Raw genomic sequence first — 72,089 nt, 5'->3', positions numbered from 1 at the left:
TAGTGAGAACCTGGAAAGCCCAGTCCTGTCCAGCAGTAAAGAAGAGCTCCTTCACTGGGTATCACTGGGGACCAAGTGGGGAACCAGGATGTCTGCACCTACCTGGCTGTAATAAGGCATAACTACTCCTTTTCATTTCATGGTAATGTCAGAAGAAGCCAGCTAAAGAAATATTTAATTAAGATCCACAGCTTTATAACATAACACCCACAATTTCCAGGTTTCAATTAAAAAAATCACTTGTATGACCAATAACCAGAAAGATCCCAAACTGAATGAAAAGAGGCAATCAATAGATACCAATGCTGAGATGACAGAATGTTAAAATTATCTGACAAATAATTTAAAACTGTCAATAATAAGAATGCTTCAATGAGTAGTAATGAACACACTTGAAACAAATTAAAAGATAGAGCAAGAGCTAGACATTCTCAGCAAAGGAACAGAACATATAAAGAAGAACCACATGAAGTTTTATAATGGAAATAAAATACTCAATGAATCAATTTAACAGCCAAATGGAAACCAAAGAAAGAATTAGTAAACTTGACAATAGAACAGAAGAAATTATACAATCTGAACAGCAGAAAGAAACAACACTAAAAAATAAAAATAAGAAGAGCCTCAGTGTATTCCCTGTGAGAATATAACAAAAGATCTCATATCCATGGCATTGAGTCCTAGCAAAAGAAGAGAGATGAGGCTGAAAAAGTACTTGAAAAAATAATGGCAGAAAAAATCTCCAAACAAATTTGTAGATTCAAGAATCTCAGAGAAATCCAAAAAGGATAATTCCATAGGAACCTATCCAAAGACACATTATGAAAAATAGACACTCCTGAAAAATAAAGACAAACAAGCAAATCATGAAAACAGACAGAAAAAACACCTTGTCTATGGGGAGAAATAATTCAAATTACAGTGATTTTCTCATGAAAGACTAAAAACATTGTGTCATTTGCCAAAAGGAAGTGACACATTTTTCAAGTACTGTAAGAATTATCAACCTAGAATCCTATTATCAGGCAATATATCCTTCAGAAATGAAAGAGAAATAAAGGCATTCTCAGATGAAGGAAAACTGAGAGAATCTGTCACCAGTAGGTTTACTAAAACAATGGCTAAAGAATTTCTGTAAATGGGAAAAGAAGGAGTCTTGGAACATCAGAAAGGAAGAGACAACAATGGAAAGATTAAAAAAAAATCAATAAATATAATGCATTTTCCTTCTGCACTTGAGTTTCCTATACTATGTTTGTCATTTGGAGTAAAAATTTAAAGCGAACTGTCTGATGTGTTTCTAATGTATATAGAGAAAGAATTTTAAACAATTATTGTCACCAGAGGGGAATGGTAATGGGATGAAAACAGTGCTGTGAGGCATATTATATAGTATTTGATACATGCATAATAAAAGAGAAAATTATTAAATGAATCATTTAAGTTCCCACCTCAAGAACTTAGAAAATAAAGAACAAAATAACACCAATTCTACACAATGTCATATTGAAAATAAGAAAGAAGGAAACACTTTCTAACTTATTTTATAAAGTTAGTATTACATGGATACAAAAACCAATGAAGTATGGTACAAAAAGAAAAATGAGTGTCCCTCATGAATGCAGGTACAAAAATCTTTTTTAAAATATTAGCAAATAAAATTTAACAATATAAAAAAACTATGCACCATTGTCAGTGATAAAAGACTGGTTTGATATTTGAAAAATCACATGATGTAATCCACCATATTACAGGCTAAAGAAGAAACCTTGCCTGCTGAAATCAATTAATGTAGGAAAAATATTTTTAAAAACTCAACTAATATCCATTAATGATATGAACTATTAAAAATAGGACTAGATGATATCATCTTCATATTGATGAAAAGCATCCACAAAATCCTACTGCTAACAATACACTTAAAGGTGAAGACTTGTTTCTGAGTAGGTCTTTCTATCTAAGAGCAGAAACAGTTAAGACAAAGTCAGTTAAGTAAATCTTTCTCTCTAAGTTAAAAATAAGTGCTCTCTCATCACTTATGTTCAACATAGTGCTGGAAGTTCTAGCCAATGCAATAAGGCAAGAACAAGAAAAAGTTTTTGTCAGAAAGAAAAATGTAAAACTAGTTTTTATTTGTAGATGACACTCTTGAGTACAAACAAAATCTCAAGGAGTCTGCTAAAATCCTCCTAAAACTGCTAAATGAGTTCATCAAGTTCACAGAATAGAAGATAAAAATATAAAACGCAATTGTATGTCCACATGCAAACCATGAAACAGAAATATCAAAACTGAAAATACAGTGTAATTTACAATTGCTCAAAGAAAATGAAATCAGTAGCTTTAAATCTAACATAACATGTAATGAATTTGTATGCTGAAAATTAAAAACAAATACTGATGAAAGAAGATAAAGAAGATCAAAATAAATAATATACTCATGGATTGAAAGACTCAACAGAATAAAGACGTTAATTCTCTCCAAACTGATTTACTTGTTCAAAGCAATTATTATCAAAATCTCTGGAAGATTATTTTTGCAGATATAAGCAAGTTTATTCTAAAATTTTGAATGAAAAGGCAAAGGGCATATAGCAGTTAATACAATTTTATAAAAGAAGAATAAAGTGGGAAGGATCAGTTCACTCAATTTTATGACTTATTACAGTTACATTAATCAAGACTGTGTGGCGTTGTAGAGGGATAGACAGATCTAGAAAACAAAATCAAAAACTCAAGAATAGATTTACACGTATATGCTCAACTCAATTTTTACAATGTAAAAATGATAAAACTTTAAAAAAGAGAGAAAACCTTTGGGATATTGAATGAGGCAAAGAGTTCTTAGACTAGACCCCAAAAGCACAATCCATAAAAGGAAAAAGTGATGAATGGTCTTCATAAAACTTTTGCTCTTCAGAAGAACCTTTCAAATAGATGAAAAGAGAAGCACAAGATATGAAAAAATAAAATCATTTGCAAACCACATCTCCAACAAAAGACTGGATTCTAGAAAATACAAAGAACTCTCAAAACTCAGTATGAAGACAAACAATCCAATTAGAAAACGGGCAGAAGTTGAGATGAGACCTTTCACTAAAGAGGATATATGAATCAGTGTCAAATAAGCACATGGAAAATGTTCAAATTAATTAGCCATTATGGAAATGAATGTTAACACTGCAATGTGCTATCTCCACACACCTATCAAAATGCCTGAGAGAGAAAATACTGTTAACAAATGCTGGTAAGGCTGCAGAGAAGCTGGATCGTTATACACTGCTGGTGAGAATGCAAAATGTTATATCTATTCTGGAAAACAGTTTTATATTTTCTTAGAAAACCAAGCATACAACCCACTGATTGTGTTCTTGGACATTCATCCCAGAGTGATGAGAAGTTATGTTCACAGGAAACTAGTACACAGATGTATAGTAGCTTTATTCATAATACTCCCAAACTGGCAACAATCTGGATATTCTTTAATGAATGAATAAACTGTGGTGCATTCCTGCCATGAAATACTACTCAGCAGTAAAATGGAATAAGCTAGTGATACATGCATTAATCTAGAGGAATCTCCAGAGAATTATTCTGACTTTAAAAAAAAAAAAAGCCAATCCCATAGGTTATGTACTGTATGATTTGGTTTATATTACATTCTTGACATGACAAAATTATAGAAATGGAGAACAAATTTTGGTTGCCAGTGATAAGGAAGGGATGGGATGGGTGTGGGAGGAACGTGTTTGTGTCTATAAAAGAACAACACAAGGGGTCCTTGTGATGGAAATGTTCTGTATCTTGAATATAAATGTCAATATCCTGGTTGTGATATTATTCTACAGGTTTGCAAGATATAGGTAAACCTTATTATTTTTGTTGTTGTTTTTGCTTTATTGTGCTTCACAGACATGGCATTTATTACAAATTGGATGTTGTGGCAACCCTGCATCATCAAGTCTATGTGTGCCATTTTTTTTTTTCGACAGCATTTGCTCACTTTGTGTTTCTGTGTCCCATTTTGGTAATTCTCCCAATATTTCAAACTTTTTCATTGTATATTACATTTGTTACGGTGCTTGCTCTGTGATTAGTGATCATTGATGTTACTCTTGTAATTGTTTTGGCATTTTTTTATCAATAAAATATTTTTTTAAATTAAGGTTTGTACATTATTTCTTTAGACATAATGCGATTGCATACTTTCCAGACTACAGTGTAGTTTAAACAGAATTTTTAAATGCACTGGGAAGGTAAAAAATCCATGTGACTCACTTTATTGCAATATTTTCTTTTTGCAGTGGTCTGGAACTTAACCTACAGTATCTCCAAGATATGCTTGTGTGAACTGCATAAATGATACTCAGTGGTATTATTTTGTAGAACTATATGCGAAGCTACAGGTATCTCAAAATAGGATTAAAAACTAACAAAAACATGAGGAACCTTGAAGAGAATGTGACTTTAGTGAATCATTACTCATCAATATTGGTTTGTTAGTTGTGATATGGGCACAATAATATGAGATGGTAACAGTCGGGGAGACTATGTGTCAGGTGGGTGGGACCCCACTCTAATGTTCTGACAACTTTTCTAAAACTCTTTTAATGTAAAAACTTTATTAACTGCTGACATAAGCGGAGAAACTATTCAAATATACACATTTATTTGTGCCACTTTAAAGACTGTTCTTTAGAGAATGTTATTTCCATCAGTTTATTCTAGTAAAATTTTTAAAAATCTGAAATAGATCATTTTTGTCTGTACATTAGAAATTATATATGAGTATTACACATATGGATAGAGGAATGAGATACATCTTTATTACTGAAACTTTTTAAAGTCTATGGTTTTGGTAATGAAAAACTCACTTGTGTGTCATCTGATATTTTCATTTTACAAGGAAATATATATGAACATATATGTACATATGGCTATGCTTTTAAAAGATTGCATGCAGGGTTCATGATAAGGCCCCTTGGACCTTCCAAAACTGAGCTATAATTATGAAACTTTATTTTCAGATTACTAAATCTGAACTCTTCGTTTTCCCCATCATCTTTAGCACATGTCTTCTAAATTGTAGGAGCTTATGTGAGTTAAAGAGAATGAGATCATTTTGTTTCCACAGAGTACCTCTCTTCCTCCCATGGTCTCACCACCTCATAGTTGAGACTGTAAAACTTGGCAATTTTAACTCACAGCTTTGAATGATTTAGAATTCTGTTTTGCGTTTCAGTTTTGTCTGAACCCATATGGCAAAGTCAAAACTCCAAACAAATCTGATAAATTCCATCTTGTGCTAGCCAGTCCCTGTGGCTTGGTAAAGCACTGCAAGCTTCTCACTACTTAATTCTTTCTTATTCCATGACCATCTGTATCTCCATCTTCAGACTTGGACGGGTCTCACAATTGTCTCTGAAACACAGTATAAAAGAGCTCCAGAATGTTCATTTGTTACAAACGAGTCTCTTAGACACCAAGACAGTAAATAAACCAACCTGAAAACACAGTGTGTAGTACTGGAGTAACATAGGACCTCAACGCAGGTATGCTCACCTGTACAAGGTCACTCTCGAAGCCAGAGAGCCCACATTTAGAATTCATACATGGTCACTTATGAGCTAGCAAAAATATTTACCAAGTAATTAATATTTATGTAATACTAAGGACTTAACATACATTATCATACTTAATTCCCCAAACAGTCCTTTCAGCTGAACACTAACCCCATTTTATCTTTCAGCTTAGTTTCTTCATCTATGGAAGTGCCGGCCAGCCAAGGCCTAGTTGTTACTTTCTGTAACATAACATAACTTGCATGTATAGAGATACTGACTGAAATACATAGATAGGCTTCAAAGAAGATTTTCCATCTGAGCTGTGTCTTAAAGAATGAGTGGGATTTGAACATTGGCAGACCATGATTAGAAGGCTATTTTGGGATAAAGACCAATCTGTACCAAAAAATCCAGAGGAATTTGTAACTGAATCATTTATTCAGACAGCAGCACGGCAAAATGTATGACCGTAGCGCGATGTAAGAGGGTGTCTGATGACTAGCAAAGTTGCCTTGGCGTATTATGGGTGGCCTTAAATGACAGACAAAACTGTCTGGACTTAATTCTCTAGGTGATGAGGAACTGGAGTGGGGAATGCTGTGACCCTCAGGCAGCAGCGTGAGTGATTCACTGAAGAAGAGCCAGAGACGGACATGAGGTAGAGGTAGGTCTTCTCAGACTAATTGGTTGAGGGTGAACACGAGCCTTGAGCTCATTAATATATTTTGCTCTCTATTAGACTTTATGTCCTGTGGCTCATTAATTCCCTGTTGATCTAGCCTCAGGCTGTGTTTCCTTCTCGCTGAGTTCATGGGGTGAAGCTTTTCCTCTCTCTCTTAAAACTGTATCAACATGCAGCCTCGCTGGGCCGTGACGTATTTGCCGATTCCTTTGTGAGCACCTCTGACCCATAAGTGAGTTCAGTTTCAAACTTTAAGAGCTGGGGGAGAAAAATAATTAAATGTGATCAGATGTGGCTGAGATACTCACAACATCCATTTCTGAGACTTTCCATGACCGAGACCCAGTTTCTTTGTTATGTCGTTCGTATTATTTCTCCAAAGGGTGATTTAGAGGCTAATGATACAAAGCAAAGGACTTGCTCTCTGAAGTTCATAGAAGCCAGTACTTTGGCACTAGCTTTTGAGAAAAGAAAGAGCTTTATTTTGAAGAGACCGGAGGCAGGGCTCAAATATTCTTCTGCATCTGAGGTTCAGTCAGAGTTTTATGAGCTAGGGGAGGACAGGTGCTGGCAGGGCAGGTTTGGACTGGAGGGCTTTGGAACTTGGTCATAATGGTAAACCCCCATTATGGCAAAAGGGCCTTCAGCACCAGAGCTTCCTGGACAGCAGGCCATTTTCTTCTGGCTTCCGAAAGGGTTCCCACCTTTAGGCTCCAGTCATGTCCCAGTTCTTTGGTTCCATGGTGGGAAGAAACTTTGGTTCTGGATGTCATGGGAGGCCTGTTTTTCTCCTCTGCACATGCTTCAGCTGCACGACTTGTGGTTTTATTCCATTCTCACTGAGAAACAACTTGTGTCTTGTTAGAAACAGGATAGGGCCAGTTTGGGCTGGTTCTACAGTTGCGGTGACTTCTATCATTCAGCATGTTTGTGGGGTGGGATGAGATGGGAGAGGGCAAAGCAAAGGCTTAGGTAATTGTTTAATAAGTTGGAAATATATAATGTTTATGCCTCATGCTATACATAAACACATAAAACAAAAATAAAATCTAAAAATAGTGGATGAAGAAATTAGAACAAATGGAAAATGAGACTTAAAATGAGATGGTAAAAATGAGAGTTACACTCATACCCACAATGGTTGTCTTAAAAACCTACACATTTGGAAGCAGTGGGCCATATACTGTGGTCCAACCCTTTAACCAACCCAGGGGTCGTGAACCTTTTTAGTCCCATTGAGGGAAGAATGGGGAAAACAAGAACAAAAGCATGTATTCGGAAGCACACTATATGTGTTCCAATTTCTCCAATATCCCATACCCAGGGAATATTATGAATTGTAATAAAAACAATCCTTCAAAATATTTTTGTAACACAGCTACCACTTCAGAGAATCTGTCAATTTTATCCATTAGTGCAAGATCAAAACATTTCAATAACATAAATGCTATGACGTTGGGTGGCAGAAGCCAAAAATATGATACAGCTGTTCAAATGCATAGTTTTCTAATCATCTTACATAAGAACAGGTTGTAAAGCAGGTACTCTTCAACTCAGCTGATGGTCTCTAGAGATTCTTTCCAAGTGTATGATTGGGGCCAATCCCACATCTGTTAATCTTGGACCAAGTTTCTTTCTGGGATACCACTAAGGTGAACTGGATACAAAACATACAGCTAAGGAAGCAAATGAACAAATTTGTGATATGATAATAATAAATACAGTCATCCTCTGGTATCTGCTGGAGATTTGTTCCAGGATCCCCCAAAGATACCAAAATCCCCAGATGCTCAAGTCCCTTATATAAAATGGCATAATATAGCGGGTATTCCTGTATCCATGTATTCTGCATCAGTTAGATTTGATGTTGGTTGAAACCTTAGACGCAGAACCTCTGGATGTGGAGGGCAGATTATATGTCAGTTTAATACTGAGAGACTTTGCCAAAATTATTGACTTAAATATTAGAATAATTGTGGTTTTTTACTCGTTAATTATGGGGTTTTGACTTGTCAAGGAAATACTTAATTGATTTGGTTTTGGAAACAAAACTTAAGCATGGGGGTATTTGTTGGAATAAAAGACAAGGTGAAAGAAACTATGGTCCCTGAGGATGCTGAGTGCCTAATGTTGGGCGCTGGGGAGTTGGCTGGAGAGAAATAGAACATATTAGAGAAAACTTCTGCTTCACAGTCTTGTAAGTGACTGTTCCAACCAGTGAAGCATGTAAATTGGATCCCATCCAATGGTAGGTTAAGGAACAAGAGAGAGAGAGGGGGAGAGAAGTATTATTTCTTGCTTTCTCTATTAAGCATTTTCAGCATCTTTGCTGCACAACCTCCCAAAGTTATTTACCACAGGTGTGCTGGTAATTATGATATATTATAAACATTTACATTGTATAATGTTCTTCAGTGTCTTCCACCTGTGACCTGGTACCTGAATACCAAGCAGTCATGCAAAGCAGAGAGAAATATAGGCTGCCAACTGAAGATTTTTTTTAAATCTCTTTTCAGATATGCCATTCTCTTAGAGCAAGGATGCTTATCCATGGATTTTTTTCCTTAGTTTTCTAAATTATACTTTATTGCATTTAAAAAATTTTTAATATCATCAATTTTAAACGGAAACCTTTCCAGATGGCATGCATACTTCATTGTCTTCTAAAACCAAGTAAAAGTAAATTTACATTTATTTTCTAAATGACCCAGATCTTAATTCATCAATAATTAGACCATGATGAAATGAATCCTAATCGGAGATATTAATAATGCAGAAGTAGGTTTTGCTTGTGTTAAATGGTAGCATATGTCTACGTCTTATGAACTCTTGGCTTTGTTTAATGACAATAATAATAGTAGTAGTAGTAGTAATAACAATAAGAAAATATTCTACTGCATTATAGGTTGAACTGCTTTTCACTGGTTTTGCTTGTTGACATCAATGTTTCTGCATCTAGTATCATTCCCACAGTCCATCACCCTTATAATTAGCATTTCTTTTTTCTTAAGCCTACTTGCTATAATAGCAACAGCAGTGGTGACAATCGGCACCTACAGAAATTATCCAGAGCCTAATGTATCCCAGGATCTCCATTAGAAATTCTACATCTGGTGTTTTATTTTCCTTTGCAATTGCTTATGAGGTAGCTATTATTAACTCAGGTGAGGAATTATTTAAGATCAAAGAGCTGAGACAAAGGGAATGTCTGATTTGTTTGTGATTACTTGGAATGGAAATTTTTAGTAAACACAAGCTCATATTTGATTAATTTCAGAGGAGCAGGTCCTGAGGATCAACACTTTGGGGCAAAGTAGACAAGAGATTTTTTACCTCATGGCTCTCATAGTGAGTGTGGGATTGATGACACTGGAGATCTGACTTCCAGAGAAACAGGATTAAATGTGCTAAAATCCTGTGAATAAAAGGTGTTAGATTTTTGGTTTCTTCTTAAGAGATCATTAAGTCACCAGAAAATTTGGAAAGAACACAGGTTCACTCAGCTCTGGAATCCAAACATTTCAAGGAAGATAATAATGTGGTATTTACACAGAAAAATAATAGTGAAAACACACACAAGAAAGTATTGTTTGGAAGGAAATTCATGACAGAAGCTATCAGACAATTAAATAAACCAAATATTTCTAAACAAAGAAACTCAAATCCCACAGTCACAGGAAATTCTGCAGACATATGAAATTTACATCTAAGACAACGTAAACCATTGTAAATTCTGGATTTGGGGGTGCATAATCCTTGTCTTTAGCTCAAATCTGTTTATGCTGACCGCTGCTGACATTCACCCTAATGGGTGGAAGAGGGCAAGGATGTGATGTGCTAGAAAGGCGAAGGGGCCAAAGCATCGTGACAACAATATTGTCCTAAGTGCTGAAGATGCTATTAAAAATCTTCAAGGATCAAGAAAGGTAGTTGGTTTGGGGACAAAGGAATTCATTATTGGCAGGTTAATTTTGAAATGCCAGCAGTGCATCGGGAAGGCAGTGTTCAATAGATGGTGATTCTGTTCTCAAGATCCAAGGGAAAAGTACACCTGGACCTGGTCACTCAGGAGGTGCTTTCATGTGAGAGGTCTGAGGAGGAGATTGGCCGGTAGGAGGGAGAAGACAACCCAGGCTAAGGCGGTATCACAGAAACCCAGGAGGAGAGGGTTGCAAAAAGCATGGGAGCTCAGGACTGCCCAATTATTCCTTGGAAAAAAATAACGTAGTATCTGTACTCTTAAGTGGAAATGTGGGTTTAGCCCCATTGTCCTCGGTCTTCAAGTTTGTGGGAAATTCTGGGCTCCCTTTCCAGTCTTATTGACCTCTCCTGGAGAATGGTGCATTGACCCCCAGCCTTGCTCAACTAAACTCTCTGGTTTCTAACCTGGGTGTTTTATCTTTTACACCTTTTACCTTTTTTTCGGTCTTTGTAATTACTACTAGTGGCCTCTGTCTCAATTGCCACTTTAACTTTTCTCTCATAGTTCTTCTGGTTAGTTCTGACCTTGACCAGTCTGTTTCACCAGCTTCGTATATGGATTTCTCACAGTTAAAAATGTCCCCTTCACCTGCCTGTCCTGTGCCGTCCTCATGGGCAAGTTTCCAGAAGGCACAGATGTAGACTGGACACCAAAGAGGCCATATTAAAAGTACATCTAAGCAACTGAAAAATTCCAAATAATTATTTTATGCGTTTATATGTAAATTAAGCTATTCTTTCCTTTTATAGTTGGCAAGATTTAGAAAACCTGTTGTCACTGAACAGCACATCCTTACGTTGTTCTGTAAATAAAAACCAAAATGCTTAGGGGAAAGAGGGCAAAGTTAGCTGCTGGAAAGGGAAGTGTGTGTTAACGAAATATATACTACACTCACTGTCTTTGTCTGCTGAGGTGGTTCTAACAAAATACCACACACTGGGTGGCTTAAGCAACAGAAATTTAATCCTCACAGTTCTGGAGGCTGGAAAGTCCAAGATCAAAGTGCCAGCAAATTTGATATCTGGGGAGGGCCCCCCTTCTGGCTTGCAGATGACTGCCTTCTTGTTATGGCCTCACATGGCCTTTCCTCAGGGCTTGCCCTCGGAGGAGATTCTCTCTCTCCCCCTCTCTCTCCTGTCTCCCTCTCTCTCTGTTTCTCTTCTTATGCAGACCCTTATCCCATCTTGTGAACACCACCCTCATGACTTCATCTAAACCTAATTATCTCCCAAAGGTTTCACCTCCAAGTACCATCACGTTGAGAGTTAGGACTTCAACATATGAATGTGAGGGAAACATATTTACTCAGTGAAATTCAGTGAGGTGGAAATCTCCACCTTCTCATTTTTCTTCTTGTCTCCTCCTCCCTAGCTCACTTTGGTTTGGTTTTGTTTTGTTGTTTTATAAGCTGTCACAGCACTCAATGCAGATTGAAGCTCCAGGCAATTGCAATTAAATCAGGAGAATGATGTGCATTCACCAAGGTTAACACAAGCTGCAGCTTAATCAGGATGAAACAAACAGATAAACACATCCAGGGCCTCAAAATAAATACAGCCATTTCAATCACATTTGCCTTAGTCCCCTCCCCCTTAGCAATAAAACTGGAAAACATGCACAGTCAAAAAAGCTAAAGAAAGAAATTCTCAAATCAATATATATGTCACTAAAATTTTCAAGCTACAAATGTAACATGTCATTTCAGTTTATGGACTATTGTTCTCAAAACAAGTTAAGATAGTATTAAAGGCAAATTTTGATACGATAGAACTTCCTATATGTGAATTGCAGGTGCATGTATAAACTGAATATTGATCTAATTAACAGATAAATACGTCAGTAGCTCAGTAGCCTCAATCTGTTTGAATATATGTCTCATTTCAGGTTTGATTTTCAGATATAAATTTTAGGAAATTCCCTTTGGTGCTTCCTCTATAGGCTGATCAATCTTACATTTAAGTAGATGCGCCTATTACAAATACACTGAGGGTGGTCATTCAAGAATTATGGGACAAATAAACTTTACACTAATAGATTCTTTTGACATTACGTTTATTGTCATCCCTTGCCGTTGTTCTTTGAATAGACTTATAATTCACTTGGATGCTTTCAGTCTCTACAGGAGCTGTCCATATGACTTCCAGCTATTGTCCTTAAAAAAAGAAAACTGATGATGAACGTTCCCAAAAATGTTTTAGGGGGTCCCAATTTCCTACGGACTAAATTTTAAACTCTTCAGCCTAGTTGGCAGAATCATCTGTGTTCTGTCCCATGCCCGTGTTTTTCCTGGTGAAATAATTTTATAGGAATCTGCCTCATCAAAGCCTGGACTACGAGACCTGATGATATCATCTTTGGCTAAGCCTCTAACGCTCGGGAACAGCATTTTCTCCGCCTCCATCTCTATCAGTTTTCTACTCTTTCTGCATGACTGAAGTCAGACCCATCCCCTTTGTGATGCCTTGCCTCATGCTCCCCGTTAGGCTCACCCCTTCCTTTATATCCCCCAGCAGCACTTCGCTCATACTTTTTGAAACAGCATGTGTTTTATCCACCTGCCTTAGTTTTAGTCATTTACATGTGTATCTCTTGATCTAAATTTTTAGCATTTTTAAGATAAGAGGCCATATGCCATTATGTCTATATTCTACCTCCATGTAATGTAGAATAATACTGGTACCTGGTACATTTACATTTATTAAAGTCACCTTTTTATCTACCTGTCTATCCATCCATTTATCCAATCATTTATTCATCTCCCAGATAAACACTAGGCTGTTGTACGTGATGTCCAGTGGTAACGAGGACACAGAGGATGAACACAACTAAGGTGGTATTACCTGCCTTGATTCCATCGACGTCTTAGTGCAGAAGACAAACCTTAATGAAGTCGTTGCAGTGACATGTGCAGTGAATGTTAGGCATGGTTGGAACATTTTATGACCATAGCCTAGAGGTCATAGAAGTCGTCCCGGAAAAACTGATCTGTAATCTGAAGTTTGAATGATTAGATAATATTCGTCAGTCTGAGAAGTGACAGGAGGCAGAACAGGGGTGTTGAAGTAAGCTATTCATTCTGAAGAACAAAGAGAGTGTGAAAATCTGAGAAGGTGAAAAGTTGTTTATGGTTATTTTCTGAAAGAGTAAGTGGGAGAAAAATGAAAGAGAAAGACAGAAAGAGACTGGAATGGAAGTTTTATGGAATAATGCCTCTTAAGGAGGTAGAAAAGCTATTTAAATTTGAGAGTCCCAAGAAACATGGAAATAAATAGTGGGTTTTTAAAAATAGTTTATTGTATTCAGACTACTCCACAAAAGGATTTAAAAAGGACGCTAAACAAAAGTCAAGTTGTGAGAAAATGGAGAAGGTAGGGAGTGTTTCTAAAACGACTATGGTAAAAAGCCAAACGTGTTTGTTATTACCAAACAGCAGTGGGACTGTGTGCTTAATTGGTTATCTTCAATAAACTCTGAAAATCTATCCACATTTAATTCTCCGTTTCAAAGACAAAACCCCCAACTTAGCTGGTGTCCAACAAATAATGGTTGAGTAATAGCGTGTAAAAGTTTGCATGTCTCCCGAGAGATGTTGAAACGGTCACAGTGCCCACGTGTTACAGAGCCAGCCGCGAGGCAAGCCCCACTTTAACATTTCACATCTTTCGGTTGTACATTTCTGTTTTATTGGCTTCGAGCCTCATATTCATACCAGAAAATCAGCCCTAAGAGCATCGTTTGGCTACAAGCAACTTTCTGCTTCAAATGTTATATATCCCACAACCACACCATTACTTCCGGGCATCTATTATTTTCTGAATTTTCTGAAATTAGGATTCTTGACTCCCTCCCGTGTCACTTAGATTTATTCTCTTAAAAATTACATTCAAGTCAAAACCGGTTATTATTAAATGTTATGGTCCCCCCCTCCACCTTTTCTAATGTTTTCTCCTTTGTGTTGTTCTCTTTTCTAAGTTTTTATTTTTAGAAAGAGCCCCAAATATCAGCTACTTCATCCTCCTCTTTCAGGCTGAAATCCCCTCGGTAGTAATGCCAGCTAGTGGTCATTTTGTTCTGTTTAAATGCATTATGGGACAGATGGTTTCCAATCTCCCAATAATTTTGTACAGAATTAATTGTCAAAATAGCCTTCATTTTAATGAACTGAAAGAAGTTGGCCACCTTGTAACCTTTGTAAATATTGTTCTCCATTATGCTCTCTGGAGACATGAAGGTAAAAAATTAAATAAAATGAGTCTCTTCATTATTGAATTCCAGTATTTCAAGGAAATCCTTATAGCATCCTGTCTACATCAGCCACCAATATTTCTGGGATTTCATGGGTTATCAGCATTCTCAGGGGATACATATGCCTTTGGGCTTATGTTTTATACAGTCATTCTTCAATTCAAGAAGAGGATATTAAATACTTCCCTTAATTCCTGGATTCCGTTTAACCCAAATGATTTGCTGAATCTTACATACTGCTATATAAGAGAGGTGCACGTCCCCAAAATGCGTCTATTTCAAACTGAGCACTTCACTTTCCTGTTCTCGTATTGTCTTTTTACTAGCCCGAGGTATTTTTCACTAACTTTGTTCCATGTCTTCTCAGCCTCTGTGTCTTCTCAATGGCTCATCTTCCCAGTCTTCTACGTTCTGTCTTTTCCTTCCTCACTGAAGCTGTAGGCAGATTTTGTTTCTGCCCTCCTCCTTTTTCTGTCCTCCCTATCATTCCTCTCTTTTCTCACTCTTAGTTCGAGTTTACAAAGTAGATATGAGACTCTGAGAAGTTAAGAGATTCTCACGAGAACACCTGGCTAGCAATTAGTAGAAGCAAGATGCCTATTCTGGTCTGTTGTTTAGAAGAAGCTGAGTTTAGAAGAAGCATTACACTATTTTCAGCAGTTCCTCATATGGCATTGCTCAAGATAACCAGGCCCTTCTCTGCAGAAAGCTTACATACCATCCGTTTTCACTGATGCATGGTATAGTAATAAAAAACACTTATGAAGTACTTATATGCCAGGCATTTTTCTAAACTCTCCGTATCTGCGAGTATATTTAATTCTCATATACCTCTAAGAATAACATATTTTTCTTTATTCCAAATTTATTAATGAGGAAACAGAACCACATAAAGATTAGATTGCTAGCACTAGGTCCTCTGGCTAGTAGGCAGTAAAGCTAGAACTCAATTTCAGGTACTTTTTGCCAACCCCATGCTCTTAACCACTATGCTGGGCTACCAGAGTGAGCCACACATTTCTGGTGTCTTTGGGCTAATTCATTCATGACAGGGCTGCTAGCATACAGACATTGTGCTAAGATGCTTATAGACACTATGCGTCAGGTAACGTTAGCTTATCTGGTGTGGATGACAAAGACCATGATAGACAAAAAAAAAAAAAAAAAAAAATCTTTTCTCTGTTCTTAGGTTTACAGTCCAGTAAAGGCATTATACACAAATACATTCACAGAAGTTTGACATGTAGATTTCTCATTACGTACGATGGGGGTCATGTATATGAGGATGTTGTGAGTACTCAGGGATGAGAATGATTAATGCTAACTTGTAGAATCTAATGAGACAGCTTTGAGAAAAGGAAAGTTTGAGTCCAACCTTGAAAAGCAGTGTGTGCTGTCAAGAAAACCAGAAGGGGAAGCTTGATGTGTGTGATGTCCAGGATATTTTATAAACCTAAATTGCATGATCTAAGGCCTGGAGGAATGAATTCAAACAGAGGGCAACTCTTCAAGCCCCTTCGAACAAAATTCAATCAAAATTCCCATGATATGTTTATATAAGTAACAGTAATTTTTAACCTTGTATGTGTACATCTATTTTTGTTAAACTTGACCCTCTTAAAGTTAATTTGGTTAAATCTGACCCATGGTGTCTGCCAGTTAAATAGTCAAAGATTAGTGGATTAAATGTTTTTATGCAATTTGCAAATGCAATCAACGTGCCATGGATGCCCTTACAAATGAATTGAATAAAAGTCCTTTGGGACTGAAGTAAACAAGGATAAACTGAAAGCCATGTGCTATGTCACTGTAGTCAGTCTTGTTGAATGAAAGCTTTACTAATACAGATTTACATGTGAATTGCCAGTAGAACATATTTTTAAATTAATTACGTATTGAACTTTTGAATAACACAACATGGAAATAAAATATCATACCCAGAATTGTCCCATTGTCTTTCATTTTGAAGCAGATGTATTAATGTATTTAATCTAGAGATAAAATCCGGTTAATTCATATATGCTTACACACATCATAGAACTGTGGTCAAACATTATGGAATATATAGTAATGTGTAGGGTTTTTGTTTTTTTTTTTTTTACATGTGGTGAAATGTTCTGTTTGTAATTTTAAATATTTGATATAACTTCAAGCCTACAGGGAATTTGTAAGCCCTGTGCCCAGATTCACCAATTGCTCATTTTTCTCTCTGTATGTGAGTATACATGTAAACTGTTTGTTACACACATAACACTAAGCTGCATGATCTGGTTTTACACAGCCAACACACACGATTTAAAAAAAAATTCAAAAGGAAGTTGTAGGTATCATGCTCCTTTTCCTCTAAATACTTCAGTGTGTAATTTCCTAAGAACAAAGACATTGTCTTATAAATGTATAGTTCAGTGGTCAAAATTTGGAATATGTGCATTGACACACTACCGTTACATAGTCCACAGTCCATACTTATATTTTCTGAATTTTCGTGGTGATGGTTTGTAGAGATACTTCATTCCTAGTCCAGGGTCCAGTCTTGAGTTTACATCATACTCAGTTGTCACACACCTTTAGTCTCTTTAATCTGGAAAACCTTTTCAGCTCTTCTTTTCATTTGTGGACCTTGAGAATTTTCAAGAGATGTGGATAATTATTTTAAACTATGTCCTAAATCTAGATTTGTCTGATTTCTCTTAATTATTAGGTTCATACATTTGCATTATTTGACAGAATACCACAGAAATATTGCTGTATCCTTCTCAGCGTATCACAGGATAAAGCATACGATGTCAATCAGTCACAATGTTGGTGATGTTAACTTTGATTAGAGTGTCAGTGAGTTTTCTCTACTATAAAGTTACTGCTCTCCCCTTGTAATTAATAAGTCATTTGTGAGGAAGTATTTTTAAACTATTCCTTTTCTTATCAAACTCTCACTCGGTAGTTTTAGCATCCATTGATGATTTTCCACATACACCATTCCCTCTGTATTTATTACCTGGCATTCATCTGTTAGAAAAAGTGTTCTTCTCTCCCTCATCTGTTTATTTATTCATTTATTTATCTGTATTATTGTATATTCATGGATTCTTTTATTACTCAATGAGTAATAATTCCTTACTCTTATTTTTTATTTTGACGCATAAATTGTCTCAGTTTTGGTGGTTGGAGGTCTCTTTGGCTAGCAACTGTGTCATTTGAACAGGTGCTTATCTTTCTTTTTATAATTCCTCATTTTATTGCACATCAAGAATACCAAGTTTATTGTTAACTTTCCCTGACACAACTCCAAATTAAACCTGCTTTCTGATTCATTTGAGAAAAGAGCTGCATTTTAAAAACAGGATCTGAATGCTATGTGTGCTCATTGCTAAGGAGATGTCATTACTTTTGATCCCTTTCAGTGGGGAAAAAAAGGGGAAATGTGTTTGTGCGTGGAGTGTGTGTGTGTGTGTGTGTTTGGATATTTCTGTATCTGTGAATTTCCCACTGTTTGTTCATCTATTTTTCTGTCCTGTTCTCCTGATCCTCTCTCTTTTCTTTCTCTGGCTCCTTTTATCTCTCTTTTCCAGCTGGATGGTTTGATATTCTCCCACAGATCACTGAGGAATTGTTCATTTTTCTTTATTTTTTCTCTTTATGAAATTGATAAATATCTCTTAATTTCTCCCTAAATGTAATGACCTTTTCCTCTACTGCCTCTACTTTACTATTAAGCTATGCAAATGAACTATTCATTTTAAATATTGCACTTTTCAGTTTTGTTATCTTTTTTATTGTTTCTATTTCGCTGCTAAGATTCTTCATGTGATCATTTACCATGACCATGTTTGCTAAAAGTCTGCTAAGATATTTATAATAGCTGCTTTAAAGTCCTTGTGGGCAATTTTCAATGCCTTTGCCATTTGGGTCAGATTCTACTTACTGTTTTCTCTCTTGATTCTAAGCCACATAATTCTTACTCTCTGTATGTCTAAAAAGTTTTACTGCATAGTGAAAATTGTGAATAATACATTTTAGAGGCTCTGGATTCTGTTATCTTCCTCTGAAAAGTATTTAATTGGTTAAATAACAAGTTAAACTGGCTGGAATCAAACCCCAAATTGTGCGGTGGAAATAGCTAAAGCTGTTAAGTTCTTTTTTCAGCTTTTTAACTTATTCTTTTGCTTGAAATCTTGCCCATGGTGTGCATGGTTGAAAAATTAGTCAATAATTCTGATGCAATTTATTTTCATATATTTGTGACTCCTCCCTCTTGTGGCTTCCTCATTTCCAGGATTGTGATAACATAACATACCTCAATTTCAAGAGGAACCTCGAATAAGTTCTATCATTTTTTCAGCTCAAGTCAGGATTCTTCCACACAGGAAAATCCCCTTGGATGATCTTTTAAAAACAAGATGCAAGGGCATGTGATTTAGGCAAAAAAAAAAAAAAAAAAAAAAAAAAGGCACAAAAGAAATCGAAAGAGAAATAAAACATTTCACAGATTCCTCTGGTAAAATGCCAGAGCCACAGACATGTATGTCTTCAAGAAAAACAAAATTCAAGAATTATAATTGGTGTTTAAACATATAATGTGATAATCAGTCCCTAAAACATCTTTTGATTGACAGTAAAAACTGTTGTTGAGACTCAATCTAGTAACAGTAGGGGCTGCTTCATCTTTCTGTAGATTTGGCCAGACCTGGTAGAGACAAAAACCAAAATTATAACAGAAGATGAGGTTTTTTGGGAGATAATATTAAGGGAAAAAAGGATAAGTTTAAGAATATTGGAATATTTGGTCTTTGGTTTGAAATTGTGTCCCTACACATATGAATTGACTTAGGAAATATACCTAAAGGTTTTGAGGCTCATTTGACATTTGCTATCATTATATCCTTTGCTCACTTTCTTTTCTGTAAGATAGATGCACACATCCATTTTATCTGTAAATAACTTAAATTTTGCTTTCTAAAAAGGTATTTCTTGGTGAAGCATCCTTAACTTTGTTCACTTCAGTGTGGTGATGCAGAATGAGGATGAAAAGTTCTGCAGATTTCCTTTCAGCTCAAACATTCTCTGATGAAATCACACACACTAATTTGCTAGGAAATCATTGCGTGCAGAGAGCTAATGCTGTCTAAGATCTCTCAGCTAGCACATGACACTGGGCTGGAAGTTAGCTCTCCTGATTTTGAGTAGTGTGCAATTTTTATTGCAATGTCTCTCTTGATTTACCTCACTTCCTCCTCAGGCTATAAATCATACAAATCCTTCTTCCATAAAATTTTTTGTGCGAGGACCTCAGGGCGGAACATCAGCAGCCCTTCTCCAGTTCTCCTGGTGTATGACTTAATTTCCACTACATCATCGAGATTGAAAGGGAGAAAGCATTCAGGAGAGGACCCTGCCTGCTGCTGGCTCGATGTGGGTTTTTAATTCAACATTTATTAATCGTTATAGCCTGGTGCTGTGCTAGGTTCTGGAGAGAGAGAAATAAATAAGCTAGAGGGCCTGTCTTCATGGAACTCATAGATTAGTGAGGCTTGTGATAATTACTGTTCTAGAGACACACAATAGGATCTAATGGAACAGTCATGGTGAGAATAACTCCAGTGAAGTGATTACAGAAGGATTCACAAAAGCAAGGGTGTTCTGCATGCATCTTGAAAGATAAATAGGATTTGTCTCAAGTGGAGAGGAGGACAGAACGGCTCCACAGGCTAACGTGGATGCTGTGGTGCTCCTCCGAGACTCCCCTTGAGAACTCTGACATTTATTTTTCCATCTGCTTGGAGTGATGGCTGTTGAGAGCTCACAGCTGAGCCTCTTCCTTTGATTCACATTCAGCGGTAGGAAGATGCCCTGCTCAAAGTGATGGCCCTTCTCAGAGCCAGGCTACATTCAATGACAGGTCAGTTTGAGATGCAAAGTCCTAGGCCCTTGGCCTTAATTCAGGGAAGTATTGAATGAGATTAGCTAAGGCTTCTATTTCAAGGTCCATGGAGTTCTACTTCTTCCACTACCCATTGGTACTTCTTTTTTACTTCCTTCCTTTTGTTCCAGAGAGCATACCCTAGTAAGCCTCCTGCAATCCAAATGAAGTTCCCTGGAGCATCTTCCTTAAGACAGAGAGAAATGGAATGTTTGGTTCAAATACCAAGGAGATTCAACAGTACGGTTGAGCAGGCTTAATGCTTGGATTGGAGAGACTGGAGGAAAGGACTGAAAATGTAGCTAAAGTAGAAAAGTAGAGCTCAATGGCCTTGCTAAGGCATCCTGAACTAACCTTGTGGACACTAGAAGATCATTAAAATCATGGGGTTTGGGGGGTGTTGTGCGTGTGAGATGTGCGGCAGGAGAATGGTGAACTCAGTGGCCAGCCATTGGCAGAAACACAGATCGTGACTGAGCCTACTTCTGCTTCCTCCTCCACTGTTGGAATTTTCCATACTGAATTTTGCCTCTTATCATCAAGAAAAATTACTTTTAAACGATGGTATTGCAGTATGTGAAAAAAAAAATGAGGTCATGCTTTCTGCTGTCAAACTTTCAAAAATTATCTGAGACTCAAGCTGCAAAGGAAAAGTTCCACACCATAAGAGAGAAAAATACCATGGGGAATTTGGGGGAAGACAGTGATAATAGCATAGGGAGGACTTTCTTATCATAGTCAACTATTTCTCACCCATCAAGTCTCAGGTAAAATACTGCTGAAGACATCTTGGTTTCTATCAAATAAAAATAACCTATCTTCTTCAATGATATTTTACCTGAGACTTGATGAGTGTGAAATAGTTGGATATGACATGAAACTCTTTCCATATACTATTTCCATATACTATTTCCCTACCTCCTACCTGGATTTTGTCTTATAAGGTGGTGCCACAGAAAGATCTCTAGATGTGGGGTCACGAGATCTAAATTCTAGTCTCAGTTCTTTGTTTTTCCACTTATGTGTATCTAGTATGTAGAATGATTATCTCACTGAACATTTTACATTTTAATCAGTACATTTATGTGATCTGTCTCTTTGTTTGGGGAGGAATCACTTTGCTTTCTGAGCTTCACTTGTCTCAAAAGAAAAGCGGGGGAAATTAATCCTTCCTGGTGTACATCTGAGAATCAAAGATGTTAGGAACACAACAGACAGCCTTTCACAAAGTGCAAAAACATCACATGGTTGTGAATCAGAACAGTAAAGTCCTGGACAAATCAAGTAACTCATTTCACAAAGTATTGGATGACTGAGTTTTAAAGCTTCAGGCTCTTCTATTCAACACCCTGAAAACAAAGTCAAGACAAGAAAAAAATAAGGAAAGGACTACAGCCTCTTGGAAGGGGATTTGAATGCCCATTAAAATGCATCTAGCAGAGGACATAAAACCAATGAGAAGGAGCAATTTACTTTTACTGCTGGGGCAGGACTCATGCAACTGCTTTTACTAACTATGGCTGTTCCCAAGTCTATTGAAGTACCTAAAATATTTATGATAGCTGTGTCTCAGCGAGACACTGTCTACTGCAAGCAGAAAAGCTAACTTGGATTGGAATGTGTTTGTTGTCATTTTCTTGTCTGCTAAGTAAAGCAGTGAAAGTAGAGAGGGGCTGAGCAAAATCCTCATATAACACATCAAGAAAATAAAAATGAAGAAGCTGTGGCACCGTGCCAGGAGTAAGAGCTTTGCCAATTTGGCACTTTGCCTACCTAGGCTTGGGGATTACCCTGTAGTATATTAAAGTATCAGCTTTTTAATTTACCACATTATTTTCCAGATGTTTTTGGTAGAAAGGGACTTCTCGGCAAACGCTTGAGTGCTTGTCAGAGAATTACACATTTAATATTACACTACTCATTATTTTAATTAATGACAGGAAGAAGCTGCTTGAAGACAATTCTTAGTCACACAAAAAAGGATGTTAATATTTTATGAGGGGAGGAAATTATCTCTAACATTGATAAATTGGAATGTTCAGAAATTATAATAGGAGGACTATTACTGGAAAAAATGAGCTGTTTGTAGTACCATTTAATATTATACACCAATTCCGATAGAAAATTGAATTTCAGGCAGCACGATGTAATATTAAGAGTAACATATATGAAACTGACATGTACCATGCATGAAAGGGCAATAAATAATAGTTCAGTTAGAATTTGAAAACAGATTAATTAATCCTGATGGGTGCAGGAGGCATACATCCTCTCCTGTGGTCTATTAGCAACCTTGTGTGTCTGCACTATGACTGTCATTTCTTGAATGCTCCCGACATGTCAGACATTGTGTTAAGCTCTTTATTTACATGTTAGAACTTAAAGCAGCTGTTTGTTTCTGTTGAAGAAGTGAGGCTTACAGAATTTAAATAATTTGCTCAAGTTCATTGAGTAAATAAGTGGCCAATCCATTCCACATTCTAAGTTTTGAACTGCTATAATTACCTGAGTCTCTCAGAAAAAAAAAAAATTAAAAAGCTTAGTTTCTCCAGCTTTCAAATGATTGCTATAGGAATTCTAATGGGTCCTGCCTAGTATTCAAATTCTGAGGTTTCTTGTGCATTTATTAGTTCCTGCTATGTGCCAGACTCTCTGCCAAGCACTGGGCTTCACGATCAGTTTCATTCCAATGTACTTATTAAATCTATCTTTTAGATACCTGCTAATGCCCTTCCTCTTGCACCCTCTGTTTTCTACTGAAAATATTTGTAAAAAAAAATGATAACATTTCTAGACACTGATCGAATTACAGTGGTCAAGATGAAACATATATAATTTGAGACATACACAAATCTTTTCATAGTAGCTTACACCTTGTGAGATGTTCATTTGCCTGCTGAAGTCCCTCTGATTTTGCCATCAAAACGATTGGTTATTTGGGTCTCTCCTTGTTCCTTGGCTACCTCTCTGGTAGCTCTCCCAACAGAACTGCCTTTCTTGTATGTTAAAGATTTAACAACGCTGGTATTACTTTATTTGTGCTGTGGATCTTGAGAAATGTGATGATTAGTGGTAACAGTCCCAGTGTTAGAAGACTGTTTCCTTTTGGAGTGAATTAATTCAAAAGCAGGTAAGACTTCTAAGCCACTCATACTTTCACATCGCTATAATGCCTTCTTGAGTAGGAGAGAAAAGTGATGGAGATACAGCTAACATGCACATTAGTGGATATATTAATGACATTTATTTTTCATAGATACATCAACCGTCATTTGTTTTGCACTAGAAAAAGATAAGAATAGTGGCTATACCTAAATGTTAAGATCAATGTGACTTTGTCCTCAGTCTTTTATGTTGAACCCTCCCTAATGATGCCTGCCAGCACAGGCCTTCTGTAGAGTAGTATTTTGGGCAAAATAGTACTGATACTTCAGGCTCCGCTCCACCCCAGTCAACATTACTATTGTACATTGAGACTCACTCTGTGTTCTCCTCCCACAATGATACTCACAGTCTCAAGTTTGGCTTGTATTCCTGGCTTTCTGTTTGTTCCCCAACACACTTCATTTTGCGACCCAACCCCAATGCTGGCTTGTGTATCGCTTTCTTTTCCTAATTACTTTGCCCTTTAGCATGAACTTTTATTCTTTTAAAAATAATTATTTCATCATTTGGAAAGAACAGAACAGAGTCTACTTTATGGTTTAAGGGATTTATAAGCAATAAAAATTTACTTCTAAAACTCAGTGCAAGATCTCTGTGAGCGTTCAGTTGCCTCATTTCCTCAGCTGTGTGGAGAAAGCCCAAGATAAATGCCACTTGTATCATTTAATATGAATGCTCACGTATGTTCTAAATAAATACCAGGAGTCAGATGTTAGTTACTGTTTCAGGGATAGCTGGTATTTAATTTCAGGACATAAAAACCAATGTCTAGCTGTCACAAAAACTTGACTTGTAATTCAAGGGTTACTATTCCTAAAATCATTAGTTGTCAAGTTCCAGGATAACAGTTTTTCTGCCAAGACTCCAATTACACCCACATCCAGAAAAGATGATTTCTTTCAGTTCTATGAAGAAACTAAACTTCTCAAGGGAGACTCAAACACATTCCCAGGATAGTGTTTTATACTCAGTCAGGGAAATATATAGGGACATTGGGAAAAAACGGAAGCCAGTCTCAATGACAACAAATTGGATAACGTAGAAGCAATGAATAAATTCTTAGAAATATACAACCTACCAAGACTGAATCATGATAAAATAGAAAATCTGTGCAGACCAATAATGAGTAAGGGTACTGAATCAACAACCAAGACCTCCCAGTGAAGAAAATCTCAGGACCAGATGGTTTCACTGGTGAATTCTATTCAACATGTAAAGAAGAGTTAATGGCAATCTTTCTCTAATGTCATCACTTGTCATCAGGGAAATGCAAATCACAACCACAAAGAGATACGACTTCACACCTGATAGAATGGCCATCATCCCCAAAAGACAGGAAATACCAAGTGTTGGCAAAGACATGGAGAAAGGGGAACCCTTGTGCACTCCTAGCGGGAATGTAAATTTTTACACTATGGAAAACAGTATGGAGGTTCCCTAAAAAACAGTATGGAGGTACCATAAGGTACCAGCAATTCAATAGCTGGGCGTATATCCAAAGGAAATGAAAACAGGCTCTTCGAAGAGATAGCTGCACTTTCATGTTCATTGCGGTATGATTTGCAATAGCAAAGGTGTGGTATAAATATACAGTCGCATATTATTGTTCAGCCATGAAAAAGAAGGATATCCTGCCCTTTGTAAAAACGTGGGTGGACCCTGAGGGCATTATGCTAAGTGAAATAAGTCAAACAGAGAAAGATAAATGCTGTATGCTACCACTCATATGTGATTCGAAAAAAGCAAAACTCACAGAAACAGAACATAGATGGTGTTTACCAGGGTTTGAGGGGTGGGGGGAATGAGGAGATGTCAGAGTGTATAAATTTTTAGCTATAAGATGAATCAGTTCTGGAGAACTAATGTAGATCATGGTGATTTATAGTTAATGATACTTCATTATATACGTACTTCAAAGATGCTAAGAGAGTAGATCTTACATGTTCTCACCACAAAAAAAGAAATAATTATGTGACATGATGGAGATGTTACTAATGCTATGGTGATGACCATTTTGCAGTATATAAATGTATCATAACACCATATTGTACACCTTAAACTTACTGTGTTATATGTCAACTCTACCTCGATAAAGCTAGGGGGCAGAAAAGAAGACAGTCTGATTTAATGGGTAGGTCTACCAGAAAAGACTGGACTATTTGTTTATTGGTCTCATACCCACTTCTAGAACAGAGCCTGAAACATTTAAAAGAGAGCTGGTACCAGAGGATAAATTGCTTTGGGAACATGTTCAATTCAGACCTGTACGGTCTTCTCCATTTTATTCTTCTTAGAACTTTCCTTGCTCCTACTTAAAGCTATAGCATCCAACATTGTATGTTACTATTGATAAAAGATGGGACATTTCAAACAAGTTAGCATAGTGTATCAATCATCTGTTGCTATGTAACAAGTATCCCCGAAACTTACTTAGAACACTAAGCATTTATTATCTCAGTTTCTATGAATCAGGGAACCAGAACTGGCTTAACTGGGTGGCTGAGGCCCAGCATCTCTCCTGAGGTTTCAGTCAAGCTGTGGGTCAAGGCTGCAGTCATCACGAAGCTCAACTGGGATGGAGAATCCACATCCAAGATCACTTTCAATGTTTTTGTCGGGCCTTAGTTCTTTGCTGCTTGTTGCCTGGAGACCACCAGTCCTCACTATGAGCGATGGAGCATACTTGGTCTGGCAATTGGTTCCCCTTAAGAGTAAGTGATCCAAGAGAGAGAGTCAAGGAGAACAAGTACCACCCAACACAGAACTGAAGACTTTCATCACCATATCTCAGAAGTGAAATACTGTCACTTCTGCCATGTGCCTTTTGTCACATAGGCCAGTATTAGTAAAATCTAGCAGGGGACTACACAAGGGTGTGAATATAGGAAGGCAGGGATAATCAGGGGATCATCTTGTAGGCTGACAACCATGGTCTACCCTCTGACCCCCCCCCCCAGTGATTCATCTCTTTCACAGTGTAATGTATACTAATCTTCTCTCAAGGTCCCCCACATTATCATCCTATTAATGAATCAGCTCAAGAATCCTACCCTCTAAATCAGGTCCAGCTCTAAATGGGTTACCTTGGATATAGTTTCTTAAGTGCAGCCAGTCAAGTGCAGTTCTTCTCAACCTGTGGAAATCAAGAAACAGGCTATCTGCACCCCTATCCCTTGTATATAATAATGAATCAGATATAAGAAAGCTGCTATAGACATTGAAATGTTGGAATTTCCTTGATTAGGTCCCAAAGCTTCAGGGTAATTCTTCATGTCTCTTCACTCAACACTAAGTTTTGGTTCTGACCTCTTAGGAATCCTTCCTATTTCATGAATAGACAGCTGAGCACTTCTCAGCCTACCTGTGAGTAGAATGTGGGGTGTCTAAAGGTTTCTTTTCATTTTGTACTCTTTTTATCCATTTAGTAAAAACTTTTGACTCTTAAAATTTGTAGGTCATCTGTGACTCTTTTTGGGATCTGTTCCATTAGCAAAACCCTTGACAAATATCTTTGAGGTAATCCTTTACCTTCTGCTGAGATCGCTAAGGGCAGTACCCTTCAGCTTCCTAGAAAATCTGTTGTCTCATTCCGAAGCTATGTGAGGCATACCCTCAGTTCCTTTAGAGGGCTGTTTGTTTGACCTAATAGTGCTCTGAAATACCACCTTTGATCTTTCTCAGGTCCTAAAAAAAAAGGAATTTACAGTCATACCTTCAGCTTTATCTTAAGATCATGTTTTATTATTTGTAGAGATCAAGAATTTTCAGAATCATCAACTTCTGCCTTCTTTTACTTGTCCTTCTTTTATTTTCTCTCTTTCTCCTCTCATTTTAGTGTAAGTAGCAAGAAGAAACCAGATGGAAGGTTCACTCCGTTTGGAAATCTCTTTAGTTAGATTAGCTGGTTCATTAGGCACAGTTTCCACATTCCTTATAACTGCAAGCAACAGTGCTGCTAAATTTCCTGCAGCTATATAACAAGGACCCCCCTTTCTTCAATTTAACATTTACTTCACTTTCTCAAGCCCTCACCTACAGCTTTGTCAGAGTCCATGAGGCTTCCAGTAACGCCTTCTTCAAAACACAAGTTTTTTACTAAAGTTCTTCTCAAATTTCATCTCCCAGTTCCAAAGCCACACCCACATTTTAAGTTTTGCATCAGCAGTGCTTCACTTGCAGGTGCCAAAATCTGGATTAGTTAGCTATTGCTGTATAACAAATTATCACAGAATTTAGCAGCTTAAAAACAACAAAATGTATTATCTCATATTTTTGTTGATCAGGAATCTATTAGCAGTTTAGCAGCTTACTCAGTGTCTCTCATAAATTTGCAGTTAAGCTGTTGGATCTATTGAGGATAGAGAATCAGTTCCCAAATTCACTCACAAGGTTATTGGCATGGTTGTTGCCAAGTGTGGTTTCTTGATGGCTGTTGGCTGGAGACTTCTGTTTCTCACCACATGAGCCTCTCCATATAGCTGCACAACATTGCAAATTAAACAAGAAAGATAAAGTGTGAAGGAGAACGTGCTCATAACAAAAGCTGTGGTCTTCTAAGTGACATAGCTTCGCTTCTGGCATATGCTGTTGACCACACAGACCAGTCCTGCTCTAACATAGGAGGAGACTCCAGAAGCATGTCAATACCAAGACTGACAATCAGGGGCCATCTTAGGGGGTGGATTTCAAAACCAGATTCCAGTCATAGGCAGAGCTCAGGTAATGAGAAAGACGATTTAAGCAGAAGATGTGTAAAATCAGGACACTGAAATTTTACAGAAATGTATTTCATGTTATCTAATTCCAAGTGGAACCTTCACTCCTCTTTAAGGCTGGAATGCTGAACAGGTTTCAAATGGAAACATCACTGGCATATACCTAGCAAATCAATCTAATTTTCATGTAATACTATAAACACTGAGACTAACTGAATAGAAGGCCAACTATATTGACTATCTAATATTCAATATCCTGAATATTTCTATACGGAATACCCTGTTCTCTAGTAGGAATTGAACTTGTATCACCAGACTTCAAGTGAAAACTGATATCCTTACTTAATTTTTACTTAGTTCTCACTATTTCTCCACTGTGTGTATAGTAACTAAGTTGCTAGAAAGTATCCAAGAAAATATCTAATTATTTTCTTATCTATGGGGATCCTGATGGATTTAATTAGCTCTGAAATGTCTCTTCAGTCAGAGACTTTGTCACCCCCTTGTCCCATATACCCAGTAGTAGAAAAAGACCTGGCAGAGCCAAGTGAATCCACATTTTTTTTTTTTAAATAAAAAGATAGATTGGAGATGGATAGGTGAGGGGAGAGGAAAGGTAATGGATTCCTGGGAGCTTTTCCTAACTACACTAATTCACAGAGTTGTGTTTTTGTTTTTGTTTTTTTTCTCTATGATTCCCCAAAATATTTTTGTATATATGAATTCTGTTCTTTTTCCCTTTCACATACTATGTCATACACCTCTCTATTCATTGATACATACTTTCCCAGGAACTTCAACTAAAATATACATTTAGGAAGAGATTAAAATATATGAATAATGTATATTAATAAAAATAACACATTTGGGGGGGCTGTACTTATTTCAAGAGGGCCCTAAATAATTTCTTGATTCATCCAAATTTCTATCTTTATGCACACATAGAATATTGACTCTCCTGTTAATGAACATGATAGGGGTTTTCCAAGAAGACAGAAAGTAAATATTTAAGAGTTTGCATTTTCAGACGTTTAATGTTTTAATATAACTCCTTCACCAGCTCTCTGTGTCAACATTTCAATTTGGGGTTTACAAGTTATGGACATCTAATTTTCCAGTTTACACTAATGCTAAAGGTTTCTGATAATACTTTGGCACTGAAAGAACCTAAGAACTTTTTAAATTCCAAACTTAATTTACCTATTTGCAAAAGGCAAGAAAAAGAAATTGCTATATTAAAGGAGGCAGCATAAGCATGCTCTATATTTTCCTTCAAGAGAGCAAACAAAGGCTGTCACTGGTGGGGCTCCAGAATTGATATCCAATTTGATGTGATGTCACATAGTGAGTAGTACAGACAAATCTAAACCTAAGTACCTCTCTTATATCAAAATTGTGAAGGACTATTCATACTTTGGAGGTTATTTTTCTGAGATCATTAGTTTCTTCTTTAATGTCTGTCTCTTCTATCATTTCTTAAAGATAAAGTGAAAACTCTTTTCACAATAGTTCTGATGCCTTGATACCAGAACTCATATTGAATGAAGCTCATATTGCCTCATTCTTGGGGACATTATTATTGTCTGGCCTATGGTATGTACATCTTCGTGTCACTGAGGAAGTCTAAATGGGGATAATTAATAGGAAAATTATTCCACTTTAGTAAGAACATTTTTCTTTCCTTCTTTCAGTTGAGGACGTTTCTTTTCTGATTAATAATTCTCTTTGAACAAATATATTTTCTAATATAATCATGGTTTTTTTTTCTTTTTTTTTTTTTAACCCCAGACAACTAAGAGACAGTGATTACGTTGATTGGATTTCAGGGTCTGTTACAATTATATGCTTAACTTCCATGAGTGACAATATAAGCCTTTCTATTCTAGTGTTGAGGAATTATTTTCAGTTTTGATAAAATATTGCTCGTGTTAACATGCCCAATGCTTTACAATTTGTTAACTGTCACAGTCCTCATTTTTCTTCAGGTGTTGCTGTTGTGTTGCACAATAAGTACGGGGATTCTCTCTGCCACTGGCTTGATTAAAATAATGGAACACATACAGTGAAAAGAATATTCCAATATAGTTCGCTCATTAGCATTTCCCTTTATGACTATCATTCCTCCAGTAGCTTCACAAAGAGTATTAGTCCGTGTCTGCTCAGAGGTGATTTACAAAACTCATTAAAGATATGGAAATTATTTTAGAAACTACCTAAATTGAATTTAGGAGTGGCGATAAATCCTATGTGTGATTTCAAAAAGTACACATATCATGTGAAGTAAAGCTCTTCAGTAAATAGAGAAAAATGAGCCTGACTTTATGAGACAGACAAAATTTCAACTGCTTTTCACGATGTTTTATACATTTGGATTCAGAAAATAGGACCATCTTACTTGGAAAAGAGAATATGGAAAAGCATCTGAGGACTTCTGTTACTGGACCAGTTACATGTATATAACTATAAACAGAGGAAAGTAAATCGTCCGTAGTGAAGTGTGTAGTGCATGGTCCATGGACCTCATCTTGGAGAAGATTCAGATTATCCCAAACTCCCACACTTACCAAAATGCTGTTAAAAGAGCTTTTTAAAAATTCTCTCTAAAAAGAGAACATACCAGTGTGATCTTTGTAGAATTATATCGTGAATATGTATCTTAGCAGTACAGCTGGTTTGTGTGTGATAGTCACTGAGCACATTAGAGAAACACTGGAAAAAATAGGAGGGGCTTGTGCACAAACCACTGAAGTCCAGTGCCCTCTCGTTAATACATTACTGCTTTGAGTGTGCAGATTTCATAGTTTTGGTCACGTGGTCATTTGACACACTTACTGATAAATATTTGGTTATTTCTGTGAGCGCTATTGTCCTTGATCCCAAATACTCTTTTTCATCATAAGTTGGGAAAAAAAAGTTTCAGTTTTGCGAGATGAAGAGGTTCTTTACTCTACAATATTGTTCCTATACTTAGCATTACTGTATTGTATACTTAAACACTTGAGTATAGATCTCATGTTAAGTGTTCTTAACGCAATTTTTAAAATGTAAAAAAAAAAAAAAAACTCTAATGGATTCATGCATTTTTATGTCAAGTAAGTAGACCTTAAGTAAGTGCCTTGATCTGATTTACAGTGTGGGCTTACATTTTCATTTATATATTTAAACTTCAATCTCTTCCTCTTATTCTTCTTGAGTATGTTAAAATATAAGCATCTCAGAAAGCACTACCGTAAACTACCCCCTGTGTGAGTGTTCCTCCAGAGCAGAATGACTGTCTTAATAACATTTATATATCAAGCCAAGAGCATAGTGCCCAGTTTGCTGTGGTATTAGAAAATATGCTGACATGATAATGGAGTACTTTAAAAAATTATTTTCTTATAAATTGGTTACAACAGATTATGCTCTAAGTTGATGCCTTGTTTCTGATGGTTCAGGCTTTTCCAAAGTAATCCTCATAGATTTTCCTTCACCTCTCAAATTATCATCCTTAGTCAGTATTGATTAAGTCTCCTTTTTAGCTCTGTTTCCTTGTACACACTGTGCAAAGCAAGTTCAGTCAGTACAGCTTCTTCTCTTAAAAAGCCTTACACCTAAGAGACACACCAATGGTCACCTCTTACAGGATGCAGAGTGGCACATGGGTGTCTCGTTTTTCATCCCGGGGAAAGGATATTTGTGACATTCAGGAAGGAGGATGGCAGGAGATTGAACAGGGGATTCATGGCTTCACTGGCTTTGGGTCTTGATAGAACTCGGACTGATAAAGTAAATGTCTCTGTGAAGAGCCAGAGAATACAGTATAGTTGTTTGCTTTGAGGGAAAAAAAAAACTTCAACTCTGTCAGACTTGGAAACCTGTGATACCACTTTGGAAATAGCTGAGCACACTGAAAGCGCTGGCGGAAGAGGGGATGTCATTTTGAACCTTTGTGGGCTAGTTTATGATTATAATGTACTCAAGAAACTTTTTCCTTATGTTAGCTTCAATGAAACATTTGTGTGGTGAAGAGTAAAACATAGCTGTGGGTAGGGCAGGTCAATTGAAATGCTTTTCACAGTACTTTCGTAAGAAATTGAACATCATCAAAGTCTTAGTGTGAAATACTTTAAAGATAGTAATGACGATTATAATGATGTTAATAACGATAGTGATACTATGATTTGCGGTGTTTTAAGCCTACTCGTGGGCACATACTATTTGAAAAACCTCGTGACTATTACATAAATGTCATCTTTACAACAATTCTACAATATAGTTAAAGGTCAGCGAACCAGCTTGACTACAAAAGCCCCCGTAGTGATGTTTCTCTAGATATATTTTCTTTTCTCTATACCCCCAATTAGGTAGGCAGAGAGGGTTTGTGACGGTGATGGGTATGGTGATTTTCTGAATTTGCCTTTCTAGTCTGCAAGAACATTTTTATCTCCCTGTCAAAAGTTTGTTTTGTTGTTTGCTGATGACTTGATCACAGAGGAAAGAATGAAATAAGAAACAAAAGTTTTATCATACATTTTATAGAATTACTCCTCGTGGTAGTGAACCATGAAAATTCAGTATTAATGCTTGAAGTTTTTACAAGCCAACTTAAAGTAAAAAAATATGGAAAGTGGTAATTGAGTTTTTAAGCATTTATTTAAACAATTATTTCATTCTGCATTTCCTTACAATAAATTGGCTTTTTGTATCTCCACTTGCAGATTATTGGAACCTCGGGGTTAATATCATGTCTTATGTTTTCCTGGAGTTTGTTTTGTACTCAATAAGCATTTAAATTATAATATTCAACCATTTTCATGTATTAATATAATAGTATATTTTTTATTTGAAAACACCCTCCCTCTAAAGGATAAATTGACAGAAAATAATGCAGCCTGCACAAATAAGAAAAAAGCTGCTAAATTATAAAAATATAAGTCTGTTATGGCCATGAGAGTATGAGAATATTTACCAGTTAAATACAAATACCAGAACTGTGCCACAGTGATACATGTATGTTGTTCACAGAATTGATTCAAAAATGCATGCTAGCCTCCAAAAAGTAATGAATATTATGCTAAACTGTGAAATAAAAATACTACCATGTATTAGTGATGGATACCAGATATTTTAATAATTCTTTACATATATTATTTAATGCTTTTATAAATGAAATAGTTTTAAGCATGTAATTTGATTATATTAATTTTTCTAAATTCTCTGGTATTAATCACATTCTTTTAAACTATTCCTTTATGAGGTTTCTATAAAGATCTGAGTAGAACATGATTCCTTGCCTGATTAAAGGGAAATCAAAAGCTCCTTACGACGATCAAGTTGAACAGATACGTAATTCACTGTACCTTTTATGATGTATGAACACTTCACAATTTACGCCAAGGAAGATGTTACTTGAAATAGAGTGTATATTATTGTCTTTGCTATTCTCAGGTACAGTTCACTTGAGATCCTAAACCTTTAGTGCAATTAAAAATTATTTTACGTGAATTTGAAAATGGTGCCATCCAAGCCTAAATTTATGTTGAAGTGCTCAAATTCATACATGCTGCTTTCCACCTAACAGATCCAATAATTAAAACAAATCCATCAATGAAATGCAAAAACATGTTTGTGTAAATGAAATCATTTTATTGGACTGGTTTCTCAAAAATTTAGTGGAAATTTTAAAGTAGGTAATCATTTTAAAAATTCATGCAACTATACTTGACTATCTGACTATTTAAAAATTTATGCAAATGTATTTTGCTATCTGGATGCTCTTGAACTTACCGTAGACTGATTACAAAATTGGCTGTATTTTTTTTCTCCTTCCGTTGTATCCATGGTTCATGGAATGTGTCTTTGAATCTCCTCCCATGAAGAGGAAGCATGTATTTCCCACCCTTTGAATCTGTGCTAGCTTTCTGATTTGTCCTGGCCAAGAGAACGAGTCAGATGCAGTGTTTTGATGTGTGCTTCCTTCTGCTCCCTTGGAACCTGACCATTGCTGTGTAAGCACCCCAGTCACCCCTTTGCCCTAGGTGACTGCCATCCAATCAACAAGCATGTGAGTGAAGCTTTTCTAGACCAGCCAATTCCCAGCTGACCTGCCACCGGTTGCTGACATGTGACTGAGACTGGCCCAACTCAACCCTGATAACCCATGGACTCCTGAGCAATGATAAATACTTATTCTTTAAAGCTGCAGATTTTGGAGATAACATTTTTTTTTCAAAGCAAGAGCAGACTAATACAGAATTTATATGAGCAAAGACTTTAACTCATTTAGAAAATAAAAACTGACTTACAAAGAAGTAATATAGTAACTGAAAAACTAGAAGCCTCCATTACGAAGCCTGTGCCGTTGCCAATGGTTGCTTTTAAGTTATCTTTCTAAAAGTGTTCATGAGATAAATATTGTTCTTATTATTCCACGGAGGGAAGAAACAACTGAAAATGAAAGCTGAGACTGAGTTGCCTGTTCATCTGAGACTTGTGTAACTGGCTAAGAAAGGCAAGCATCCTGATTAACCTGGGATTTGGTTCTTGCCTATAAAAATGACAGAAAGTAAGAAACAGGGACCTTGTTACCTAGTTCCATTGGATGAGGGCAAGCAGCTGCATTTCTCAACTTTGGGCTCTCTCTCAGGGTTTATTGATTTAACTGGCAATATACTGAGACAGAGAAGACTCTGTTTGAAAACTGCCTTAAACATCTAAGTAATGCAGTGAATTCAATCGGATGCTGTCATAGGACAATGGGCCTGCTGCTCAGAGAAAAAGAGCCTCAAGGTGAGGAAGCATCATTTATCAATATGTAAGTGTGGAGGCAAAGGTGGGAAGTTTGAAGGGAAGGTATTTATCATGAGATATTGTTCTATTAAGCTGGTTTTATTTTGGTTATGGCAAGTGATTGATGTGCAGTAGATGTAATCATTTTGTCGAAAAGATGTTAGCCCAGCAAAGTGTCAACTGTTCACCGTACCATTATTAAACAGCTGCATTCTGATTGACTTCCGAACAAGAGACTTTCAAGCTTCTGTTAATCAGAAATAAGCAATCCAAAAGCAAAAGCAAAGTCAAAAGGAGTGACAGAAGTATTTGATAGACTTTTAAAGTGTCAAGAGAAAGAACCAAATTACATTAAATACAATTTATCATTAAAGAAAAGGCAAAAGAATCACATAAGGCAATAATTGGAAAATCACACGCTCTTTGCTTTATAACCTTTTTTGATAATTGACTTCTATCATTATCTCTCTGGAAGAAGATAATTAATCTTGGGGAATTGTTGATGGCTTTAAAATTAAAATTTCTTTGAGAAAATCGAATAATAGATTTCATCTTTTAAAAGAAGCTAGCTATTCTGACCTTAGACCTTATTCAAACTCAATCTCCTTGAGTTACTGACATTTAAAGAAAAAAAAAATCTTCACTTTGATATTTGGTTGCGTCTCCTATAGGAGGGACCAGACTTTCACAAATGGTTCTCTAATTTTAAAAATGTAATTAACACTTATCACATGAGCACATCCTGAATGCCAGGCACTGTTGCAGGCACTAAGGATAAGGAAGTAAATAAAATTGTTACCGTGTGGAATTCAGTTGCCTTTCTTCCTGCACTTAACCCAATTGACTTTGGAAACACCTCATAAACTACGTGTTTTTTAGACTCTACAACCTGTCCTCATGGGCCACACTCTAGGTTTGGTTGGACTTCAGGAGTGTATGTAAGTCAGATATCTACCATGAAGTTAGATATGTACTCAACGGTGGTCCAAGGCTTCCTCATTTCCTAACTATGTGGCTTGAATATATAATCTTTTTGATCTCCTTTCTTTGTTATTAATGTGGAGATGACCGTACTTCCTTTATAATGAAGAAAATTAGGTTATTTATTCTAAGCTCTAGAGAAAATATACATGAAGTGACTAGGACAAAGACTGCATGTAATAGTTGCTCAACAAGTTGAAGTTACTATAAAGTCTTGAGGAAAAAGGTGTTTGGCTGTTTTGTGTATTTGTTTTGGGTTTTTAAGTTTGGTTTTTTTTCCCTTTGGAAATGCCATATATGACTTGGTTGGGCAATGGAGAATGTGGAATTTTGTGCGAGTCGTTCCAAGGTGTATAACCATAGAGAAAGGAGAGGAGTGGGCATCGAAAGATCTGCAGCTGGTGAGGAAAGGCGCTTTCCTAGAGAATTCTCTCTGGGACTTGGGCTCAGCCATTTCACGTTCTTTGGCTTACATTCTCCACATTCTCTGTATTTCATTTATTATGCTCATGAATGTAAAAATGCCATGGTTAACACAATACCAATTTTGTTTTAAAAGACAGGATCAGAATTATTTAATTTCCCTTTTGGCTTAGGCAGTGTACACACCAAACAGTGGACATCAGTTTACAGTTTACAGCTCAATGATTTTTTTTTTTTTACAGCTCAATGAATTGTCACAAACTAAACACAGTCTCTGAAACCAGCACTCAGTTCAGGAAACAGAACATGACCAATATCTCCAGACCTCTTCATATTTTCTTCCAGTCACCATTCCCTTTTCCTCAAAGGCTACTAAAAGCCTGCCTTTTGACACTCTGAATAGCTTCACTTATTTTTGTGAATATAACACACTATATTCATTTTGCTAGTGATGGGCATTTGAGCATTTTTCTGTAGCAACTTAAAGAAAAGAGATATGGATTTAACACCAAACAAACAAAACAACTGAAACCAAACAAACAAAATAAAAACAGTGGTCATGGGCATTTGCTGCCTTTGTCCTCTTTTGTGGTGACGGCATCTCAGTCACCTTTTGGGAAGTTTCCCCCCACCCAGACATTCTCTGTTGTGCTGGTGGAGCCCTTCATTACATCCAGTGCCAACCGAGGTGAGTTCATGACCCAGATTAAAACAGTCCTGGGAATTAAATTCTTAGTATAGTGATATACAGCAAATGTTAGCACTACGATGAGGTTGTGCATGAGTACCTGCTAGTAATATCTTTCAATATGCAGTGATTCTTCTCCTCCCAGAAATACGGGTGTTCAGCTTTACATTTGATTCTGTGACCTCCCCAATGTCCTTTCAATCAGTTCCTTGAAAAGATTAAACCAGCCCAATTACGTTTGTTGCTTGTGTCCAAAGAATCTTAACAGAGAGAGGAGTTATGAATGTTTCACATGGGAAGAAAAAGATAGCTGATTTGGAAAAAATATATAAAATGCAGAAAATGTAAAACTGAGTTACCTGTAATAGGAAGAGTTTCAAAAATTGCCTTAGTATGTGCAACACTATGAATTAAACATTATTTTTTTTAATCCAATGAGGATTTATACTGCAAATGGAATTTTAGTCATCATGGCTGACATCCTGTCTCTGTGAGCTTTGGAAAGGGATGACCATGACTTTTGGAAATGCTCCCCCCTCCAGATGTTTTATAGCGTATTTGCAGGCACACTTCCAGAAGAGTCAGCAGAGTGAGAGCCTTCATGAGCAGTTCGGTGTGTAGGTCCTACAACTGTCCTCTCTGTAGGGACTGCAGTGTCTGGTAATGGAGGCAAGCCTTGATGTGACTTTCCCAGGTTGTCAGTCTGTCTGAAACATGATCGGACATGACTTTAAGGAAGCACAAAGCAGCACACAATGTGTCATCTTCAATTTCTGATTTCTGAAGACTTGAACACATTCTTGAGGCTTTAAAGAGACATACAATGTCTCATCATGGATTGTTACAAAAGGAGTTGTCAATCCAATGAGACTCAAAGCCATCATCTCTTCAAGATACCTAGGGAAGTCACTATTCTATTCTTTTTAAAGGTAAATGCTCCTGTAATTTTTTTTTCCTTCTTTTTGTGTTTTTAAACCTTTAGATAACTCATCCAGCCACGATGGCTGAAACTTTTCCTATGATATCATATCATCTGAGCAGTTGTCAACCACCAGAACACATATGAGAATCATGAAAATTGTCACTAAGAATCTAGTCCACTTCATCTTTGTTCTTTTTGTGTAGAAGAAAAGACTACCTGATAGAAACCATACGTGCCAGCACGGCATTTTGGAATAAATAGCTCTACAGTCAAAGGTAGTTATCTTGTAGTCAAATTTAGAATGAACTTTACATGTAAAAGTGAAATAAATAGAATGTGGTGTCTGGTCCCCCCGCCCCCATTTAAGACAGGTTGGATAATCTTGAAGCATCTGTCAGCCTTCTTAAATAATTTCAAAGTTAGCCTTTACTTGCAAGGAAAGTGTCGTTTGCTGGCTGATTTCTAATACCGCCACGTAATTTTCATTCTGCAAATGAATAATGAACAAAAGCTCCTTGGGGTTTAATTGGGCTTTTTAGATGTGGAATAACTTGATTTATCTGGATGTTTAAATTTTACCTTTTCATGAGACAAATTTGTAGGCCAAACTTCCCAAGGAAGCTTCCTATGATTATTTGTTAATAAACTGAGTATTTCAATTGAGTTTGAGTCCAGTCTCCAGCAGAAATATGAAATCTGAGTTCATATATGAGTTCAGGAGCTATGTGACCTGGGGCAAATTACTCGTTCTCGCTAAGGATCTGTCTCCTTATTTGACACTGAGGAAAAGAACAATGTCTGCTTTGTAGGGTAGATGTGAGGATTCACTGAGATGGCATATGCAGAGTGACTGGAAAATGTCTGAGGCATTACATACTTTTGTGCTATGTTCCCTCCAACCTCAAAACCCCACAATCCAGAATGCCCTCTGTCCCTCTCCATTTTTCACCTAGATAACTCCTATTTATTCTAGCTGCTTTTTAAATACCCTGAGCTTCCAGACTAAGTCTGGTTTTCATATCATGCACATCAGAATCTCCTTGAGAGTATTTCTCATAGGCGTTAACTAGACCGTAATATGCAATTTACTGCGTTTAATTCTTGAGACTATAAACTCTGAGGATAGGGCCCAAGACTGTTTTGTTCCACATTAAGTCACAGAATAGAATTCAGCATTTGGCATATGGTTGAAGTAGAGCCTCTCTCTTTACAATCACAGCCCCCCTCCAAAGGCCAGATCCCCCTCTACTAGCCCTACTCTTTACAAACAGAATGATACTGGCAGCAAAGGATTTAGAACAACTGAATAACTGTTGAGTGGAAGTAGTTTGGCCAAACCATGGGTAGATCTCTGAATTTAACTTCTTTGATCTTCTCCTTTAGACTTTGGAATGTTGGATGGAATTTTTCCTTGTTTTGGGGACTGTGATGAAGTAATCCACTTTTTTTCACTGTAGATATTTATTACTGGGATTGAAAGAGTCATAACTTTGTTGAGGTTTCGTCAAAACCTCATTTGGAGTCTTCACTCATATCACTGGTTGCCATCCGCAAACTAGACTTTTTACTTTCCACTTCATGATCAGCTCTCTTGTTGGACATACATAGATATATATGTATATATTCAGAAGAGAGAGAAATTACCATCTATCAAATGATTGTGCAATCAATGCATGTATTTCTGTTTTCAAAGAGTTGAAAAATTCTTAAAGCATCTAAATAGGTGCTTCTAACGTGTGATGATATGACCAGCTACAGAATTACTACAGAGTTTCTGGTCTAATGTTACCCTCTAGAGTGAGGATGAGCTCCTAACCAATTCCAGGACTGCCTAATTCCAGCAGCTCCTCCCTCACTGGTTCCGCAGCGTGACAGGACTGGCTGAAGTTACTTGTACGTTCTCCATGTTGCTTGCAGCACAGAAATTACTCCTAAGTGAGGGGAAGCGTCCTGTTAATGAACAGGACACCTCATAATGAACTGCTCAACCAGTGTTAGGAAATGAATATCCTTGCTGGATTTGGTCAACCAAATAGGCAAAGTCTTTGTTTTCCTGGAGTTTACTTTCTACTGGGGGAGCATCCTTGTAAATTTATCATTTTAATTTTAATTAAAAAAAGGGGTCTGTAAGAGCATTTGGAGGAAACTAAGCTGGTCTGAGATAAAAGGAAAGATTTTTTTCAGTGATGAGACATTGAAGATGAAGTTCAAATGCCTAGTGGGAGCATGGAGAAACTTATTCTCTCCCTTCCCCTTTCATAAATTAGAGATCCAGGGCGGGGAGGAGTTTGGTCCATAGAAGATGATAAAAACAGCTGATGTCAACAGAATAGAAGGGAAGATAGGAGAAATAGTCACAGGTTAAATCATGCATTGCCTTTAAACTCCAATTTCTTCATCTACGAGATGCAGCTATTGGTGATTGCCTACCTCCCTGATAAGGCTGTCAGAAACCAATGAAACACTCACTATAAAGACATAGGTGAATTTTAATGTCATATATGAAATGTGGGACAGTCACACTATATAATGGCACATACGCATGCCTGAGCTGTACAGTGAGAGAAGAATGTATGATACTACTGTGCAATTGAAAAGTGCATCCATGTGAAGCCTGTGCTCCAGCTGTACGGAACTGAACTCAGATGTTCACCGGGAGGGACTCTGATTCGTAGAATCTTAACATTTGTTCCTCAGCTCACAAGCTGATACTGTAACAAGACATCGAGCAAGGTTTATTTCAGACCCAATTTGAGCTATTGGATACATACCAATAAGAATGCCAACATTCATTACATTTGGATAGACAGATGGTCTGGACTGAGACAACCAATTAATGTAAAATGCGTTCTTTGTTGGCACTTTCCACAAAGGAAGGTCTTTTTTTGAAGTTACCTTTTTCTTAAAGTTTGTTCTATTTTCATACTAATGTTCCTTTATGTAGAAAATAAAAGCACGTAAGGCATCTATGGTTAAATTTTTACTTATTTTTATGACATTTATAGAAAGCTAATGCATATGAATTATTGTCTTTTTTTATTTTAAAGAACGTGAAATAAGATATTCATTTGAAATATTCTAATATTCTGTTAATCACATTTTTCATCTGGTAAGAACGTGTAAGGAAATCACTTTTGGAAAGATTGCTTAATGAGGTCATTTCCCACCTTCCTAAAAATCTTTTACTGAATTGTGTAGCTGTCACTGGGTGTAAGAATTGCTCTGGGTTGTTTGCAGAAGAGAGAAAACACAAATGTACCCTTTGTTTACAACTCATATCCTTTGAGGTCCTGGCTGTTTGATCAAACCATGAAAAGCATTTTTTACAGCTAAAAATGTTCTAAGAGGTCTTTGCCAAGTGCCCTATTATTCAAGGGTTATTGATGCTTAGGGTCACGCAGGGAGTGTCCCCTTACCCCCTGCCCCATGTCAAAGCCCATGGGAAGGAAAACATGTTTCCCTGGAATTATAGAAGATGGATAAGAGGTAGGACTAGGGTGATGCCTTGGTATCATGTATTTCAATTTAGACCCTGAAACCTAAGTTTCAGAAATTAAATAAATATTAACTTCTGAGCCAAAATGAGGCAAAAATGTGATTTATTGGGTTGTGGAAAGAAAATGTTAGAATTTATGTAGTTATCTTTTGAAATGTTTTATTTTCTGCATATTTTATAATATGTAGACTATTTTAGGGCAGAAGTCCTTGTATATTATTTGCAAATAAATAAATATATATATTTTGCAAGTAAATATACATATTTATATATATAAATATATATAAACATTATATATATATAAATTGGTGACAAATGCTTCCATATTTTACTGATGAGTACCCGATGAAAGAAGTTGAGAAATCACTGGTCTAGGTAATTGTGGGTAAACCAAATAGGCTAAACCTGAGATATTAGGAAGCAGAGAAGAAAAGAAGGAAACGAAAAATGAGAAAGCAGAAATAAAACACGTGAATATCACATATCAACACATGCACCAAGACTCGTAACGATGATAATGACGTATCTGGAAGCAGGTCCGTTTATGGATTTTCATAACTTCATAGACTTGAACCAAGGTACTCTCTAAAGTAAGACCAAGTCAGCTTGATTTTACCTTTAGAGGTGACAGAGGCACTTGAGAAAGGTCAGCTAAGCCTTGGGTGTCAGGTTGTTTTGTGACGTATTGTGTGTTGTATTTCTGCTAATTTTTGTAGTTGTTAATGAACGATACCAGAACATCAGGTCTCAGAAGTACAGCAGTAATGAAAATGTCGAAAGGATGAATATGAAGTGGCATCAAAGCAGTACAAAACTAAAGGTAGAGATGATGGTGGTAAATATAATTACTAATTCAACAGAAAGAATAACTGATGGAGAAGGGGCAATTTGAGCAAAATATGAATTGATCTATGCCTAAAGTATAGGAAGAAATATTTCTGGGAGATGAAAATATTTCGTTTTCTCTGAATTGTCTTATTTCAGAAATCTTCCATGGGCACATATATGTGAAAAGTATAAAAGAGCTGGATGCATTCAGGGCATCTACTTCCCAAGAAAATATAAATGTCATAGTCAGAACATGGAATTATAATTCATATGAGGAACTATCTATCTGACTCCACGGCCTGGCACTAACAGGCTGTTAGATGTGGAGAAGCTACTTAACCTCTCTGAGCTTAAGGTCTGTCATCCATTAAGTGGGAATAATAAAACCTAGGTAAGAGTATTTTAGATGATTCATGGGAAGTCCCTAGCTTGTGGGTGTATGGGAGGTCTTCAATAAATGCAGGCTATTATTGGAAAATGCCTTCTAATATCTAATCATAATAATCAATTACCATAATAAAAATATTCAGCAGAGGATATTTCATCATCCCTAGCACTTAGTTAGGCATGCAAAGAATATTAGTCTTTTCACCTCCTTTTTACTTATTTTATTAACTCAAGTGAGAAAGGCAGGGAAAAAAAAAAACTTCCTTAAGGAAATGAGATTAATTATTAAGCATTTGCTTAATTTTACGTAGTGAATGATTATTTTCTTTTCTTTTAACTTTTTTTATTGAGTTATAGTCATTTTACAATGTTGTGTCAAATTCCAGTGTAGGGCACAATTTTTCATGAATGACTATTTTCTGTTCATCTGTTTTTTTTAAAAAAAATATTCTGTTCCTGCTTCAGAAATGATAGTGTTTTGCAGTAGCAGATTGGATTAGTAAGGAAGAATTTATTGATGTGATCTCTTTCTCATTTTTATTAGGATGAGTTTTGCAAAGATATATTAAAAAACATGTTTAAACAAAGACAAATATATATACATAATGGGAATATATGCAGACTTCTATTCATGGCTTTTATGGGTAAGCAGGGATGACCAGATGAGCAAGGAAAATGCAGTGAATGGAAAATAGACTTTTCAGTCCTTATTAGATTTCATAAATGTACCTAAGCCAAAAAAAAAAAAAAAGGAAATACATAATACATTGTTAAAAGTGTGCAGACAAGGTACATTTGAGGCAGTCAAGCAGTCTGATGATGGTTTGGTGAAGATTAGATGGGCAATGTAGACTCATACTGTGTTCCAGTTCTGACTGATAGGTGAACTATAATTGGAATGAGGGAGGTACCTCAGTCAAATCTTTGAAATCCTTTGACTTGATTATTTCATCTTTCATTTTATTGTGAGGCTATTTTGAATTATCTGGAATGAAAATATTTTAGTTATTTCTTTTTATAATGAAATAAATACTTGCTATATAAGAAAGTTAATGAATTTCCTGGTACTGACCCTATATAATATGTCTATAAATTTATTTGAGCTTGTGTGTATGTTGTTTCCTTCTTCAGAAGCGTATGGATGTATCAAAGCATATGTAGGTCTGACTAGACATGCAGGAGAGGATGGGGATACATAATGTCAAACTAATCATATTTTCTAGAAAAAAGGATACTTTTGTTGATTGAGGTGTTCAGTCAACCAGCAATGTGTGTGGAGGGTTGGGGGTGTGGTCTAAGAAGAGACAATATTAATTCATTTTTTCAATACATTATTGCTTTAAAAGTCATAAGTAGACAAAGATTATGAATATGCTTTCAAGAGTGTGTCTCCGTGTATTCAAATCAAAAGATAATTTGAGTCAACTTAAGGTTAATTTAGATTCTCCAAGAGAAAAATTTGGTAGAAGCATTACTACCATGCGGCAGTCACAAGCATAAGGTTTTTATTTTAATTAAAAAAATTTTTTTAATTGTATTTCTTTTTAAATTTTTATGGGGGAGGTAATTAGGTTGGTTGGTTTGTTTATTTAATGGAGGTACTGGGGATTGAACCCAGGACCTGGTGCATGTTAAGCACGTGCTCTACTACTGTGCTATACCCTCCCCCCGGTAGGATTTTATAATAGATGCAAATATTGTCCTGCAGATAGAGTGACCCTTAGCAAGGAGGCAGCTAATTGGCAGCTTCCTCTCCCACATCCATAAACAGCCTTGTCTCCTAACACTCTCAACCTTCCAATTTCCGTATGTTCTTAACCTCTTTCCTTGTAAAACAAAACTAATCATTTGAGGGGAATGACCAAAACACTGAGGTGTCTGAATGCTTGTCATAAGAGGAGGGGTTCACGTGGTTGAGTTCTTCTAGTGAGGATGTAGTTGGTCCTGAAACCTCAGAATGGAGACTGAAGATAGTGAATGAGTTACCTTCTTCAAAGAAAGAATTCTGAGATGAAGAGTAAACACATTATTGGTTGAGAAGAGATCAGAGAATGAGAACAAACTCAAATTTTTTCCAGGAAGAAGTAAGATTTTAAACATCCCATAGACAAGGTATAGCATTAAAATAGTATTCTTTTTTTCTGTATGTATGTGTATTTTGTATTAAAATATAGTCAGTTTACAATGCTATGTCAGTTTCTGGTGTACAGCACAATGCTCCAGTCATGCGTGAACATACATATATTCATTGTCATATTCTTTTTCACCATAAGTTACTACAAGATATTAAATATAGTTCCCTGTGCTATACAGTATGAACATGTTGCTTATCTATTTTATATATATTAGTTAGTATCTGCAAATCTAGAGCTCCCAGTTTATCCCTTCCCACCACCTTCCCCCTTTGGTAAACATAAGTTTGATTTTTACATCTGAGTCTGTTTCTGTTTTGTAAATAAATTCGTTTGTCTTCTGTTTTTTTTTTTTTTTTTAGATTCCACGTGTAAGTAATATCATATGGCATTTTTCTTTCTCTTTCTGGCTTACTTCACTTAGAATGACAATCTCCAGTTCCATCCATGTTGCTGCAAATGCCATTACTTTATTATTTTTTATGGCTGAGTAGTGTTCCATTGTATAAAGATAGCACAACTTCTTTACAGTCATCTGTCAAAGGACATTTAGGTTGTTAACAGAAAGCTCTCCCGAAACTCTGATCTACCATAAATAGCCAATGATTTGTCAATTAGTTTACTGTATCTAACATGGAATTTTAGTGAATCTAGTAACATCTTGTTAAGCAGTGTGGTAAAATGAACTCCCAATGAGAATATAAGAAATAAAGAAAATTGTGAATTAACTAAAATAATTTAGGGACTTGGCTCCCAATATGGGGTCTGCAGACCAGCAGTGTCAACACAACCTGGAAGCTTGTCAAAATGCAGAATCTGAGACCCTACCGTAACAATCAGAATCTGTACTTTAACATATAACAAGATTCCTAAGCGTTTCATGTGCATACTAATTTTAAGAGCATCAGGTTAGAGAAATCCTCGATCCAGTTCTTGTACGAGCAAGTTATAAGGCTCTGTTAAGGCCTTAGGCATGATGGCTTGGGCTAAATCCTGAACCAGCCCAGCTTCCGGTCATACCTTTTGGATTCTGTCAGCTAAAAGGGTCACAAAATCTTGCCTCTATAGTCGTGGCGTGTGCTTCATTCAAACCCTCTACTTTAAGTGATCATGATAGTGACTGCATGACAAATGAAACAGCAAATCAGAGTGAGTGACTAAATAACCAAGGTAGCCCTGGTTTATGACTGCTGCCCCAGTATAATGGTTAATAGTGTCCAGTTTTACTCTCAGACGTATCTGGGTTTGGATGATAAAGTACATGGTCATCCTGAGAATGAGTCATATATGTTGTTAATTTTATGCTTTGCTACGAAACAGTTAGTTAATAAACACATGCATATTTATCACAAAATAAAACAAAAAGACTCTCAGGATATTAACATAGCCCCCCCCCCCACACACACACATCTTTTTGGTAGCAACAGAAGACAGACTGATAGAGATAAATGCTCCCCTCACAGGACCTGGCTGCCGTCACATTTGTGCCCTTAAAAGGGCGATTCAGACAGTTTTCCGGGAAAGAGTGACAGCCCACCCCCGAGGAGCATTCAAGCCTCTAACTCTTGCAAGACAGATGCACGCTTCTGATTTTGAAATGCCATTTCTTTCCAGATTCTTCTCATTTAAACCACAGAGCCTTTTTAAAGTATTGGGTCAAGTTTCATTCTGAGTGCAAATTGAAAATGTTGTGTGTTACCTGCCTTCCACATTGTCTAAGGGAAGAAAGATTTGCGAACTGTTTGGCCAAGAAACTCAGTCTTTGATAATATGGGCGATGTTTTATTTCTCACCGCCTTTTCTCTGCATGGTAAAACCACTGCTGTGACTCCTGGGACATATTTTTATTTTCCGTAGGTGATCTAACCTGCTTGAAAAAAGCATCTCTACTTGCTTAAGAATGAGCATTGTCACCCCTGTCTCTCCCTACCATCTCATATCCTTTTTAGGTTTAGCAAAGCCTTTAATAAAATGGAAATTTTCCTCTACCCCTGTCAAAAAAATATTTCAAACAAATAAACAAATGTTAAAACTACTCAAAACAAACAATTAAAAAAGAGGAAAACTCAAGAATCAGCCATCGATAGTAAAGCTCACATCAAAAGTGAATATTTTACATACCACAATAAATATTTCCAATTCTTTACTCAGGTCTTCCAGTCTTTACTCTGTAGTATTAAATACTTATTTCACACAAACTTCAAAATATTGTCTAGAGAGATAGATACATAGCCAAATGACAGACATATTTTTGTAATAAAAAATTCTATTATCCTTCGACAGTGACAGAAAAATAATTACAAAGCTTTAGCAGAGCAAAGTGGACAATAATAATCAATACAACTCATGTTGCTGCTCAGGTTTTCTCCCACAAACAGTGTTAACAATGATTTCCACGCAACGTTAACACTTTCTCACTGTTGGCACCACCCTCCCTCTGTGTTAAAGTTCCCAAAGAGTATGAGATAAGCAGCAAGAATCAGATCATCACCCTGATGTATTTGTTGAATTTTCTTTGAAATTATCGTTTAGCTCTTCTATCTATTTCATGTGTGTTTAGAATTAACAATCTGTTTCTCTACAAGGTATTTGAAATTGATTAAAATAAAACCACTTTCATGCCATTGTGAATGGTATACAGAGATTCAGAGAAAAACAGAATGGTATCATTAATGGAAAAGTGATAATAGTATTCAGAGGCAGAGCAGAGTCATTTGCTCAGTATATTACACTTTGTGCTTCCTGGCAGCCAATGCAAAGAGGGAAAGAGTAAGAGGGAGGGAGGGAGGAACTGAAATAGGTGGGAAGGAGGGAAGAAGAGATCAATTTCACAGTCAGTATTACATGCTAACAAGACAGCCCTGCAGCTCTTCAGAAAGTACTGCACAAGTACTGTTGTGTAAACAAGGTGGCAGTGCTGACTGCCTGATCAGTGTCTCCACATAGCCTCAGCCTAGTCTTTAACATCGTAAAGAAGTAAAGTTTATGTTAGAGCATATGTGTTGCCAGAAATATTTCCCTGCCTTACATATTTCACTTTATGGTTCATTACCCACTTTTGCTCTTAAATACAGTAGTTTTAACAGCTGTCTCTAGGTTCCATCAAAGTACCCTAAAAATCCTATAATAATATTTTCCACCTCATTTCCTCCTTTCTTTCCACTGCATTGTGATAAAGCACTGTGTCCGATAAGGGAAAGTGACAGCCTTGTCAAACTCGAGGGAAGCATTTGCATACTGTTATTTTATCCACATGATTAGAGCAGCCACCAGAAACTGAAGGAATTTACTTTCCCTAAATCATACATTTTCACTGATTATGGTGTTTTACCCTACAATCTGTCATTCACAAACTACCTCTTTTTTAGATTTGTTTTTTTAAGTAGGAAAAAAAATGTTCCTTATTTTCTACTATAAAATATGTTGTTAAGGAAACAAAACCAACAGAGAACACTGGGCACCATCCTTATTTTGATGAGGGATTGGGTAATAGTCATTAATGTTAATACAGTGATAAACCCACTAAATACTTTAGTGTCTTTAATCTCAGAAGATTAAAGTGCTTTATAAACCTTAAGCAACTATTGCCAAGGTCAATGGTGCTTCTTCAGAAGACTTTAATAGCTGATTCAGAAAAACATCTTATTTCTTGTCCACAAGTCACTTAATACCGCACTTTTAGGAACAACAGAAAAAGAAATTCCTTGCTCAAAGCTTTTAATATTACTTGTTCTCAAAAGGGTAGAGTGTCTTTTAATGTTTTTGAGCTTCTTGTTTCTCAAGTTCATTCTTTTAAATGGTAAAATTGGTGGATTAAACCATTTTTTCTCATCAGCTTTTGTTCTGATCACTCTTGAAGAGGGGGCTATTGACCAGGAAGCTCTGACAGAAATTGTGCTAAGAGCCAGCTTTTCTCTTTATTAATTATGTGAGTGTTAGACTGCTTATTCCAGGAAAGAATGCTCTTCACAGGATGGGGCAGAGATTTTTTTTTTTTAAAAATGTTCTATAACATTTGCTTTTAGTAATAGGTGTAATTTGCAACTATAGTTTCTGTTGTTTCTCTGGTCCTATTCAAGAGGGCAGAGCAGGGAGCCTAGTCTCTGGCGCTGGACATAATCTGTTTGGATTCTTGCTCTTTCCTTACTACTTCTGTAATCTTGGAGAGGTACTTAAGTACCCTGAGTTCTGCTTTCTCATCTGAAAGATGGCAAAGCTACCTAACATTATTTTTCTCCCATTCTTAAAAGAGTATGTGTCTTGTATGCTAGAGATGAGAACCTTGCCCTCTGCTTGTGTGCGTAAAAGGCTTTCCTCTCACCTATGATGAATAAAGGCAACGAGAGCAAATTTTTCCTATCTTGTCCCAATATTCAGAGATAGTTGGCCTTAGCTATATGAATGACAACATTAAGCAGAGCAATTTACATCCCTGGGTGACATTCAGATCTTTCTGAATCAGCAGGCCCTCCCCATTGTGTCTCCTTGTAACATTCACGGGACTTTGTTCCAAAGCTAAATATCTATGTCTCTGTCTCTCTCTTTCTGTCTTTCTGGGTCTCTTTCTATCTCTGTCTCTCTGTCTCTGTCTCTGTCTCTCTCTGACTCGGGGGAGACTTGTGAAATTCTCTATTCCTGCGTGGTGATCTGGAGGTTCGTGTCTAGAAGCAGCTGGACCTAGCCGTGAATCCTGTCATACCTTGCTAGAAACAAGACATTCAACAGCTCACTTAACCAGTCTGAATATCATTTTCCTTACCTATGAAATTGGATTTATAAGAGTATCTATTGCATAGAGTCATTGGATTCGATTTAAAAACTAATATTTGTAAAATATAAAAGGTGAATCCATGAAACAAGCACTCCGTAAAATGTCATGAACTTTAGCAGTATCACAGTCACACCCTGTTTAATTCTGAAACCCTTTAAGGGTGGTACAAGGAAAGCGCTTTCCTTATCCCCTAGGGCCACCTGTCAGTTCCCGGATCTCCATCTCAGCTTCCTCTCCCTTCCACACCCCTCACTCCCCGGCCCTCCCCTCCCAGGACCCGTTCCTTCCTCATTGTCTGGCTAGGCAGTCATTCCTGTACGTAAGGCTCTCCCTCTGACGAGGCTGGAAGTAATTTTGCTCCTGCACGTTGGCAGATGGGGTGCCAGGAGACAGAAACATCTTAAATCCCCCCCTGTCTGAAGCATCTATGGTAGAAAAAAATTACAATGATTTTAATTAACGAAAGACTTGAGGTATGAAAATCCATCTTAGACTTACATTATTTTTTAGCACTGATGATTTCCACATCCGTCTTCCTAACATTAATTGGCTCTACTGTGTGGTTTTTACTAACGGAATCTCTGATTCTCTTCTCTGGCGTGTGGAGGAGGCTGAGATCGCCCTTTCTGGTACTCATTCAAACCTCGTCACCATCCATCACCACAAAGAAGACAGGATAAGGGTCCTGGAACACAGATGAGAACATCCAGTCATGACCAAAGTTGGATCTTCTAATTATTATGACTATTTAAATAAGAGAATTTTGTAGACAGCTTTGAACAGTATTGATATATACTGGGTGGGCATGTCTCCATTAACCTTATTCAGTATTCTAGTTGAGGGACGGGACAGTTACATGTACACTTACTCTTTCATGTTAGCAGAATCATTCAACTGTAAGTCTACAGTTGGTGTTTTACAATGGCAAAAGTCTAAGAAAGATTTTAACATCTTAAAATTTGGGGAGATTAAGTGATTGTCATTTTTGTATTGCTGCTTTTATTCATCCTATTAGAATGTCAACCAAAATGTTTGGCAAGACATTTTAGTGAATTTATACCATGTATCAAAATGAAATTTACTGACATCTTAAAACATACATAAAGAGTAAGGGAGCCAATGGACTACCACATTTCTTTAAAATTGCCCTTAACAAAATATAAAATCTCTAATTTTATATAAAATATTAACACTACCATTTACACCTATGTGTAATTATTGCTTGTGGGTTTTTTTGGGAGGAGTATGTAATGCATTTATGTTACAATTAAATAAGTAACAAATTGTAGATATTTCCTTCTGTTTTTCAAGTTCAGTTGTCTTACAGGTAAATTTCAGAGGTGGCCCTGTTTCTCTACAGACAAGACTGACTCCTTTAACTTAGAATTATCATTATGACACACAAGACTTTTTACTTGATAGGAGATATAAAAAGTAAGCCTGACCTGAGGTCAAATGCGGTTGCTTTACAATCACCAAGCACATTAAGAAAAATACATTAAGATTTACCAAAAATTCTCACTTTGTAACTGTTTTAAACAGGGAGAAATTAGTTAACCCTTCCAGATTTGGATGCAATATTGAGCATCCACTATTCTGGGATGTGTGTATGTTATTTCTCTTTCTTCCATATCCCCCTGAATATTTGTCTCAACATATCAAACCAGCAGCTTTTTCTCTTGTTTGGGGGCAAACAGCATATTGTTCATGTTGATCATGGTGAATGCCTATTTTGTTTTCCATTGTGAAATAATTTTCCAGTCATCAGAATCCCCATAGAGTCTGCAGAAATATTCTTCTTTTACAAAGTTAATAGCAAAAGTTTATTCTTCTCTGATACTTTAGTTAAGGCTCACTAGAATTAAATCATTTGCAAAGATTACAGTAGGAATGTAAACCAAATATTGGCTACTTTCCAGATTCCCATGAAGGTTACAGAAAAAGACAGGCATAGTGGAGTTCAAGCTTGTTTCCAAATCCAAAGGAGATCTCCCAAACTTAAGGTCAGAGAGCAGAGTTGAAACAGCTGAGAGGCAGGATGCTAACAAATCTAAGGTCTTCAGTGGCAAGGTGTCGAAATCAGCCACTGTGATAAGGCATCATATTGCAGAACAAGCATGAGCTTTGAAGTCAGACATATTTAGGTGTGAATCCCAACTCTATTCTTCCTTAGTTTTGACTTAAGCATGTTACTTAAGTTTTCTAAAGTGTTTTTTTTTTTTTTTGGCAAGGAAGGGCAGGGTTAAAGAATATAACACCTCCAAAGCTATTAAAGAATTAAACTAGAAAATGTGAATAACATACTTAGCAAAGTCTCCAGCACATGGCGCAGATTAAATTATTTGACCCTTTCCCCACTTCTCCCCTCAAGAAATGACATTGATTCCTGCTTCCTTTCCTTTCTACTATAGCGCTTGGCTAGTGCCAACTTAGGCACCTCTATGTTATTTTGTAGCATGAAAATCTTGTCCTTCCTCAGACATCGTTTACTTATCGTTTACGTTTGTTTGTGTGTGTGCGGTACAGTGTCTTCTCTCCATTCTGCGGCTCTATTTTCAGAGATTCCTGATGTAGGGCTGTGGGGGAAACACGACAGTAAAATTTCTATTTGCAAAGAAAACATATGACAGAAAGATTTTTTTTGCAGCTCCTCAGTGTCATCCATCAAAAAGGCCCTGGTATGTTTTCAAAGGAAATAGCCTTTTTTTCTTTCCCTTTGTGATATAAGCTACAAAAATCTGTTTTTTGAAAACTGCCAGTGAGGGGGAACTTTTCCCATTGTAAGATGTCCGTAGAATTATTGAACAGCTCTAATTATTTAAAAACCAAACAAAAGTCTTCAGAGTGGGCCAAGACTATCACTTCAGAAAGTAAATTATTACCTATTATAAAGGAGCGCTAAGAATAAGACAAGTATTTGAAGAATGTCACTTTGCAGAGGCATTGAAAAAAAGACATTTCTCCCATATTTGCTTTCTTCAGAATGAATGAAAATGTTTATTTCTAAATTGAGTGTAGCTTTGGATGCCGCATTTCTGCTCTAATACTGGCTTTACTAGTTGTAGGATTTCAAAAACTCGTACTCACTTTCTTGTTTTTGTTTCTACTCAAACAGAAAGTAAGATAATCAGGCTGTATCTAGGCCATAAGAGATGCCCAGTAATTGGTTATATGTATAGATGAATACTTACATAACTAAGGTCATTATCTTCTCCAATTCTGACCAAAAAAAAAAAAAAAAAAAAAAAAGAAAAGAAAACTTTAAGGATGAGATATTTTCCAATCAGAAAATTAAGAATTAGAATTGGAGAGCTTAAGTAATTCAACCCACGTCACGGAGGTAGTCCTTGGAGCCAGGATTCGGAATCAGGTCCATCACTTTCTTTTATATCATGGTACTGTGAGTGAATTTCAGAGCTAGGAAGACGACAGGCACACATGTTCTTTGAATGCTATCCCTGGTTTGAAGTCTCTGTACAACCAAGTGTGAAAGTTCCAGACTTCACACAAAGCAGTGATGTGAAGGAGGCTTTCCGTGACGTTCATGTATGAGGACGAGGGATATTAAAATTCAAAGCAAAAATTGACATTCATCTGTTGGATGTTTTCCTGCTGCTTTTCATTCTTCATGACAGTTTGTTGAAATTATTTTGGATCTTGGCCCTGTTGTTGATTTAAAATCAACATGCATGTGGCTTCCATAATTTTATCCAAGACTTTGATCAAGAGACAGCCAAAGATGCCTCCTGAAGAGAGGTCCCATAGTGAAATCTATTACAAAGCACTTCCAGAATGTGGTTCTTGATGAGCTGTAAGGTGTGGTGTCCATATTTATAGTTTGTTTGGAAGCCGACCTCTTTATCTGGCTCACAAAGTTGTAATGTACATTTTTGCTGGCTGAAGTAAGGCATGTTACATCTGTGTCACTTGTCTAAAATCTCTTTCAAAAAGAAAAAAAAAATCAGTAACCAATATTCAGAAACGAAGATGTCCAGGAGAACATCTGGTTTACTTGTCAGTTTTCTTCCTGCTGTCCAGGACAGTATCTCACACACACAGTTGCTTGATAGATACTAATGAAATAAATTATTTTTACCAAGCCACAAAATCAGTTGTCATAGTCAGTACACGATGATCTGTCCCTTCTGTTTTCAACTGTCTCCTATATGGACTTTTATTAAATACGCAATGCCAAACAACATGAAACTAAGTCAATTATAACACACATTCCTAAAAAATACTGTTATGAATGAAGTCTAGTTTAGGTCACAGTAGAGCTATAACCTGATACTTTACTCTGAAGTCATCTGTCTTTTGCTTCCACAAAGTGGCAAGTTTAGCACGCATTTCTCAGTTACATGAGCACCAAATGTGGAGAAGGGGTCAATTACTGGTTAATTCACTGAATGGAAAAATCTTTCAAATTACTGATAGCTACTCTGAGTTCAATGAAAATTTGATTTGAAAACATTTTAATTGAGTGCTACTAGTTAACTAGAATTGGTTCTCTAACACAAATGATTCTTTCTGTTACAGAACATAAGAGTTTTACAATGAAATGATCACCACCTTTATTATCTGTGACATTTTGTGATGCAGATGTTGCATTCTCGTGCAAAATGCAATAGATAATTGTTATAAAATACTATGCTGAAATTAGGCTGATTATTCTATTTGATTTAAAATGTCACGTAGTAAAGGTTATTTTCACTCATTAAGATTAAATGCAAGTAGCCATATGTTAGAACAATCTTTTGAATTGAAAGTATACTCAGATGAAAATCAACAAACTCGGAAATATCCAAAGAAAAACAGCTTTCTTTTTCACTTGCTAAAGCATCTTCTGTCAATTAAAATGTCATTATGTTACACTCATAGACGACACTTCATTATGACAAATCTGATTTTGAAAACAGTAAATCATTCTACATATACATTTGATGGTGTTTTGATATTGAAATGTGTAAAATTTGTCAGTGCTCCAGAAATGGAACATCAGCAGAAAGGATTATTGGTCTACCCAAATAATAAAGTAACCGGTAAGAGGATGACATTTTCCAATTGCAATTAGATGCCCTAATTTTAAAGGGACTATCATTTACAATAATTTGGCAGATTTGGCCCATATTTCTTTCAGAAATTCATTTCTTCATTATGCCTCAAAACAATTTATGGTGCATTTATGTTGGTAAAGATAATTTGCTTATTTTATTGTGAATGGAAATCAGTAATTACATGCAATCCCATTTTCTGCAGACATAAAGTTAATTCATGGTCGTAATTTTATACAGAATATTAGCTTGTGTTGGGTATGATGAAAATGTAACTGTGGTAAATGCCTCCATTATAATGGCATTTCCTTGCACTTGATGGAAAAGAAATGTTGACTTAATACTAACAATTCCATGGATGATTTTATGACAAGCCTGTGAGTCACTTTGCCCTACCAGCAGTGTTTGGACAGTATTAGAACTGTGTTTAAGCCCAAGCTTCTCTATTTCTATGCTGTGTGACTTTGGGCAAGTAGTATGGCTGGTCCAAGCCCTAATTTTATTGCCTGCAGCATGGAAAAAATGGTAATACTTAACCCAAGGGTTGTTGATAGGGTGAAGTAAGATGTACGTGCAGTTTTAGTTTGTTTCCCTTTTTATGGATATATCACCAGTGCTTTGAAAAGTGCCTCACAGTTAATGTATTAAAATATTTACTTCTCCTCAATTCTCTGACTACAAGATACTTATACTGGAGGGAAGCATAAAATTAAAAAGATAAAAAAATACATACATAAAAGGAAGGAAGGAGAAGGAAAAAGGGAAGAGAAAAAGGGAAGAAGGAAAGAGAAGAAAGAAGAAAGGAAGGAAGAAAAGAAAAAAATGTTTAGAAAGAACAACCAAGGAACTACTTTATATGGTGCTTGGAACCCATTAATAAGGAGTATTAAGTATATTTTATTATTAACTGCTCCATCAAAATAGGGACAAGTTTAAAAAGTTCGTAATACAAATTGACAAATTATAGGTGGATCCATCTACAGAGAAACAACTTCAACACATCTTAAATGTAGATACTCAAGCATTAAAGAGAAAGGTGAAAGTAATTTAGTTTAGCTTTAGGTGACAAATTAAAACCAAAAATACACTTTGTAAACTGAATTTCACAGGATACATTGAAAAAGATAAATTATGACAATGCAGTATTCCATTCTCTTCTGTGGAGACCATTTTTTTTTCTTTAGTAAATTGTAAGTGAAAAAAGGTAGAAATGTCAATGTAGACTCTGAGATTGTTAGAAGGATTAAATGAACTTATATGTAAATTTCTTAAAACACACCAGGTTTCAAACAGTGTAAATGTGACTTATGAAATGTTTTTATGTGATTTTCCTTCTTACCTTGAATCATCAAGATTTTTTAGGGAACACTTATCTCTTAGGATGGTCATAACTGACCTTCAAAAACAGAGAGATTAAGTGGCCAATCCTTGTGGCCAGTGACGTGCATGCCTCCTCTTCTTCATGGCTGAAATAGGGCCTTGTTAACAAATTTGCTGGTGGGGGCAAATGATCAGTAGATGTTTTAATGTCCACATGTGTCTGTGTGTGTTCCATAGACAACTGGCCCTTGAGCAACTAAGTAAGGGTAATTAGGGGCACTGACCCCTGCGAAGTCAGAAACCCAAGTATAACTTTACAGTAGGTGCTCCATATTCCTGGTTCTGTATGCATGGATTCAGCCAACCCACGATGGTTATAGTACTATTGTACGTATTTTTTGGAAAAAAAAAAGAAATCCTCTTATAAGTGGACCCACACAGTTGAAACCCCAGTTGTTCAAGGGTCAACTGTATATGGAATTTTGCTAGGTATCTTCTATTTGTCCCAACTCCAGACCCACTAGCCACTTTCTCCAACATATTGTTTGCTGGAAGCCCAACCCACATGACCTACTTCATGCATTCTCCAATCACATTCCCCAGACCAGCAGCATCAGCATCACCGGGATCTCCACAGAAATGCAGATGACTGGGCTCCACTCATATCTACTGAAACAATATCTGAACCGAGGAACAGCCGTATGTGCCTTAAAGCTATTTTGAGATCCTGGACCCAGTTCCACTGGTTGAGGACAGGGTTCCCCCACAGTATGAAGCAATGCTCAGGCACCAGCTGAATGTCCTACAATTTAACTCAGTTTTGACACTGTCTACTAGAGATAGCATTAGACCCCACAGGTAAGGGCTTAGTCCTGCAAGACTACCCACCCCACACTCCTGACTTCAGACATCAGTTGCAAGCCCATGTTCCCAGGCTGTCATTTGTGTTTCTGACCAAGCCGCTGTAGGTGGAGGTGCCTTGGGTTTCAGGCACCAGTCCCAGGTGGCTACTTGTACTTCTGACTGATGGACTGTAAATCAGAGGTTCTGACAGCCCCCTCTTCAGGTTTGATTAATTTGCCCAAGCAGCTCACAGAACTCAGCTTACTAGATCATGAGTTTACTATACAAGGAAATAACTCAGGACTAGCCAGATGGAAGAGATGCATGGGGCAAGTTATAGGGAAAAGGTATGGTGCTTCCTTGCCTGTGCCCCTCTGAGGACACCACTCTCCCTGAACCTCCGTCTGTTTGCCAATGTGGAAGCTCTCAGAACCCTGACCTTTGGAGGTTTTATGTAGGCTTCATTCCACAGGCATAATTGATTATATCATTGGCCATTGACAATTGATTCAACCTCCAGGCCCCTTTCCCCTCCCCAAGCATCAGAAGGATGGGACAGAAAGTATCAACCCTCTAATTACTTGGGTGGTTCTTCAGGCAACCAGCCCCTACCCTTAGGGGCTTTCCCAAACTCACCTCATTAACAAACAAAAGACACTTGTATTGCTCTCAACACTTAGGAAATTCCATTAGTTTTAGGAGACTTTTGGTGCCATAAATCTAAAGGAGACAGAAAATATATTTCTTATTATAAATCACAATATCACAGAGCTCTCTGAGTAATTCTGACGCATGCTAAAGTTTGAGAAATCATGGATTACATCAACAAAGTCCCTTGGTTTCTGGCTGAGTTCAGCTAGTGAGAAGGACCTGCTGAAGACTAGCTACAAAGAAGGGGGTGAAATTGAGGTGATTATCCTCCAGATCCCTCCATGTAGTGTCACCTCAGGTTGACTGACTGCATTCCTCCACGGAAGGTGACAGCTCCTTTCAGATTGCTTTTTAAATGAGCGTTCTTAAGAAAAAAAAAAGAAAAAAGAGAGAGAGATCATTCTTCTTCAAGGTTCTCCTCTCACCTTCTCCTCTCACCCTTTCAGTCAGATGAGTTAAGAACACCCACCGTTACTTGCTTTGAGGTGGTGGACTGCCTATGGTTTTCCTATTACACTGCCTACACCTTTGTAAATAACCCCTTTATAAAAATTTCCTGACATTACACAAGTTGAATGACTCAGTTCTTTTTTTTTTTTTTCTTTTCCTTCCACTGACTGATACAGAAACTGATGAAGAAAATGAGGCGTCAAGAGTTAAACTTGCACTCAGTCAGGGTCAGAACTGGAACCTGAACTGAAGGTCTCTCTGATTCCAATATATTATTAGAAAGAAAACTTCGAACACTCACTTCCAGATTTTGATTTAATATTTTATTGAGGTTGTCATTTACATAGCATATTCAGTCTGATGAGTTTTGACAAGTGCATCTACCCTTGTAACCCACACCCCTAGAAAGATGTAGACCATTTCTCTTATTTTCAAAAATCCCCTTCTCTTACTTAGTCCTTAAATCAGGAGACAGTCACCTGTTGAGTGGCTTTGCCTCTTCTAGAGCTTTATATAAATTGAATCCTACAGAATGTGCTCTTTTATGTCTGCCTTTTTTCACTCACTGTGGTCATTCTTAGATTTATCCGTGTGTTGTGTTTATCAGTAATATGTTCCTTTTTATTGACAACTCTTTCTCCTTGGTATGAATATACCATTATTTTAAAATCCGTTTGCCTGTTTGGGGGCATTTGGATTTGTTCCACCTTTGTCTATGCTGAATAAACTGATGTGAACATTCATATATAAACATTTTGATAGACATATATCTATTCCTGCTGGACTGAAATTTTTGGATCGTGTAGTATGTTATGTTTAACTTTAAAATAAGGGTGCCAAAAAGTTTTCCAACTTGGCTTTATTATTTTAATAAAGTTTAAACATTCTGCAGAAATGTTTAAGAATTTCAGTTACTTCAGCTCCTTGCTTTGGTGTTGTCAGTTACTTCAGTATATCATTATAGTGAAAATATAGAGTTGTCATTGTGGTATTAATTTGCAGTTCCGTGAAGACTCGTGATACTGAGAACTTTTCCATGTGCTCATTTGCCTTTCATATATCTTCTCTTGTGGGATTTTTTTTTCCCAAGTCTTTCGACATCTCTCTTTGTAAAATTGGTTTGTTTGTCTTTTCATTGTTAAAGATTATGAATCTTTGAATCTTTATAGCCTGGATACTAGTCCTTTGGTCAGAAATACATTTTGCAAATCTTTTCTTTCATTCTATGGTTCTCTTAATGGTACTTTTTGAAAAGCAAAATTTGTTAATTCTAATGAAGTCCAGTTTATCAAATTTTCAAATGGTTGGGTTTTTTCCCCTCTGGCTACTAAATTGTGGCCTAGTCCATGGCCACAAAGGTATTTTCCTATTTTCCTGGTAAAACTTTATATCCTGAAGTCTACATTGTTTGATACTAAATTGGACCCTTCAGTCTTTGATATTTGTGTCTGCATAATACATTTTTGGCATTCTATTCATTGTAATTTATCTGTCCTTAAATATGTAAAGCTTTCTTTTTTTTAACATTTTTATTGATTTATAATCATTTTACAATATTGTGTCAAATTCCAGTGTAGAACACAATTTTTCAGTTATACATGAACATATATATATTCATTGTCACATTTTTTTGTCTGTGAGCTACCATAAAAATCTTATGTATATTTCTCTATGCTTTACAGCATAATCTTGTTTATCTATTCTACAATTTTAAAATCCCATCTATCCCTTCCCATCCTCTACCCCTGTAAAGCTTTCTTGTAAGTATATTGTTGAGTTTTGCTTTCTTACCCATTCTGAGAATTTCTCATTTTTAATTTCCATATTTAGACTATTCATATTTAATTATCAATATGATAGGATTTAAAGCCACTGTCTACCTAATTATTTTCTATTTGCTCCAATCTCCATTTGTTCTCTTATTTCCCTCACCCTCCTTTTCTTGCCTCTGGTTGGATTAACCAAGTAATTTTAGTTTTTTATTTTATCTCCACTAGTAGCTTATTTACTTTGCCTCCGATTTTTTTTTCCCCTCTATTTCAGAGATTTTGCTAGATTTCTATAGAACTTCTTCTTGGGATTTTGTTAGGAACTGCAGCGGCATATTAATAATATTGTCTCCAATCCATTAACATGGTATATCTCACCAATGTTTTAAATCTTTTAAAGTATCACCAGTTTTTTGTAGTTTTCTGTAGAGTTCTCTTACACATTTTTTGTAAAACCTAATCCTACATGGTTCGTGATTTCGGATGCTATTGTAAATGGCACTTTTAATTTAATTTGCCAGTATTTATTGTTAGTAAATGAAACTGATCTATTTTATTGTTGCCATTGTAGTCTGTGGTATTCATTAATCATTAATCAGTTCTAGTGGATACTTTGAAGTCTTTTTATGACTTCTACATACATTGTAAAGAACATTTTACATCTTCTTTTCCAACTTTATACTTTAACCTTTATGCTTGTTCTTTATTTTCCTTGTGTTATTATTGCACTGGATAGGACATCCAGGATGATGTTGAATAGCAATGATCAAGGCAGCCAATCTTATTGTATTCCTTATACTAGAAGGAAATCATTACTCTGTCAAAACTGAATATTATGTTCACAGTAGAATATTTATCTGGCTGAAGATGTTCCCCATCCTCCCCACCTCATTTTTTTGTTGCTACTTCCTATGAGACTTTTTATCATGAATGTGGGTTAAATTTTGCCAAATGCTTTTTGTGCATTTACTGGCATAATTATATTTTCTCCTTCATCCTGTTAATGCAGTAAATTAGGGTGATTGATTTTCAAATGTTAAAGCAAACTACCATTCAAAGATAAACCCAACTTGGTCAAAGTATTTTTTTTTTCTTCTTAGTATATTGTTGGATTCAACTTGCTAATATTGTGTTACTTGTGTCTGAGGTTGTTAGTTTGGAATTTTGTTTACTGGTTACGTCCTTGTCGAGTTTTCCCATCAAGGTTATGCTGACCTCATAAAATCAATTAGAATGAGTTCCCTTCTATGCTCTTTTCTGAGTTTGTTTAAGGCTGGTAATATTTCTTCCAATAACGTTTTCTAGAAAGCCTTCTAGAAATCAACAGTGATGCCATCTGCATATGAAGATTTCTTTGTGGGAAGATTGTTAATTAAAAAAATTCAATATATTTAACAAATGTAGAATTACTTAATTATCTACTCCTTCTTATATCAGTCTATTAATTTGCATTTTTCAGTGAATGCACCCTTTTATATGAGTTCTCAGGTTTATAGGCATCAGGTTGTTCACAATTATAGTTTCAGTTTTGATACTACTTCTTTCTTTTCCGATACTGTGTTTTTGTCTTTTTTTTTTTCCCTTAATCAGCCTAGTTACATGCTTATTAAGGTTATTTATTTTATTTTAATTTTTTTTTTTAATTTGGGGTACTATTTCCTTTCCAATAATGATTAATTTGATTGATTTTTCTGTATTATTTGTCTGTTTCTATTTTTTATTTCTCTTTTAATTTTTATTATTTGCCTTTCTTTTGAGTTAGTTAATTTTCAGAGTTGTTAATTCATTTTAATCAGATTTTTTAGTTGACATTTGAATAATTGATTTTAGTCTTCTTTTCTAATGTAAGCAACTGAAGCTATAGTTTTCCATCTAAGCACTACTATAGTGGTATCCCATATATTCTTACATGCTTTGTTTTAATTGTCATTCATTTCTTAAATATTTTCTAACTTTATTAGCTCTTGTTGCCACCATAAGTTATTCATAAGTGTGTTGCTGAATTTCCCAATGTTTTGAGATTTTTCATCTGTCTTCTTCTTTGATGTCTACTTTAATTCTGTCATAGAGTATATATACTGTAAGATGCCAAACCTTTGAAATTTAGTGAGACTAGTACTATGGTTCAAAATACAGTCTTATCATTTTGAATGCTCTGTGTGTCCTTGTAAAATACATTTTCAGCATTTTTTTGCACTGTTCTATAAATATCAATTAGATTCTTAGTTATATGTACATCTTTTCTAGCCTTGCTGAATTTCTACCTATTTTTTCAATTAATTAATGAATATGCAGTGGATGTCTTCTTGATAAATTGCCCTTTATCATCATAAAACGCCCTCTTTGTCTCTGACAATAAGACTTTCTTTGTTTATATTAACATAGGCATACATGCTTTCTCTTGCTTACTATTTCCATTACTTTTCTTTGAAATATCTGTGCCTTTATAAATAAAGGGAATCTCATAAATAGCATATAGTTGGGTCTTTCATTTTTATCTAGTCTGAGAATTTCTGTCTTTCAGTTGGCCTTTGATCGAATTTTTATGTAATATAATTACTAATATTCTTTGGTTTATGTCAACCATTATGCAATTTTAAAATTATTTCTGTCCCATCTGTTATTTTATCATTCTTCTGACTTCTTTTGAATTAACCAAGTACTTATTTGTATTATTCTATTATTCTTCTCTATTTTTTTAAGTTTTACCTGTTTGTTTGCTTTGAAGGAAAACATCCTATCATTCAAAGGATTTTGATGTTCAACATCAACATCTATAGTCTATCTTGTGAATTTACCACTTCACATGTAATTGTAAGACCTTTGCAATAACATACTTCAATTTCCAACCATCTTCCTTTGCTCCATTTGTTTTTATTCTACTTCTACATTTATTATAAATCTCACTACATTGTTATTATTTTGCTTTGAAGAGTCAGTTATCTTTAAAGAAATTTTTCATAGGAAAATACCAGTTTTCTGTATTTACACACCTATTTATTTCTCTTCATTCATTTTTTTGGACTTGATAGTATCAGACATCAATTTCTCTTAGCCTGAAAAAACTTGCTTTACTATTTATTTTAGTTCCAGTCTGCTAGCATCAAATTCTCTCAGCTCCTATACTGAAAATATCTTTATTTTGCTTATTTTATATTTTAAATGATATTTGTTCTGGACATAAAATTCAAAACTGCCTTTTTAGCTATTAGCAATTTAGAGTTATTTAGGTGGCTTCACCATTGCATTGTTCTGATGAAACATCAGCACCCATTCTTATTAATGTTCCCACGTATGTTTTTATCTTTCTCCATCTGGTTATTTTTAACGTTTTCTTTCTCTTTGGTTTTCAGCAACTTAAGCAATAGTGTTTATATTTGTCTTTTCTGTTTATACTATTTAGGATTTGTTTTGCTTCCTAAATCTGTCGGTTAAAATATCTGTCAAATTTGAAGACTTGTTCTTTTCAAATCTTTCTTTACTTCTACTTTTGGACTTTATGTGTGTCTTTTCATGTTACATTATTTTTTTTCTGTTAAGTCCTTGAACATATTTACATGGCTGCTTTAAATCACTACTTGCTAATTTAATCTGCAAGAGTATCATCTCTGTCTGTTTCCGTTGACTGTTATCTCCTGGGTATGTGTTACAAATTTTTAAATTGCACCAAGTGTGAGAATCTGCATTTCATTTTCAAGAGCTTTCAGTTTTGTTCTGTCAATCATTTAATTTACTGTTTGGTCTACTTGATTACACTGAAGCTAGTTTTAGGTTTTGTTAGGAAGGTTCTAGAGTAACTCATACTGTCAGATTGCATCAGCTTTATTTATAAGAAAAGTTTTTCCTGGGATGTTAAGGAAATAATCTGTCTTTTCAGTGATAGCTCTTTCTTTGGTTGATTAGAACTCTAGTCCTTCCCAGTACTGTTTGACCTCCGTGAATTAAGCTGTTCTCTGCCAGGCTGCACAGAGTCTCATCCCACAAATACGAAGTTTTGCATTCAGCCAAAGACTCAAGAAAATCACTATGCAGGCACCTGTGGCTCTTTTTCTACCCTACATGTTTTTCTCATTTAATGATCCTAAACTATGATCTCTATTTCTTCTGCCCAATGAAACTATTTGGCTACTTCTCCCCTTTAACAAAATTTGGAAAATGCATCCATATAGGTAGAAATGTATGTATTTATATGATGTGTTCCCATTCTTTATTTTGTCCAGTGTCTACAAATAGCGTAAACTATACTTAATAAATTGTATCCATTGATATAGTTGTTTGTGGTTGGAGCATGTATAGGCTATCCAAAATTCTTGTCTTCACTAGAATTGGAAATCCATTTTAATTTTATTTCTTTCCCATTAAATTTTGTTGAACCCATTTAGCATGCCTAAAATAGTAGCCCTCATTTAGGGAGTCTCGCTTTGTTTATAGAAGCAGAAGACAGAGTAGTTGGCCAACGTGGATACATTTTCTCAGAAGCATCAGTGACAGCAGGTTTTGAATAGTTGTATGGCTTGAAAGTACAAAGAATCATTAGACTTGGCAAGATGAGACTTCTCATATTGCTAAACGATTTGTCAGGATTCACAGGACATATTTAGTAGGTGAGAAACAGATCTGAGATGAAATGTTGGAGCTTCACAGCTCACTCTTAGAGCCTTAATCTTCTGGGCTGGATTTAGGGCTGAGGAATAATAGGAAATAGCATGGGGTGAAGTCATTGAAGAATGCCAGTGTCATCAGAGGATTCAGTTTAAGTATATCTCATTTCACACATTTTTTTCTCCTCTCCCTGAGATGGTTAAAAGAATTAGTTACACTTTAACTCTCTGATCACCAAAGAAGAAAGAAAAACTACTGAAGTTTTCCTAGACTCTTTTCCAAACAGTCTATTTCTATGGGACATTTTATTGTTACTGTTTTTGCTGCTAGATGTACCCACCATACATATCAACCAAGATATTTGCAAATGCAGCATCATTCTTGGATTATCAGTGCGTGCAGTGGGAAAAGCAACAAGTTACTTAAGGGCTTTTCATTACTTTTTGATTCATCTATTTAATATTTTTGAAAAATACTACTTAGTAGTAAGAGTTATCAATTAAAAATAAGAGTATTTCTTCTGAAAAAAAAACTTACCTGATATGACATGCAGCAATGGTAGTATGTTTTCTTGTTTCCCTTGAGAAGTTCTGATTTACATAATGTTTTAACTATCATACTTTATTTTTTTCCTTTTGGATAGAAAATTCCCATGTTGGAGTTCTGAATGTGTAACATTAAAAGGCTTGCAATTCATTTCTTTTTCTTTTTTAAGTTGCTAACTGTGAAGATAGAAGAAAGAGACTGACACTAACCACTTCAATGTTTTGCTTAGAAATGGAGCAATGGCTGGTGCACAATGCAGTTATTCATGTTGGCGAAGGACTGAACTCCTCAGGGATCCAAAGTGGCAACATTTCCCTTTGCACAATTTTTCACAAACCCTGGGCCTGTATTAAATAAAGTTTTTGACATGGATGCCCTTGAAAAATCCCCATGCCTGTTATCAGCCCAGTTCTAGCTAGTTCTAATTATCTTGTTTACAATTTGAGGAACTTTTTTTTTTCCCCTCATGAGAAGCTGCCAAACTAGAAGGGATGTTGTAGGGCATGGTGATTTGGTTGGCAGAAACCATTTTTGGAATCCTCTGGTACCCAAAACCAGACTTAACACTTATGAGGGTTGAAGAGAACCCTGCAGCCTTCTAGGGGGACAGTTGACCCTCCTTGTGTATAACTATGATGAATTCTGCAAGCAGCTTAATTGAAAATTACTCCGCTGTAAACAGACATTTAATTACTGGCAACTTATTTGACATAAGTTAAAGCCTATTAGTCATTTCACATGCTGTAGATCGTTTTCTAGACAAGGCAAAGAATGTTGAAATGTTCTTGAAAGGCTCAGAAGTAACTAACATGGACCGAAATAATGATAAACAGTTTATATCCATTAATTCTGATTCTCACAAATAGCGATCTCATTGAGTTATTGTATCTTCATTCTATATATAAAACAAAGAGCTTCTTACAGATTTCTGGTAATTTAACTTTTGTATTAATTCAGTTTCACAATGGTAGAGGGAGGTTCCAGGTCCAAATATTTTGAGGTCGCATATCAACGTGTATTGGCTATTAATAAATTTAGAAACTCTCAGAGTATGAATTATGAATTTCAGCAGTTATTGAAAAATTATATAAATTGGAAGATAACTCTATCCTATATAAAATGAGGAAAGTGGAAAATAGCAGAATCAAATAATAAAAAATTGTGAGATTAAATGTATAGCTTTGACTATATAAGTGGACTTATTACCAAAGCAGAGAATATATTCCAAAAGAATTTAATTAATTTGCAAAAGTACCAGGCATTTCTGCTGCTAAATTATGACCATATACTCACTGAAATTGCTTTGAGTTCTTAAACCAAATGGACAAAAATACAGCGTTTAACTTTAAAAGAGATTTGAAGGCATACAATGTGGCATGGGTGATAAATTGAAATCTTCTGTCTCTTTTTGTTCATTCTTCTTCATTTTCTGTGGGTAGACAAGGTTTGCTAGCAGAACTGGCCCAGTAGACACACATAATAACAAGAGGCTGTTCTCAACAGGAGCAGTTCAAATTAACTTGCAAATCAAAGGGAATTGTTACCACCAGCAAAATGAAATCAGATTTACTTACTTAAGCAAAGTTTCTGGGGTTCTGTGTTTATTTATGTCACTAAATAGGTAGAAACCAACTTATTTTATGATGAGAGAATATCAAAATTTAGAGGGAATAAAGTCTGTCTTACCACGCCATGGAAATGGCATTTCACATACACACACACACACACACACACACACACACACACACACACACAGAAAAAGAAAGAAAAGAATAAAATTGAAAATGCAGATGATTTATTTGGCATTTTTTACATAAAATACATTGTTGTCTGAATATACTCAGGCATTTATTTTTGACTTAGCCAGAATAATTTATCTTTTGCCTCATATTTCCCACATGTCCTGATATTTTGCTGGGCAGAATTTTGCATATCTGATTGCTTACTATATAGAGAAATCTTTCAAATATTCCTTTTAATGGCCTTATTGAGATATAGTTCACATGACATATGCTTTGCTAATTATAATCGTACACTGTGAGGCTCTTCAGTATCTTCAAGGTTGTGTGACTACCATCAAAATCAATTTTAGAACATTTCATTACTCCAAAAAGAAACCCTATCATACCGAAGGCATCATATCTTGAGATGATGTCATATCTAAGCAGTAATTAACTAACGTGAAGTCATAAAGCTTTACTTCTATTTTTTTTTCTGATTTTACTCTTATTTTCATGTACACTTTAGCAGTCCATTTCCTGTTTCCCTCTAACCCACCCAGCTGCAGGCAAACAGTAATCTACTATCTGTCTCTGTAGAATTGCCTATTCTGTACATATTCATATAAATGGAATCATATGCTTTCAGTTCTTTTGTGACTAGATTCTTTTTACTTGGCAGAATGTTTCCAAGGTCCATCCATGTTACAGAAGCTATCAGCATTTCATTTATTTTTATAGCAGAACACTATTCCATTGACTAGGTAATGGATATGTAGAATGGATAAACCACATTTCATTTGTCCATTCACCATCTGATGGACTTTTATGTTTTCACTTTTTGGCTATTATGAATGATGCTGCAAGTACAAATTTTTACAGAATGTATATTTTCATTTTGAGGGGTATATACATAGAAGTGGAGTTGCTGGGTCGCCCAGGAACTCTATGTTTAACATGTTGAGAAAGCGACAGACTGTTTTCCAAAGTAGCTGTACTGTTTTACAATCCCAACAGCAATGTTTCAGACTTCCAGTCTATCCACATCCTCACCAACACATCGGTTTTTGGATTATGGTCATCCTAGTTAATTTGAAGTGGTATCTCATTATGATGTTGAGTTACATTTCCTGAATAACTAATGAAATTGAGCATTATTTTTTGTGCTTTAATTACCATATGCATATCTCTTCCTTGGAGAAATATGTATTCAGATTCTTCGTCCATTATTAATTGGGTTATTTCTATTTTCCATTTGTACTAGTTCTTTAATCTGGATAACATTCCCTCATAAGTTATATGATTTGCAGATATTTTCTTCCACGCTGTATCTTTTCCATTTACTTTCTTCATTGTGTCCTTTGCTGCACAGTTTTAAATTTTGATGAAACCAATTTATCTCTTTTTTCTTTTGTAACTTGAGTTGTTGGTGTCGTATCTAAGAAACTATTTCCTAATCCAGAGTCATGAAGAAGTATGCTTATGTTTCTTCTAAAATTTCATAGTTTTAGCTGTTACACGTAAATCTCTGATCCATTTTGAGTTAATTTTTTATATATGCTGTGAGAAAGGGGTCCAATTTCATTCCTTTGCATATAGATATCCAGTTGTCCCAACACCATTTGTTGAAAAGACTACCTTATTCCTATTGAATTGTCTTGGCACTTGTGTCAAAAATCAACTGACCATAAGTGTAAGAGTTGATCTGGGGACTCAATTATAGTCTACAGATGTATAAGAGTATCTTTAAGCCAGCACACACTGTACTATAGTTATTTTAGCTTTGTAGTAAGTTTTGAAATAGAGAAATTTGTGTCATCCAACTTTGTTTTTCTTTTCCAAGATTGTTTTAACTATTCTGGGTCCCCTGTGTTTCCACATGAATTTTAGCATAGGCTTTTCAATTTCTTTCTGTTTTTTTTTAATGCAGCTGCAATTCAGATAGAAATTAATATGAATTGTAAATTAACATGAGGAGTATTGCCATCTTAACAATATCAAATCTTCAAATCTTCAATTCTATGAACATGGGACATTTTTTCATTTATTTAGATCTTTAATTTTTTCAACAGTGAATTATAGTTTTCAGAGCACAAATGTTACATTTCTTCATTAAATTTATTTCTAAACGTTTTATTTCTTTAATGCCATTATAAATGGAATTGTACTCTTAATTTTATGTTTGGAATGTTCATTGCAGTGTATAGGAATATAATGGCTTTTTCTATATTGATCATATATCCTACAACTTTGCTGAACATGTTTATTAGTTCTGTAGATTTCTTTTGTGAATTTCTTAGAATTGTCTGTATACAAGTTCATGCCATCCACAAGAAGACAGTTTTACTTCTTTCTTTCCAATCTGACTAAATCGTATTTATTCTTGTTTTATGATTGTCCTTGCTAGAACATCCAGCTAAAAAGGAATGGAAGTTATAGACAGATCTTTGAGTTGTTCTTGATCTTCATAGGGATAATATTTAATCTTTCACAAACTGGCATGAGGTTGACTGTGGGTTTTTCCTCAGTTCTTTTCATCAGTTTTCAGATTCCATTCTAATCCTAGTTTGTTGAGTGTTTTCATCTTGAAAGTGTGTTGGATTTCATAAATTTTTCTTTATTCTATTAATATGACATATTACATTAATTGAATTTTGGGTGTTAAACTAACCTTGCATTCCTGAGAGAAATACCACACTCGGTCATCATATATTCCTTTTGAATGTTAGTGGATTTGAATGACTACATTTTGTGGAATTTAACACCTATATTTGTAAGAGGTTTTGGAGTGCAGTTTTAGTTTTTCTGATATTTTCTCAGGTTTTATTATCAGAGTGCTACCAGCCTCATTGAGTGAGTTGTAAAATATTATTTCCCTTTTTATTTTTTGGAAGAATTTGTGAAAAATTGTATTAATTTTTTGAATACTTGGTAGAATTCACCAAGGCAACCATTATCTAGACCTGGGATTTTCTTTTGGTAAAGTTTTTAAATTGGTAATTGAGTATCTTTACTTGTAATAGGCCTATTAAGCTATTTGATATATTCCTAAGCCAATTTGGTAGTTTCTAGGAATTTGTCCATGCCTACTTGTTGGCACATGTTTATATTACTCTCTCATAATCCTTTTTATTTTTATAAGGCCAATAGTGATAGCCACTCTCTGATTTTAGTAATTTGAGTTTTCCCTCACTTATCCTTGGTTTGTCTAAGTAAAGAAAGCTTATTGATTTTATTGGTCTTTTCAAAGAACCAGTTATTGCTTATGTTGATTTTCTTTACAGTTTTTCTATTCTTTATTTTATTAATTTCTATTCTAATCTTTATTATTTTCTTTTTTCTGCTTCTTTATGTATATTTTTTCTCCTTTTTTTCTATTCTCTCCTAGTAGAATGTTAAGGTCTTTTATTTAGTACATTTCTTTTTTATAATTCAGGCATCTGGAACTATAATTTTCCTCCAAGCACTATTTTAGCTGCATTCCATATGTTTTGATATGTTGTTTATTTTTTTCTTTTATATCAAAACATTTTATAATTTTCATTGTAATGTCTTCTTTGACCCATTGGGTATTTAGAAGTGTATTGTTTAATTCCACATATTTGTCAGTATCCCCATTTTAGTTTATTATTTTTAATTTAATTCCATTGGTAATAATATATACTTTGATTTAAATCATTTAAATTTATTTATTTATTTATTTATTTATTTAGTTACTGTCTAGCATGTGGTCTTTCCTAGGGAATGTTTCATGTGGACTTGAGAAGAATATGTATTATACATTTCTTGGGTAAGGTGTTTTATAATTTGTCACATACAGTTGATCAAACCTTTAATTTCCTTGTTATTCTTCTATGCAGTGTTACTATCCATTATTAAGTGGCATTGTAATAAGAAGTTTGACTCCGTTTTTTGTGTGTGTTCCACCGTGGACAGTATTTAAGCCCTATCCCTCTGTCTTCCTCCTTTAAGCTGATAAGAAAGCTCAGGTTCTCCTTCCTTTGGTACTGACAGGTAGTGCACATCTCACATGTGTGCCTCCACCCCTGTTATACCCTTTAACCATCATAAAAACTCCAAGCCAGTCTCCTTTCTCTATTCTCTCAAACCATTTTTGGACCATCTTGGTAAGCATTTCTTGCTCTCCCTAGTAAGCCTCATTATGTGAGTAACAATATAGCTTCCTGGTATATATATGGAATCATCAGTGTCAACATCCATATCAATTTATAGGTAGAGGTCCATCCTACTTCTTTGAGAAGGTCACAACAGAGGTATTGAAGTCTCTTACTATTATTGTTTAACTATATATTTCTTCCTTCAATTCTGTCAAATTTTTATGAATGTATTTATAGACTGTTAGGTTTCATAGACATTTATACTTGTTATATATTCTTGATAGATTGATCCTTTCATCATTATAAAATGCATTCTTTATCACTGGTAACATTTTTGTTTTGTTTTAAAGCCTAAACTAAATTATCTTTGCAATTTTCCTGTAAATCTAGAACTATTCTAAATATGTTTGTTTTAATAACATATGTCAAAAAATTCCTGTTTTATAGACAATAAAACCAAGTGCAGGAAAATGAAGAGAACTGTTACAAAGTTAGAGTTAATAGGTGTCACAGAAGAGAGACGGTTTCCCCACATTATACTGCACATTTACGTCTAACTGCAGCCAGATAAGCTGGTTTCCCTAGTTTCCTTCAATTTTAATCTTCAGGGAGGAAAACGAACTCCTTCCTCCCTAAAGAACTAATGGCTGTTTTAAGTCTGTAAAAGCAACCAGAGTAAGATTATTTCCCAGGATCTTAAAACAAATCAGCTCAGTTTAAAAGATAGTCTCTATTAAAAACAGGTGCATCTGAATAAAAAATTCTAGTGCCATAATTATTAAATATGTATTTATTCAACAAACACCAAAAATATATCCAGTTTTGTGTGAGATGAAAAGGAGGTTAGGGCACAGTTCCTACCTTTGAACAAAAAACCGTTTGCACACAAAAAGAAAGTCTGTTTGCTGATGTGAACCAAATCAGTCTGAGAATGAGAAATCTTTTTGCTTCCTAAAATTCTTAGTCATCAGGTAAACCGTAAGACCTCAGGTTATGGTTGGGAGGTATTATAGAGAATAAGAATACTTTTCTTTCAGAAAGAAATTCAAATAGGACTTAAAAATTGGGTAGATTACAGAAAGAGTGAGCCAAAAAGAACTATTTCTTGGATAAACTAATACACACAGCCAAATATTTTCACTATTCGACCTTTATATTTGATTGATGGAATACAATTATGCATTTAAAATTTGCCCAGTTTTGATGCCTTTAAGGGAAAATATACTAGCATGTAATAACTTTTCAGCTATCACTATAAAATAAATACATTAAATAATTCTGATATTTTATTTTAAAAGCACGCATGTAAAATTGGTATATATTTAACACATTGTAAAGGATATACAATTTAA

This window comes from Camelus bactrianus, chromosome 9, assembly GCF_048773025.1.
Source record: "Camelus bactrianus isolate YW-2024 breed Bactrian camel chromosome 9, ASM4877302v1, whole genome shotgun sequence".
Lineage (NCBI taxonomy): Eukaryota > Metazoa > Chordata > Mammalia > Artiodactyla > Camelidae > Camelus > Camelus bactrianus.
The sequence above is the reverse complement of the archived record's forward strand: the minus strand, read 5'-3'. Positions refer to the sequence as shown.